The 71,425-nt window shown below is 46.4% G+C and overlaps 1 protein-coding gene and 1 non-coding gene across 2 annotated transcripts; one reads left to right on the top strand and one right to left on the bottom strand.

The window, feature by feature from the left end:
• Positions 1–5,709: 5,709 nt before the first annotated feature.
• TRNAN-GUU (transfer RNA asparagine (anticodon GUU)) lies at positions 5,710–5,783 on the bottom strand. The gene has a single exon. It is a non-coding gene; the product is annotated as a tRNA-Asn (tRNA).
• Positions 5,784–40,939: 35,156 nt separating this feature from the next.
• Positions 40,940–64,322, top strand: ALOX5AP (arachidonate 5-lipoxygenase activating protein). Its single transcript, XM_068984638.1, has 5 exons — positions 40,940–41,056; positions 47,470–47,569; positions 54,081–54,151; positions 57,013–57,094; positions 63,942–64,322. The coding sequence occupies exons 1-5, from the start codon at positions 40,987–40,989 to the stop codon at positions 64,102–64,104; spliced, it is 486 nt and encodes a 161-aa protein (XP_068840739.1). The 5' UTR covers positions 40,940–40,986; the 3' UTR covers positions 64,105–64,322.
• The last annotated feature ends 7,103 nt before the right edge of the window (positions 64,323–71,425 follow it).

Genomic DNA, 71,425 nt, shown 5'->3' with positions numbered 1-71,425 from the left:
TGTGATTCTTTTCTCGAGGAGACAATAAAAGCTGCGGGCCCGAGGGGAGAAAGAGTTACAGATGGAAGAAGAGAGATTTGAGTTTCCGGTGCTAAATGAACAGGACCATGCAGTAGGCTCACTAGGCAGTGCTTAGAACCCTCCAGAAGTCTATGGTTGTAAACTCTACTGAGACCAGCTAAAATGGTTGTTTATTTTTCTCTAACCGTGTGTGCAGCTAGGGTGCAGGACTGAGAGAGTAGATGGGAAGTTAAAGAGTTAGCTGAAGTTAGAGGCTTTGTCAAACAAACTGGATACAGAAGAGAAAGGAGTTCAGGTTTTAGGCAAGAAAATGATTATAGTAAAGGATAAGGAGGGAGGGTTAGGGGGGACATGGGATAAGGAACGGTCATTCAAAAAGTGGTGGCGGACCTCCATGAACTGGAGGTGGGTTCAGAGAATGCCGGAGTGGGACTCATGGAGGAAGTAAGCAGGTTAGAAAGTGGTGTACTTGAACCTGAGCTTTCAGACACAGTGCACTGACCTGTGATGACAGGGTCTGAAGGATGACAAGGGAGGTGTGAGGCCAAGGTTGGGTCAGGAGCTGAGGAAAAGTGAGGAGACATAGGAACCAGGAGGCCAAGGTGGTGTGTGGATAGTCTCTGTAGGTGGTTGCTGCTGCTGCTGTTGCTAAGTTGCTTCAGTCGTGTCCAACTCTGTGCGACCCCACCAGGTTCCCCTGTCCCTGGGATTCTCCAGGCAAGAGTACTGAAGTGGGTTGCCATTGCCTTCTCCGTAGGTGGTAAAGGCATCTAAATGGTAGACTGTCTTTCTGGCCCTCTTGCTTTTGCCTCCAGGAAATCCTCACCCCCTTTTCTCCCATCCATGTTCCCTCAAGAAGCACAGAAGAGACACAGGTGGCTGACAGGCACACCAGGACATTTCTGAGTAAAGCAGACCCACAAAAGGCACTTCTTCTTATGTAAATAACTTCTTCACAACAGCCAAGTGCCAAAGTGACAAGGAATCTGGTACTGGAGAAGTTTAATCAGGAGATTAAATGTAGCCAAGAAACAAGAGGTCATTGGGAGAAAAGAGGCTCCTATGAAATACTTCAAATCTCAAAATGAAAATGCGTTTTCTGTTTAGTTACTGCAGGCACTTAATAGCTGGGTCAAGCACCCTTCTTGCCAGTTTTCTCTTTATGATAACCTTCCCACTGGGTTTGGAGGCAGAGACGATCTAAATATGCTGAAAAGTTCAAGTGTGTCTACAGCTCACCTGATATTTAAAGCTCCCCCAAGGCCCAAGACGATGTAAGGCAGGCCTATTCAGAAGGATGGCAAAATGTTTGAGTTGTAATCTAGAGTCCCATGGATACAGACCTTGTCATTATCATAAAGCATCTCTGTGGACGGTAATTAATAGAAAAATTCTATCTTTAAAACTTTAATTCTATACTGAGTTCTTATCCATTGCAGATTGTCACCTCTGTAGTAGTAGTATAGTGAATTCCAATTATCAGGTCAGCCTATATATGCTAGTACAAGTGAATATATTAGATAATTAAATACAAACTATCATTACACTCAACATGTGCATATAATAATCTATGCTCTACTTTTTCAGCTTATTACTAAGGTAGTTGAGGATCTCCTTATTTTAAAATGTGTATTTGATTTACTTGTTTCAGAATAACTAGTTTGAGTCATCTTTGACAGACAATAGTTTTTGGTTTGTTTTTACTGCAAAAAAAAAAAAAAGGCTCAATTCCTGTGAGAGGGTGACTCATGATAGCAAATATGACAGTTTTCTGGGAGTCATTAAAGTAACTCCCAAGGAAAGAAATGTAAACTGGTATCTGGTGATGGTATAAATCCCTATAGAAGGGGCCCTGAAAGCATCAGTATACTAAAGCCCTTCACAGAGTATGTCCAGTGGTTCCAGAGTGTTAACTATAAAGCATGCATGCTCAGTCATGTCCGACTCTTTGTGACCCTATGGACTGTAGGTAGCCCACCAGGCTCCTCTGTCCATGGAATTTCCCCGGCAAGAATACTGGAGTGGGTCACCATGCCCTCCTCCAGAGGATCTTCCTGACCCTGGGATCAAACCTACATCTCCTGCATTGGCAGGCAGATTCTTTACCCCTGAGCCATCTGGGAAGCCCCTACAATAAAACATTAAGTGTTAAAGCCTCCAGCGAGCTCTTTTTGTCTCAAGTCCTTTATTACTAATTTTACAATGTACTTAATTTCTCAGCAAGGAAAAAAAAAGGAACTGGCTTCTCTTTGTGACTTGTCAATACTATTAGACTCTTCTGGTTCTTTGTGTTACCTTAAAATCTTCAGTTTGGTAACTTTTCCATACCTAAACACTTTGGATTTGACATGTTTTATGACTTTTATCAGTAATTAGAATACAAATTGGATAAAATACAAAACAGAGCCAAGAACCTGCACCAGAGGCTCTGTGACTCCCTTGGACGCTGTAAATAAAAATTTTTCAGTGAATGTGTACATTCTTGGGAGAAGAGCTTTAGCTTCCCATTCAGATTTTCACAGGGCTCTGTGAAAACCCAAGTGGTCTGCTGGAAACTATCTTAAATAAATGAAAGTGATAGTGAAAGTCATGTCTGACTCTTTGTGACCCCATGGACTATACAGCCCATGGAATTCTCCCGGCCAGAATACTGGAGCAGGTGGCCTTTCCCTTCTCCAGGGGAATCTTCTCAACCCAGGGATGGAACCCAGGTCTCCTGCATTGCAGGCAGATTCTTTACCAGCTGAGCCACCAGGGAAGCGCATCTTAAATAAATGAAGTTTAACTTAAAATGAAGTTAAACTTTTAAAAAAAATAACGTTTCTGAGACTAGGTTCTCAATGAACTCCATGGTGGAGAACTGACCACAGGTTAGATAAGCTAAAAATACGGACAATTTATAATTTTTTGAATTTCAAGTTTTCTTTAAGAATCATCCAAAGTCCCACATCAAGCAAAGTTATCACCATTTTTCTGGGTCCCCTAGGCTTTAACCCTAAAGGAAATCAACCTTGAATATTCATTGGAAGGACCGATGCTGAAGCTGAAGCTCCAATACTTTGGCCACCTGATGCAAAGAACCGACTCACTGTAAAAGACCCTGATGCTGGGAAAGATTGCAGGCAGGAGGAGAAGGGGACGACAGAGGACGAGATGGTTGGATGGCATCACCAACTCAATGGACATGAGTCTGAGCACACTCCAAGAGAAAGTGAAGGACAGGGAAGCGTGGTGTGCTGCAGTCCATGGGGTCACAAAGAGTCAGACATGACTTAGGGTCTGAACACAACAAGCTTTAAATGTGGGCTCCACCCTCACACTTCCCTCCTTTTTCCATCCTAAGGTTTCAACCAGTCTTCCCTTGAATGCATCCATGCCTTCTTTCCTTTACTCATCTTAGCCCAGAGCCTCACTGCTTCTCCTTTGAAATACAAGTGTGTCTCAACTGTCCTCTGATCTCATTTCTTATTGATGCTATTGTCAGCCTGACCACCAAAAATAGATTTCCTTCTATCCTAAAACAGAAACCTTTTAGCAGTAACTCCTTTACAGAGTCAAGTCCAGCCTCCTCCCTCAGTCTTCAGGGCCCTTTTGCAAGCTAAGAACGTTTTCACTGCACCCTAAGTACATACACATAGTCCACCCACAACCCCCGCCACTCCCTCATCATGTCCTGAAATCTGCCCAGCCTAAAATGTCCCTCCGCTGCCTTGTGCCCTGTCCAGATCTTTCAGGGTCATTTCAAGTCCTCCATGAAGACAGTTTAGCCCATCGAAGTTGACTTCTTTCTTCAGGGCCAGGGAACATTTTTCTGTGTTCCTCATGCTGATCCTTGGTCATAGGCATTTTTATGTGACTGTCGGCCTCTGTGAACCACGTACCCAGGAAGGCAAGGATGGCTCTGGTCCTGAGTGTGTGCCATGGGACAGGCCTGGGCTAGGTGAGTGAGCAGCATGAATAAAGGCATGGTTCCTCCTCTAAAGAGATCACGGTCCTGTTCAGGGAACAAGTAACTCCCTGGTTGCAGGGTGCTATGATGAATTGCGGAGGACGGGCATCTATATCAGATGGAGGCAGTGTCGGGGAGGCTTTCCCAGGGGTAGCTTCTCAGCAGATGTGACCCAGGTAAGCAGAGATGGGGAAGGGCACGCTGGGCAGATGGACAGACATCTGGCCAGGAAGAAGGTGTCAGGCAGACTGGACCTTTCAAAGAACTCCTAGTAAGTGCTTATAACCTCTAAAAGGTTTCATGCGGAAACAGGGTGAAGGGAATCCTCTGGATCCTAAAATGATCATTAATATGGTCTCTTCCTTCGAGGAGCTTAGAGCCTAGTGTAAATATACTCAGCTTCAAAGTGGAAGGATCCATCACTTCAGTTAACAGCAAATATTACAGCTTCTTCATCTTGAAATGTGAGACTCAATTTGAACAGTCTGTAAATGATCTTATGACATAATTCCACCTCCACCCCCCATTCTATTGTTTCCACTGTAAGCTATCCTGAAGTGTAGGTGGAAAGTCTGGAATTTCCAGGAGCTTCAGAAAGGCTCCTAGCTAGGAACATTTGGGTGGGTGGGGGGTAGGGGTAGGGGGGAAGGGCTACTGTTATTCTGTCTGGAATTCCACTGAAAGTGCAACGTTGTGTCTTCTTCCTGAGGGCTCCTAACAAGGCAATAGAGGATATTTTATCACCAACAGTAACTTGATAAATAGTTGTCAGCCAGCATTTGTCAAAGCATTCCCTAAGAGACACCCTAGTGAGATAGTTTAACGATTCCTTCTTCTGGGTCTCTAAAGTCTATTCATGGTAGGTACGTCCCAGAGAAAAAGCACCTACCTACTGAGCACCAGGTGACCTCAGTCTTGGCAAGAATGAATTACAGCCTCATGTTATCATATTGTCATGTGGTTCCCTAACTTTATAGAAAATCGTATGTATACAGTGATATAATGTCAATTACTTCTCAATAAAATCAGGAAAAAAGAGGAAATCGTGTGTGAATCCTCTGCTTGAAAAATATTTGCGTCTTCTGTGCGATGAGTTGAAAACACGTCGTTTGAGATTTTTTAACAGGAACCTCTGCACTTTCTAATTTCAGGAAAAATTCTGCCAGGAGCCTAAACGAAGTGAACACTTAAGGCCTTCGCCTAGATTGAAGTCCTGGCTCCAAAAGCTAGATAGAGCACAGCTTAATTCAGCCCACAGTGGCTTGGGATGAATTGTGCCTCCACAGCCTGAGAGGTCCCCTCTTGCCTGTTTGCATCTGCACGGCTCCTCCAATCTTCCTGACTGCACATAAGGCAAAATTGCATAACCACTTTGGCTTTTGAGTGGTATCAGGTTTTCCTAGAGAAACCAATGGTTATTTATTCATTCACCTACCAATGAGCAATTGTGTGTTCGGGATTTGTTTTTGCCATTGCAGTGTCTGCTGTTGATGAACAAGGTCGGGCAGGTCTCCTGGACCATGGGTGCACATTTCCCCCACATACTCGTTTGAACTAGAATGAGCAAATCACGCCGCAGCAGCGTCGCTCTCGGATTCACCCGGCACCGAACACCATTAACTGGACGTCGTCTTCCTCTGTCCTAGAAGCGTCGTAGTATCGTACTCTTGCTCCATTAAAAAATCTCCTTCTTGCCGTTTTAAAATGAATTTTCCCATAGAGGAAAAACAAAACGCTACCGTCCCTGGGTGGGCTCGAACCACCAACCTTTCGGTTAACAGCCGAACGCGCTAACCGATTGCGCCACAGAGACCCAGCTACTAGGGCTGCTCTGCGGTGTATACAGATTTCCGCGGCCGCAGCGGCTCCCTAGCTGCCCGGGGCGTTGCCGCGCGGGCACCTCGGAGAAGCGCGCCGAGGAGACGGCGGGAGGAGCCGGGAGGCAGGCGGACGTTCGGGCGGAGCCGCGGGGACTCCTCGGGGGGCAGGGCGCCGCCCGCAGACCCCGCCCCCTGCAGCTGGCCCCACCCCCCGGAGCCGGAGCCGGCCCGCCCCGGCGGCTCGGGGATCGGCCGCGCCCCCTTCCCTCTCCCTGTGCGCGCGGGAAGGTGGCGGCAGCGCGCGGTGACCGTGACCGCGACCCCGGCGACAGGGCGCCCGGCTGCAGGGGCTGGACCGGGTGAGGTCGCCCGTGCTCCCTCGCCGGAGCTGTGAGAGGAGCATGGATTTTGCCCCCAACCACCAACCCCCCCAAATTATGACACCATAGATCCGCGGTGTGAATTTGCCATATGCACTTCTGTGCTTGGTGCATGGAAAGAAGATTTTTCCGCCTGCAAGAACCACTGTTTGCCCGCTTTGGGTTGCGGGGGAGGCTAGGGCCCGCGCTGAGAATGCATGGTTTAGGGGACATCAGAACGGCCTTTATGGAGGAAGTGGCAATTCGGATACGCCCTGACGCTTGAAGTGGTCACTGCAGGCTCCCGGCTTTCCCTGACTTCTGCACTGAGGCCTTGGAAGCCACCCACCCCCCGCCCGCCCCGCTCCACGGAGGAGGGGAGTGGGGGCCTTAGCTTAGTGCCACACCCTGAGAACTGCCTGGTTTTCATTCTACTTTTGCCTGAAGTCAGATCCCTAGAGCTCCTGTGGGCTCAGCTCCCCTGTGCCCTCAGCACACAGAAAAGGAAATTTCACTCTAGCTCTCCACGTGCCAAATCCAGTCTAGTGTGTGTTCCTGTTTCCGTTCGGTTTACCTGGGAGGGGTCTTCCTCCAACTCTGGCTCCTGCTTTCCTCTCCCATCCCTCCTCCCTTCCTCCTGGTTCTTCTTTTCTCATCATTTTAACGATGTTTGTTTGTTTTTAAAGCACACAATTCAGTGACAATAATACACTCACACTGCTGTCAACCGTTGCCATCACCCATCTCCAAAACTAAAACTCTGCACCCAGTAAACACTCCTGTGGAGTATGTGTGTGCTCAGTCGTGTCTGACTCTTTGCAACTCTGTGGACTGTAGCCCGCCAGGCTCTCCTTCCATGGGATTCTCCAGGCAAGAATACTGGAGTGGCTTGCCCTTTCCTCCTCCAGGGGATCTTCTTGACCCCTGGATTGAACCTGCATCTCTTGATTATCCTGAATTGGCTGATTTTTTTTTTTAAACCACTGAGACACCTGGGAAGCCCAAACCTGGCAGCCACCATTCTACTTTCTGTGTCTAGGAGTATGGCTACCCTAGGTCCACTCCAGAGAAGGCAATGACAACTCACTCCAGTACTCTTGCCTGGAAAATCCCATGGACGGAGGAGCCTGGTAGGCTGCAGTCCATGCGGTCGCTAAGAGTCGGATATGACTCAGTGACTTCACTTTCACTTTTCACTTTCATGCATTGGAGAAGGAAATGGCAACCCACTCCAGTGTTCTTGCCTGGAGAATCCCAGGGACAGGGGAGCCTGATGGGCTGCCGTCTATGGGGTTGCACAGAGTTGGACACGACTGAAGCGACTTAGCAGCAGCAGCAGCAGCTACCTCATGTGGTGGAAATGGACTGTCCTGTCTTGTTTCACTTAGCATGTCTTCAGAGTTCATCCACATTGTTGCATAAGCTGAAATTTCCCTCTCAAGGCAGAATTCAACCCTAATCCTTTTTAAGGCTGAGTCATATTCTGTTGTGTGTATCCACCGCATTTTCTTTAGCCCTTCCTCAGTTGATGGACGACTGGGTTGCTCCCACATTTTTTTGTTGTGAATAATGCTACGGTGAACACAGATGTGCACGTATCTCTTTGAGTCCGTACTCTTATTTCTTTTGGGTAACATAGCCAGAAATACAATTGGTGAATCATATGGCAGTTCGGTTTTTAATTTTTCATACCATTTTTCACAGCAGCTGCATATTTCACATTTGTCCACCAACAATGCACAAAAGTTTCTATTTCTCCACATCCTTGCCAACACTTGCTGTTTTCTTTCCCTCTTCCTTTCTCCTTTCCTTCCTCCCTCCCTCTTTTCTTTCTCTTTCCTCCCCACTCCTTCCTCCCCCCTCCTTCTTCCTCCCCACTCCTTGTTCCTCTCTCCCTCCTTTCTTTCTCTCTCCTTTCTCCTTCTTCCTTCTTTCCTCCATCCCTTCCTTACTTTCTATAATAGCCATCCTGATGGATGTGAAGTGTTCTCATTGTGGTTTTGATTTGCATTTCCCCAGTGATTAGTGATGGTGAGCATATTTTCTGATCCTTCTTTTGAGTTCTCTGACTCTTCTTCTGCTTGCTTCCTCCTAGCTAGAGCCAGCTTTGCTTCTCTTAGGAGAAAGCTCTGAGTGATGGAGGCCAGCTTCTGATAAAGGGGGTAGGGAAAGACTAAGGGAAGCTGCAGAGTTGAGCCTGTGCTGTGCCAGGAGAGGAAATGAAGGAGGAATCTGCTGAGTAGGACTGTCTAGAGACCTTGTTTTGTTTATCTGTGTTGGGCAACTTTTGGAGTCAGTTATATTTGATCTGGTTCTGTTTGGGTATACATAACTGCCTGAAGTCATGTTTAATCTGGAGTTCATTTATGTATATGGTGCTTATGCGTGGCCTACAGGTGAAGAAGGAATTGATGACCTCCATCTTGGAATTATTGGAGCAGATTAGGTTTTCCAACCTGCACCTTTAAAAGTTAGCTTAAAATTATGCTAATTTAATGGAATTTTCCATTTGTACTTTCAGTTTCTCCTCAGGGACTGTGGGACTTTTTTTGGCCACCTTGCAGGGTTTACAAGGATCTTCGTTTCTTGACCAGAGATCGAACCTGTGCCCCCTGCAGTCCTAACCACTGGACCTCCAGGGAATCTCCAGGACTGTGGGAAATTCTAACTAAAGTGTTTAAACGATGATCCCTATCCCTCACCACCCCCTTGTGATTCCTCTTAGAAACACAGTGATACCTTTCAGATGTATAAGAAATAGAACTCTATCTTTCTATGATTCCGTACAATTTCTCTTTTGATTTCCTGTTCTGCTGCTGCTTAAGAAACAATCTCTGTCAATTCAGGATTCCCTCTATCCCCTTCTCTGGAGTCATTTCCAAGTGCTGAGGATTTGGTGGGCAGTCCGCATTTGGTCCTGAGTCACATGTGCACACAGGTTGCTGAAGAGGCAGTTTTGCTACTGTTGAGGGTCCCATTCCTTTCCCCACTGAGGGAAAAGACTCTCTTGTGAAATTGACTCTTGCATCATCATTCCATAAAGTCACTCCTGGCACAATGCTGGCACTCCTGTCTGCTTATGGGATCTGTTACGGACTAAATGTTGTATTGCTTCAAGGTTCACATGTTGGAATCTATTTGCCACTGTGATGGTATTTGGAGGTCAGGCCTTTGGGAGGTATTTGGGTGGGGATGTCATGAATGGGATTAGTGCCCTTTTAAGAGGCTGGAGAGATAATTCCATCTTTTTCCATCATGTCAGGGTACAACTAGAGATCAGCAGTCTGCAATATGGAAGGCCCTCACCAAAGCCTGACCCTGCTGGCGCCCTGATCTTGGACTTCCAGGCTGTACAACTGTGAGAAGTCCAATTGTGTTGTCTGTGAGTCACCCAGGTTATGGTACTTTGGTACAGAAGCCTGAGCTAAGACAAGACCCCAAACTTCTCTTTTCTCATCAGCCCCACCCACACACCCCCATGTCTCCAGCCCCAGACTGTGGGATGTTCAATGGTTTAAAATTTTAGAGGCACCTGCATAGAAGGGAAACAAGGAAATAACCACTGAATGTGCTCAAGTCCCAGCTGAAAGTTTAAAGGTTTTCCTTCAGTCATACTTGTTTGAAAATATTATCAAATTTTCTCCATTAGGCTGAGCTTTCAGGTGTCTCTTGCTTCATATTCATATGAATACAATGGTTTTCTGAAGAGAAGGTGGCATTAATGGGCCAATTATGTTTAAGTAATTATAGGTACTTATCTAACTAGAAAACAGGTGTTCTAGAAACCAGATGATTGTGTCCATTGAAATGACACCCTCGACTAGAAGCTTCCACAAGAGGTAGGGCCTCCAAGGACAGAGATTTCAGTCAACTTTGTTCTCTGCTGAATCTCAGCACCTGCCATGGTGCTCAGCACACAGCAGGTGCTCCGTAACTCCATGCAGAAGAGATGAGTAAATGAAAACATAAGCCTAAAGGAAACTGGAAAAAATATGAGGAAAAAATTAACTTCCTAATATATAAAGAAGATTTATCAATTAATATGGAAAAATTCCTTTTTAAAAATTTATTTATTGGCCACAGCATGTGGCCTGTGAGATCTTAGTTCCCCAACCAGTAATTGAACCCAGATCTTTGGGAGTGAGAGCTCAGAGTCCTAACCATTGGACCACCAGGGAATTCTCAAAAACTGCCTCTTTACAACTCAACTTAAAAAAAGGGGGGGCAAACAAAAGTTGAGACATGAGCAGAGGATTCTGAACTTACAAGTTATCAAAATTAAATGAAGTAAAAATTTTCCTTTCCTCAAATAGCAAAGCAGAAAAAGAGATATTACTAAAATTTTTATCAAGGACATCATTGGGGTCCACTGTTATACAGAACTGATCAAGTAAACTTGGGCTATTATTTCTGGATAGTAGATTTTGGTAAGAGGAGCACTGAGCAATGTTCATACCCTCTTTTTCTAGAAATTCTGTATTTAGAAATCTGTCCTAGGAAAGTGACCAGGGATATGACCCAGGTTTTAAGTATATCATAGCAGTATTATTTATAATAGTGATAAATAGGAAGGAAGTGGCAACCCACTCCAGTATTCTTGCCTGGGAAATCCCATGGACAGAGTAGCTTGGTAGGCTACAGTCCATAAGTTCACAAAAGAGTTGGACATGACTTGGCAACTCAACAACAGCAAAACAGGAAACAACTTAAATGTCCAGCAACAGGAAAAAATGATAAATTGTAGTATATTGAGAAAGTGAAGTGGAGTTGCTCAGTCGTGTCTGACTCTTTGTGACCTAATGGGCTGTAGCCTACCAGGCTCTTATGTCCATGGGATTTTCTAGGCAAGAATACTGGTTGCCATTTCCTTCTCCAATATTGAGAAAATAGAATATTAAATATACAGATATTAAAAATAATGTTTTGAAATATATAGTGAGTCATGGTAAGTTGTTGTTTAGTCAATAAGCCATGTCTGACTCTCTGTCACCCCATGGACTGTAGCCCGCCAGCCTCCTTGTCCATGGGATTTCCCAGGCAGGAACACTGAAGTGGCTTGCTGTGCCCTCCTCCAGGGGATCTTTCCGACCCAGGGATCGAACCTGCATCTCCTTAGTTGCAAGCGGTTCTTTACTGCTGCACCATTGGGGAAGGACATAGTCTTGGTAAAGTGTTATGTTAAAAAAAAAAAAGCTACAGAATCCTGTAATTCTAAGAATAGTGTTTCCAAAGAGTGACAATAGGCTATGATGAAATGTTAAGTGAAAAGGTCAGATGAAGAACTATGTCATTGTGATAACTCATAGCTGCATATTCTATGTGTCTCGTGCTGTTAGACACACTTGCATATAACATCTCATCTTAGCGCATAGCAATCCTGTGGGGCAGACATCATTACTTATTCCGATTTTGCAGGTGGGGAATGGGAGCAGAGAGCTTCTGTTGAGGTTCTAGCGCTTGTGAGTGCAGAGCTGGGTTCCAGACTCAGAGTCAGGTTCCATCAGTCACACTTGTAACTTGACCCACACAGCCTCTCAACATTGCCTATTCAGTATGAGCACAGATTGTGTGTGTGTGTGTGTTTATACATGAGTAGTGGTTATGGTTATCTCTGAATGGTGATTTTAATTTTCTTCTTTCTCCCTTTCCACTACTTCCTCAAGCATTTGCAGCAAGCAGTACTTATAAAGAGCCAGTGATGAAAGGTGGCAGAAGCAGTTTCCTAAATTGCAGATAGAGGGTGGTAGGTGGTTATTCTTGGCCGATCTTCTCCATCTGGGGGCAGAGGAGTGCCAGCCTGTGAGGTGGGAACTTGCATAGTCCTGTGTCTGCACAGATGGGTCTCTGCCAAGCCCCGTATGCCCCAGCTGGTCTCCCTTCTCCAACTCTTTCACCTGCCTCAGAAAGAGTGTCTGAGGGACAGTAGATTCCTGTGGGGAATTTTACAATGTGCAACTCTTCAGTAATGAATATGCTTTCATTTAAGAACTGATCCCTGAAATTTTGGGCTTCCCAAGTCGTGGTGGTGGTGTTCAGTCGCTAAGATGTGCCCGACTCTTTGTGACCCCATGGACTGCAGCACGCCAGGCTTACCTGTCCTTCAGTATCTCCGAGAGTTTGCTCAAATTCATGTCCATTGAGTCAGTGATACCAGGTAACCCTCTTAGCCTCCACCACCCTCTTCTCCTTTTGCCTTCAGTCTTTCCCAGCATCAGGGTCTTTGTAGGTGGTTCAGTGGTAGAGTCTACCTGCCAGCACAGGAGACTAGGTTCGATCCTTGGGTTGGGAAAATCTCCAGCAGGAGGAAATGGCAACCCATTCCAGTATTCTTGCCCGGGAAATCTCATGGACAGAGGAGCCTGGTGGGCTACAGACCATGAAGTCACAAAAAGTTGGATACAACTTAGCAACTGAGCATGCATGCACTTGAGATTTTAGATGACTTTTACATTCTTAAAAAAATTTTTTTTGCACTGATTTTTTTTCTTCTTTTACAACAAATTAATTTCATTTGGGAAGGATAACCCAACCTATAGGAAAGGTTATATTAAGGTATATTAAGACTTTAAAAATTTGTAAATTTAATATGAAATATTTAATGCATTTGGGGCTACATGGAAGTTAGCAGCTATTTATTGAATCTCATAAGAAACCAGATTAGTTGCTTCAAAGATTCTCCTTCTTCCAGAGACCTTCCAAGACATCAGTCCTGCCCACAGATTATTTTAATCTACTTTGGCAAGTAGGAGATCTATTAAAAAGGTTCAAGGCAGTAAGTGAGAACTGGGGGTATTTAAGGCATCTGAGTCAAGAGTAACCACCGAATGATCGGTAAAAGAGCCTTGGGAGGAGCTGGGTCCTGGGATGATCCTTGGCAAGATCCTTTAGACGATGAGGAGAGGGAGTGGAGGTGTGGACCGTGAGAATGAATGATTGACCCAATCAAAGAAGAATATTTACACAGACCTTGGTAGGACACGAAGAAAGCTAAGTGCCAGTCTGGAGGCCCTTAAATATCCGGTTAGAAAGTTTGCATTATTTTTTTTAAATTTTATTTTGTTGTTGGAGTATGGTTGTCTTACAAGTATGTTCGCTTCTTCTGTACAACATGAATCAGTTATATGTATACATGGGTCCCCTCCCTCTAGAGCCTCCCTCCAAAAGTTTGCATTATGAGTAATATTGTTCATAAGAGTATTGTTCATAATGGTAGAAAATTTTAAATGACTTAAACATTCATCAAAGGAACAATGTCTGAACTAGTATGTTTTATGTATACAGTGAGGATGCACTGAAAATTTTGAATGAAAGAGATTGGATAACAAGTTAATCTGGCAATCAAAGGTTGGGAGAGAAACCAGTGGGAAACCTAGTTAGGAGACTATTTCGATAAACCAGGTGTGAAGTGAGGAGGCCTTGTTGGGATGGGGTGGTGGAAAATGGAAAGGAGATTTTAAAATATTGATTACTTATTCATTTGGCTGTGCACTAGGTCTTAGTTGTGGCACGTGGGATAATTGATCTTTGTGGCATGCAGTTTCTTTCATTTGCGTCATGCAGCCTCTTTGTTGTGGATGTAGGATCTTAGTTCCCTGAGCAAGGACGCAACCCAGGCCCCCTGAATTGGGAGCATGGAGTGTTAATTCCTGGACCACCAGGGAAGTCCCTCGACAAAGAGTTAACAAAGGGAAAAGCAGTGGGATGACATTGATAAGCTGGAGTTATTGATTTGGTGCCATCGATGGCAATAACTCTGGCATTAAGAACTTAATTGTGCTGCAACACCCAATGATTACATTTTTTAAAGAAAGAAGTTCTACACCTCTCCTTACATAATAGATGCTCAACACAATTTTTGACTGTGTGGGCTCTTCTAGGTGCCTTGTTCTATTGCTGCAGCCCTTGCTTACAAGGCTTACTTTCTGCTTTCTAAATATTGCTACGTTCAAGAATCCTCTTTCTCAGCTGTATCTCTTGTGAAGAAGAATGGTTATTTTCGCTAGTATATTACAGAAGGCAAGCTTCCAGGAGAGGAGCTAGGAAGTAAAAACTTTTTAGTTAAATTAAAACAATTTTTAGCTTTATTGAACTATAAGAGAAAGATATATATCCATTCATCTGTTGACAGACACATAGTTGCCTTCATGACTTGTCTACTGTGAATAATGCTGCAGTGAACATGGGAGGGTAGATATCTCTTTGAGATCCTGTATTTAAATCCTTTGGATATATTCCTGGAAGTGAAACTGCTGGATTATATGGTAGCTTCCTTGATGGCTCAGCTGGTAAAGAATCTGCCTGTAGTTCAGGAGACACGGGGGATGCAGGTTCAACCCCTGGGTCAGAAAGATCCCTTGGAGGAGGGCATGGCAACCCAGCCCAGTATTCTTGCTTGGAGAATCCCATGGACAGAGAAGCTACAGTCCGTGGGATCACAAAGAGTCGGACACAACTGAGTGACTAACACTTTCATGGTATTTGTATTTTTAATATTTTGAGGCATGTCCATGCTATTTTCCAAAGTGACTGCCCAAATGTATATTCCCACCAACAGTGCACAAGTGTTCTCTTTTCTCTACACCTTTGCGAACACTTGTTATGCTTTGTCTTTTTGATGATAGCCATTCTAACAGGTTCAAAATGGTATCTCATTGTGCTTTTTGATTTGCATTTCCCTGATGATGAGTAATGTGGAACACATTTTCCTATATCTGCTGGCCATTTGTTTATCTTCTTTGGAAATGTTTGTTCAGATTCCGTGCCCATTAAAAAAAGAGGCGTGCTTCCACTTGGCCTCATTAGGACACGTGGTAGCACCACCTTTTACATGTAAATCCAATTTTGCAATAAAAGATTACTTTTATGACCATAGGGCTTATACAAAATAAATTAAAAGTTGGATTTAAGAAATTTTCTAGAGACCAAGAAACTAGAAATAATTCACTTATTCAGTAAATATTTACTGAATCATTACTGTGTTCCCCAGGGAAGACAGAGAAGTCTCCTTAGGGTAAGGAAGGATTTCATTAACACAACACAATAAATATAAACATAAAATAGTTGATGTATTTGATTCTAATTAAAATGCAGAAGAACTTTTGTCAAACGAATAAGCAAAAAATAAATAAATGTAAAAGACAAACCATGGTCTGAAAAGAATTTGCAACTCATGTAACTAGAAAAGCCTTAGTATCCAGAATTCATAAAAATGCCTCCCAATCAGAAGACAAACAATGAAACAGAGAAACAGGCAAAAAACATCAGTGGAGAGAAAACCCATCATCAATAAACTTGTGAGACGACAGTAACCTGGAACACATAGAATCACAGTGAGATGCTATTTCACACCCAGCAGACTGGCAGATCTGAGGAAGACTGACAGGCTCAGTTGGTGTGGTGGGGGCGCTTGGTTCGTCTGCTGTGGGTGGAAGCTGGGGGCACACGCCCTGGAGAACCATTTGTCAGTATCCTGGTGACACTGGATAGACTCACTCCCTCCAACGCAGTTTTTCATCCTAGAGATGTGTAGACAAGGATGTACACAGGACGACTCCATCCAGTATTGTTCACAGTGCTGAACTATTTTGTTTATTTTATTTAAATAAACAGTAATGTATTTAAATAATTTAAATAAATAGTTTGATATATTTAAATATTAATATTTTATAAGTCCTTGGTGTACAAGTGCACATATAAGTGTACATATAAGGTATACATATAAGTCCTTGGTATACATATAAGTCCTTGGTGTACATCATTTTAGTTCAACATCTCTGCACTCCAGAGTGATCACACGAGTCTAGTTACCTTCCATCACCATGTGCTTCGCCCCGTTCACCCATTTTGCCCACTCCACAACCCCTTCCCCTCTGATAACCCTGAATCTGTTCTCTATGAGTTTATTTTTATTTAATTTATTTATTCATTTTAGATTTTACATATGAGTGAAATCTACATATGAGAAATGGTAAGGTATTTATCTTTCTCCATCTGACTGATTTCACTTAGTATTTCACTTATACCATCAAGGTCAACCTGTATTGTCACAAATGGCAGGGTTTCATTTTTTTTTTGGCTGTGTAGTATTTCCGCTGTGTTGTATGTGTGTGTGTGTGTGTGTGTGTGTGTGTGTATCTTACATCTTCTTTGTCTATTCATCCCTCAGTGGATACTGAGGTTGTTTCCATATCTTGGCAATGAATGCAGAGGTGCATATATCTTTTCAAACTAGTATTTTTGTGTTCTTTGTATAAATACTCAGAGGTAGACTATCCGTAGCATATGGTAGTCCTGTCTTTAATTCTTTGAGACATCTCCATACTGTTTTCCATAGTGGCTACACCAATTTACATTCCTACCAACAGTGCATGAGGTTTCCCTCTTCTCCATATCCTCTGCAACATTCGCTCCTCCTTGTCTTTTTGATAACAGTCCTTCTCGTAGGTATAAGATGCTATCTCACTGTGATTTTGACTTGCATTTCCCTGATCATTAGTGATATTGAGCGTCTTTTCATGTGCTTGTTGGCCATCCGTATGTTTCTTTTGAAACATGTCTATCCAGACCCTCTGCCCGTTTTTCAATTGGGTTGTTTGTTTTTTGTTGTTGAGTTGTCATAATAGTGCAGCGCTTGAAATGACTCAACTGCTCATCAAAATGATGGTGAATAAGTAAACACAGTATATGTAAACATTGCAATACTGTACAGAAGCTTTAACACTGAATTGGGTCTTTATCAGTGTATATCAATTTTAAAATGTGATGTTGCACAAAAGATAGGTCCATCACGGTTGTCGTTCAGTTGCTCAGTTGTGTCCGACTCTTTGTGACCCTGTGGACTGTAGCATGCCAGGCTTCCCTGTCCTTCACTATCTCCTGGAGTTTGCTCAAACTCGTGTCCATTGAGTCAGTGATGCCATCCAACCATCTCATCCTCTGTTGTCCCCTTCTCCTCCTGCTCTCAATGTTTCCCAGCATCAGGGTCTTTTCCAATGAGTCGGCTCTTCGCATCAGGTGGCCAAAGTATTGGAGCCTCAACTTCAGCATCAGTCCTTCCAATGAATATTCAGGGTTGATTTTTTTAGGATTGACTGGTTTGATCTTCTTGAAGTCCAAGGAACTCTTGAGAATCTTCTCCAGCACCACAGTTTAAAAGCATCAATTCTTCAGAACTTAGCCTTCTTTATGGTCCAACTCTCACATCTGTATACAACTACTGGAAAAACTGTAGCTTTGACTATGCGGACCTTTGTCAGCAGAATGATGTGTCTGTTTTTTAACATGCTCTCTAGGTTTGTCATAGCTTTGCTTCCAAGGAGCAAGTGTCTTCTAATTTCATAGCTGCAGTCACTGTCCGCAGTGATTTTGGAGCCCAAGAACACAAAGTCTGTCACTGTTTCCATTTTCTTCCCATCTATGTTACCATTTATATAAAAGTAGTAAACAGACAAAGCAATGCTATATATTATTTATAGATATATTTACATGTGGTCATAATATCAGACATGCACAGGAAAAATTTAAAAAAAAGTTCAGGAAAGCAGCTACCTCTGAAGAGGGAAACAGGTCATGGAGACAGGAGTCCCCCCCAACACACCATTGTCTGGCACCTTTTGCTCCTGGATAAAGTCTGAAAATGTATAGTAAAATGCTAGGATTTGATAATGTTCCAGGATGGGTACACAGATTTTTGTTACTTTTTTATTGTGGGGAAAAAAATACAACAAAAAACGTATCATCTGAACCATTTCTGTGTTCAATAGTGTTAAGCATATTTGCCTTATTGTGTGAACAGCTCCAGAACGTTTTCATCTTGAAAAACAGAAACTTTATACCCATTAAACAATACCTCTTCATTCCCCAGTCCTCCCAGTCCCTGGCAACTATCACGTTATTCTCTGTTTATATGAATTTGCTTCCGACTCTTCATATGAGTGGAATCATAACAATATTTGTCCTTCTGTGACTGGCTTATTTCACTTAGCATAATGTGCTCAAGCTTCATCCGTGTTGTAGCATATGTCAGAGTTTCCTTCTTTTTTTAAGGCCGCATTATATGTATATATGTATGTATATCTGTATAGACCACATTTTCTCTATCCATTCATCTGTCTGATATTTGGTTTGCTTCCACTTCTTGGCTATTGTGAATAGCAACGAATAATGTGCAATGGATGTGCAGATATCCCTTTGAGATCCTGCTTTGAATTCTGTTGGATAGATACCCAGAAGTGGGGTTGCTGGGTCATATGGTGGTTTTATTTTTAACTTTTTGTGGAAGCTCCCTACTGTTTTCCATAATGGCTGCACCATTTTACATACCTACCAACAGTGCACAAATGTTCCAATTTCACTCTATCCTTGCAGACACTTGGTATCTTTTGTTCTTTTTATAGTGACCATCCTGAGTGTGAACTAATACCTCCCTGTGATTTTGATTTGCATTTCTCTGATAATTAATGATGCTGAGTATCTTTTCATATGCTTCTTTGGCCAATTTGTATATCTCATTGGGAGAGCTGTCTACTGAAGTCTTTTGCTCCCCACCTTTGAAATTTTCATTTAGTTATTTTGTTTTTTTTTTTGCACCGTTGTCTTCGTTGCTGCATGCAGACTTTCTCTAGTTATGGCGAGTGGGGGCTGCTCTCTAGTTGCGGTGCAGGGGCTTCTCACTGTGGTGGCTTCCCTTGTTGCTAAGCACAGGCTCTAGGTGTTCAGGCGTCAGTAGTTGCAGCTCACGGGCTCTAGAACTTGGGCTCAGTAGCAGCGGCGCACAGGCTTAGTTGCTCCACTGCATGTGGAATCTTGCCGGACTAGGGATCAAGCCCATGACCCCTGCACTGGCCAGGTGGATTCTTACCCACTTCACCATCAGGGAAGTCCCTGCCCCCTTTTTAATTGCATTCAGTTCAGTTCAGTTCAGTCGCTCAGTCGTGTCCGACTCTGCGACCCCATGAACCACAGCATGCCAGGCCTCCCTGTCCATCACCAACTCCCAGAGTTCACCCAAACTCGTGTCCATTGAGTCGGTTTTGCCATCCAACCATCTCATCCTCTGTTGTCCCCTTCTCCTCCTGTGCTCAATCTTTCCCAACATCAGGGTCTTTTCAAATAAGTCAGCTCTTCACATCAGGTGGCCAAAATATTGGAGTTTCAGCTTCAACATCAGTCCTTCCGATGAAGACCTAGGACTGATTTCATTTAGGATGGACTGGTTGGATCTCCTTGCAGTCCAAGGAACTCTCAAGAGTCTTCTCCAACACCACAGTTCAAAAGCATCAATTCTTCAGTGCTCAGCTTTCTTTATAGTCCAACTCTCACATCCATACACGAGTACTAGAAAAACCATAGCCTTGACTAGACAGACCTTTGTTGGCAAAGTAATGTCACTGCTTTATTGTTTTTGTTGAGTTGTATGAGTTCCCTAAAAATTCTGGATATTAGCCCTTTATCAGATATATGATTTCCTCCCATTCTATAGGTTGTTATTATTTTAACTGATCTTTGTGTTTAAAATATTTCATAATAATATTTAATATTTATGTATATTTATTTATTTGGCTGCACTGGGTCTTAACTGTGGAACACAGAGTCCTCAGGATCTTTCATTGTAGTATGCAAACTCTTAGTTGTGGCATGCAGGAGCTAGTTACCTGACCAGGGATTGAACTTGCATCCCCTACATTAGGAGCATAGAGTCTTAACCACTGAACCACCAGGGAGGTCCCCCATCTTAACCAGTTTTAAATGTACAGGTTAGTAGAGTTGTATGAGACACACACATCCAACACCTATATATATAGAAGAAATCCTGAAACTCCATACTGAGGTGATAACAGAGGTAATAAGAGGTAATCAAGGGGTGTGATAGGTGCTTGTTGATTTGTTTATTTATTGATTGTATCTACTTTCCAGTTTTACTATAATAAACATGCACAATTTTATTATCAGAAAAGTAAGTTGCAAACATTAGTTTTAATTTAAAAAACTGGGTCCAAGTCTCTCTTCCCAAGGCCAGAGCCTTCCTGCTGTCCAGGGGTGCCCTCCCTGGCACCACCTCACTGTGTAGGAAGGTGTAGCCCACACCGCAGCTGCCGGCTTCAGCCTGTGGGGCCTCTCCAGACAGCCTACAACCCTCCGCTCTGGGGTTTTGCTGCACACACTCACTCCCAAGAGGACCAGACGGCCACCTTGCCTTGGACATGGGTGGTGACTCCCGGAGTGTGGCTGGTTTCACAAGGCATGTAGGATCTTAGTTCCCCATCTAGGGATCGAACTCATGCCCCCTGCATTCAGAGCATGGAGTCTTAACCACTGGGCCACCAGGGAAGTCTCACCACGAGGACCTTCATACGTCCTGTTAGATGTCAGCAGGTAGTAACCCAAAGTCTTTAACCAGATTACAGCATCCCTCCAATGCTGTCTAAGCACACCCCCTTCCTATGATTGTCTCCCACATAGTATTTTATCACCTTTATTGATTTGTCTTAATATAATACACGGGCTTCCCAGCTGGCCTAGTGGTAAAGAATCCACCTGACATTGCAGGAGATGTGGGTTCAATCCCTGGGTCAGGAAGATCCCCTGGAGAAGGAAATGGCAACCCACCCCAGTATCCTTACTTGGAGAGTTCCATGGACAAAGGAACCTGACGGGCTACAGTCTGTGGGGTCGCAAAGAGTCAGACATGACTTAGCGGCTAAACAACAACAGTCATGCAGTACACATATAAGAATATCTTCTCTTTCTAAACATTTGCGTTTCTTTAATTGCTGTGGAGCCTGTGAATTGTGCACTGTGGAGATTTACTCTGCCGATAAACATGCAACCCTACCGTGAGCATGTTTTATTTGTGTAATAGATCAAAATAAAAAATAAACACAGAATCTGCTGATTATGAATTAGACATACTGATAGGTACCAGGATGAGAGAGGTGGATGAGATATAGTCCCAGGCTTGAGCAGCTTGCAGTCTGGCTGGGAGTCTGGACGTGAACTTTAGAAGGATTAAAGTAATAAACATGTTTATGAAATGCTGAGTAAGTGCCCCAGAGCACAAAGGCTGAAGGTGCTTCATGCAGGGAGAGCTCAAGACTAACATAGGTGATAGGAATGTCGTTATTGTTCAGTCCCTGTCATGTCTGACTCTTTGCGACCCTGTGGACTGCAGCACATCAGGCTTCCCTGTCCTTCACTATCTCCTGGAGTTTACTCAGACTCATGTCCTTTGAGTTGATGATGCCATCCACCCATCTCGTCCTCTGTTGTCCCCGTCTCCTCCTGCCCTCAGTCTTTCCCAGCATCAGGGTCTTTTCCAATGAGTCAGCTCTTCTCATCAAGTGGCAGAGGTATTGGAGCTTCAGCTTCAGCATTAATCCTTCTAGTGATTATTCAGGGTTGATTTCCTTTAGGATTAACTGGTTTGATCTCCTTGCTGTCCAACGGACTCTCAAGAGTCTTCTCTACCACCACAACTCGAAGTCATCAATTCTTTGGCACTTAGCCTTCTTTAGGATCCAATTCTCACATCTGTACAGGACTACTGGAAAAACCATAGCTTGTATGGACCTTTGTTGGCAGAGTTATGTCTCTGCTTTTTAACACTCTGCCTAGGTTTGTCAGGGTTGTGGTATAGTCGCTAAGTTGTGTCCAACTCTTGCAATCCCATGAATTCCTTTTGCCAGGCTCCTTTGTCCATAGGATTTCCCAGACAAGAATATTGGAGCCAGTAGCCATTTCTTTCCCCAGGGGATCTTCCCAACCTAGGGGTCAAACCCACGTCTCCTGCATTGCAGGCGGTTTCTTTACCACTGAGCTAGGTGGCACTAGTGGTAAAGAATCTGCCCTCTAAAGCAGGTTTGTCATAGCTATCATCTATTCAGTGATATGAATAGATAAATTTATTGCATGCATTTAACATTCACTCCTGTGTGGTGGGATGGGGGATGGGGGATGGGGCTCTGAGGGGCAGCAGCTCCTCAGACTGGTTTCCAGGGAGGCTGAGGAAGAGGGGGTGGTCTGGGGAGGAGGGCAATGGGAGTGAAGGGAAACACGGTCACCTCAGGCCACCTCCTCTCCTCTGTGAGCCCTTCCAATGCGAGGGTTCAGTCTGCATTCTTTCAGAATCCACTCCAGGACAGAGAAGGCAGGAAGAAAGCTCTGATCAAAAAGATCCAAAGGGAGATGTACTTTACATGCAGCGCATTGTTTCTGCTGTCTTCCCAGATGGAGTGTCTCCTAAAAAAGCCCATTTCTCTGACAACGGTTCTAAAAGGGAGCAAGCGGGCTCTGCAGCAGACGGCTGCATCTCTAACTCTGCATCCGCTGAGCAGACCCTGTTCCAGGTGCCTCCTGGCTTCTGTCTCACAATGAGCGTGGCTCATGTCTCAGCCAGGAGTGTTTGTTTGTTTGTTTGTTTGTTTTAAGAAAGGAGGCTCTTTCCTCCACCCAGGTCTGCCGGCCTTTCAGAGATTCTAAATTTGCTTTTGCAAGTCAGGCTGAGGTTAATGGTTCTTGCTTGCCGCCACTGAGAAATCCGAAGTCTGTCTGGCAAGTGCTGAGCAGACAGTTTGAAAGGCCCACTTCCTGTCTTGTGTGTGTGTGTGTGTGTATGTGTGTGTGCACGCATCTGCTAGAGCGGAAGGAGGGAAACCTCAGAAAAGCCGGCCCCAAAGTAGCAGCTGTGTTCACCGTCCTGTCTGGCTACTTCCCCAGTGAAGCCCAAGCAGGGGAAGAAAAGCCAGTGTTTTGAGACAGAATGAGCAAAGTAGGGGGGCATTGAAAAGAACAGAGACCCCAGGAAGGGAGTGAGAGGGAAGGGAAGGTGGGAGAGGAGGGGGCAGCGTGGGGAGGAGTGGAGAGAAGGACAAGCAGATGGGGAGAAGGGCTTCCGGAGACTGGGAGACAGCCCATCTTATTGGAAGAGAAGGGCGTCCTGGAGGAGAGAGGGCAGGAAACATGACTCAGCCTGGCACGTGGGAGCCGTAAGGGCCACCTTCTCATTTTACTGATGAGGAGACTGAGGCTCAGGGAGGGGAAGCAATTTGTGCAAGGGCAGGTCCTGAAAAGACTCATCTCCCTTCGCTCTCTCTCTCTCTGCATTTCCTCACCTCCCCTTCTGTCCCGAGGCAGTTCTGATAGACAGGCTGGTTGGAAGCCCTACTCAGATGGGCTTGGGGCAGTCGTATAGCTCAGGAGGGTTCCCAGGTGAGGTTTGAGTCTCGACTCCAGGTCAGGGAAGGGAGATCTTTAAGATCTCTGCCCTCCTTCTGGTTGCCTCCCTCTGAGCTGTAAGGGGATGTCTAGGCTGGCTGCTGTGCCTCCAGCTGAAGATCCTGGAGAACGTGAAGCCGAGCGTGAGCTGGGGTGTGTGCAGAGCTTGGGGCCCCCGCAGTTGTGCAAGTGGGTGCTGAAACTCTCCGTCAACCCTCTGTGAAGATCCGCACATCAGTTCTCTAACTTTTCTGTTTAGCATCCTCACAGGGAACCTCAGAGCTAAGAAATGCAAGCCCTGCCATTTTGCTCGGTTTGTCTTCCCCAGGAGTTTCAGTTCAGTTGCTCAGTCATGTCCGACTCTTTGTGACCCCATGGACTGCAGCACGCCAGGCCTGCTCCAGGACCACCCTGTTTATTTGCGGAGTTCCTCTCGGCGCCCCATTGCACCTGCACACCAATATTTTTATCTCTACCTTTCTAGTATCTTAGCTGGCTCAGCCTGGATTTTGGTTATGCGGACCTCTGTCTGCTTCCTTCTCTGGCCTGGCCATTCTCCAAGGCTGGGAGGTGCCCATCTTGTTCACACCCATACGTCACCCACCTAAGTCAGGGCACAGATATTGGATGCTTGGGAATTTGAAAACAGCTGTCAACACAGAAGCATTTGCCATGAGCTCTCCAAGAGTCCCGAAGGGTGGAAAGAAGAGGGACTTGGGTGTTGGCAGTGGAAGGTTATTCTAAGAATGGGAGTGGCAGGAATGACAAATATAGCTGGTGGACAGCGAGTGGGAGGAGAGAAAGGGGAAGGAAGCAGAGACACAAGCCCACAGGGCAGCGGGGCAGCGGCCCCCCCGCTGCACCCCGCTTCCCGCTCCGCCCCCCTCCCACCCCGACCCTGCCCGAGCTCGCCTACTGTGGACGTGCAAACCTCAGCCTCCGACTGTCCTGCCTTTTTTCTGTCATTCTAACTCTGGGTCCTTGAAGAAGATCTTTTGCTTAAGTTCCACCAATACTCTGACTTCGGATGTTTGGTAGTAAGAGGTCATGGCCCTTGCATGCCGTCCTACTAAGGTGAAAATAAATACATCAATGGGAACAATTTTTCTTTCTTGAAGGTTCTTTCATAGAATTAAAAATTCCCATGATTGTTCTGGCTTTAACGTCATCTTTGACTTTTAGGGATAAGATTTGCCATTTGATGCAAAATAACCATGTCACAGGGCTTCCCGGGTAGCACAATGGTAAGGAATTCGCCTGTCAGTGCAGGAGATACAAGAGACATGGGTTTGATTCCTGGGTCGGGAAGATCCCCTGGAGAAGGAAATAGCAGCCCACTCCAGTGGACCGAGGAGCCTGGCAGGCTTCAGTCCATGGGGCCTCAAAGAGTCAGACACGCCCTAGCGACTGAGCATGACACCGTGATGCACATGAGTGTGCACCTGTCTCGTTACCCAGCCACGCGCATGGGGATTGAGTGTTGCCATCTTCTCCTGCCCCGTGTTTCTGCCTTCACATCCTTTACATTTGCTGGTGTTTGGCAACCGCAGCCCGGATCTGGTTTCCCAGGAGTTTTCTGGGAGGAGTGAACTGGCTCTTGGCTCTGGGATGGGGCCCTGGATCAGCTCAGGGGAAGGCTGCTGTTGTAACCTCTGGACCAGCCCTGCCTGGGGCAAGAATCGCCTCCACCTGCTCTTCCCTCTGTTCAAGCCCCCTCTAGAAACGTGAGGATTTTCTTGGATGTTTCCTAAACATGGATCCTCATTTGTGGAAATGTGCCCCAGGGAAATTTTTCTGAAAGTGGAAACAGTCCATAAGCTCTTCTTCCCACAGAAAGTGTGTGGCCACCCTCTCTTCCACCATTGGATGTGCAGGTGTGTTGAGTTCTCCTAAAGATGGTCCAGGACCCTAGACACACAGTTCTCTGCAACCCCCTGGATGCTGGCTGGAAGCCTCTCGGCCACCCCACCCCCATCCCTTTCTCATCATCCCTTCTTCCTCTGCTGACTGGCCAGCCATTTCTGTTATCCAGCGCCCTGCTGCAAAGGGGAGATTCCCTCTTGCGCTGGGCTCATCTTCCCTGCAGACAAATAGCGGCTTCTGTGTGTCCAGAGAGTCCTGTCACAGAAGAATGCAGCTCCACTGAGACGCAGTCTGGTCCCACCTCTTGGTGACAGGGAGGGCATCACTTTCCTGTACAAGGCCTCCCGCTGGGCCCTGGGTTCTCAAGACTTTCCCTCCAAATCATTGTTGTGAAGACTGGACAGGGCTCAATGGTGAGCTCCCTTCCCAGTTCCCTGCCTCAGGCTGCCCAAGTGACCCTGGAGGGGTATGAGACCCAAGTCACAAATCTCTGCTCTCACAACCCATCACCACGCTGTAGAGTGGGTGGATATTAATTCCAAGGATGATATTGACTCTTCCAGGGACTTGAACTTGACTTTTTCTGTGAAGGTGATTTCTGCAAGGAGGGGAACAGAGAGGACCAAGTTCCCCCAAATTAATCTTTATGCTCAATTATTGGAAATCTATCCATCCTCCATCGCTTCAGTCATGACTCATGGTGACCCTGTGGACCCATAGTCATCCAGGCTCCTCTGTCCATGGGATTTTCCAGGCAGGAATACTGGAGTGTTTTGCCATTTCCTTCTCCAGGGGATCTTCCCAACCCAGGGGTCGAACCTTCATCTCTTAGGTCTCCTGCACTGGTAGGTAGGTTCTTTACCACGACCTCCACAGTTCAGTTCAGTTCAGTTCAGTCGCTCAGTCGTGTCTGACTCTTTGTGACCCCATGAATCGCAGCACGCCAGGCTTCCCTGTCCATTACCAACTCCTGGAGTTCACCCCGACTCACGTCCGTCGAGTCAGTGATGCCATCCAGCCATCTCATCCTCGGTCGGACCCTTCTCCTCCTGCCCACAATCCCTCCAAGCATCAGGGTCTTTTCCAATGAGTCAACTCTTCGCATGAGGTGGCAAAAGTACTGGAGTTTCAGCTTTAGCATCATTCCTTCCAAAGAAATCCCAGGGCTGATCTCCTTCAGAATGGACTGGTTGGATCTCCTTGCAGTCCAAGGGACTCTCAAGAGTCTTCTCCAACACCACAGTTCAAAAGCATCAATTCTTCGGCGCTCAGCCTTCTTCACAGTCCAAATCTCACATCCATACATGACCACTGGAAAAACCATAGCCTTGACTAGACAGATCTTTGTTGGCAAAGTAATGTCTCTGCTTTTGAATATGCTATCTAGGTTGGTCATAACTTTTCTTCCAAGGTGTAAACATCTTTTAATTTCACGGCTGCCGTCACCATCTGCAGTGATTTTGGAGCCCCCCCGAAAATAAAGTCTGACACTGTTTCCACTGTTTCCCCATCTATTTCCCATGAAGTGATGGGACCAGATGCCATGATCTTCCTTTTCTGAATGTTGAGCTTTAAGCCAGCTTTTTCACTCTCCACTTTCACTTTCATCGAGACACCAAAATCAGATTGATTATATTTTTTGCAGCCAAAGATGGAGAAGCTCTATACAGTCAACAAAAACAAGACCAGGAGCTGACTGTGGCTCAAATCATGAACTCCTTATTGCCAAATTCAGACTTAAATTGAAGAAAGTAGGGAAAACCACTAGACCATTCATATATGACCTAAATCAAATCCCTTATGATTATACAGTGGAAGTGAGAAATAGATTTAAGAGACTAGATCTGATAGAGTGCCTGATGACCTATGGAATGAGGTTTGTGACATTGTACAGGAGACAGGGATCAAGACCATCCCTGTGAAAAAGAAATGCAAAAAAAGCAAAATAACTGTCTGGGGAGGCCTTAAAATAGCTGTGAAAAGAAAAGAAGTGAAAAGCAAACGAGAAAAGGAAAGAAATAAGCATCTGAATGCAGAGTTCCAAAGAATAGCAAGGAGAGATAAGAAAGCCTTCCTCAGCGATCAGTGCAAAGAAATAGAGGAAAACAACAGAATGGGGAAGACTAGAGATCTCTTCAAGAAAATCAGAGATACCAAGGGAACATTTCATGCAAAGATGGGCTCGATAAAGGACAGAAATGGTCTGGACCTAACAGAAGCAGAAGATATTAAGAAGAGGTGGCAAGAATACACAGAACTGTACAAAAAAGATCTTCACGACCAAGATAATCACGATGGTGTGATCACTCACCTAGAGCCAGACATCCTGGAATGTGAAGTCAAGTGGGCCTTAGGCAGCATCACTATGAACAAAGCTAGTGGAGGTGATGGAATTCCAGTTGAGCTATTTCAAATCCTGAAAGATGATGCTGTGAAAGTGCTGCACTCAATATGCCAGCAAATTTGGAAAACTCAGCAGTGGCCACAGGACTGGAAAAGGTCAGTTTTCATTCCAGGCCCAAAGAAAGGCAATGCCAAAGAATACTCAAACCTCCACAGGATGACCCCCAGTTATTGGTAGGCAATGTGTTAAAGAAAAAACGTTGGCATGGATGTTTTACTGAACTGTTGTATGTTTGAGCTAATATACAGAGGTTTACGGGCCACATTGCCAAAAATTCATTTCCCTTCAACTCACCCTATGACTCTTGGAAAGCCCCTTGTTCACAAGTCTTGGGGAAGGACAGCGTGATGTTCTCGTCTGTGCAAAGAGGAGGGTGTTGGGGGCATTTCTGGGGGCAGAAGTCAGAAAGTTCTGGGGATAGTTGGTTTTTCAAGCTAGTAGACACTGATCTTACAATTGTCTAAACAATTCTGGCATCTATGACAGGACCATGAAAAGAAAGGGAGAAAGAGATTGAACCTGCGTTGAACCACTGGTTTGTCCACACGTCTCCAAGTCCCTCTCTCTGTCGGCTGCAGAGCCTGAAATGACGGTTTCCGCCTGCCCCTCCTCCACACTGCTCTCTCCACCTGACTGATGAGGCCATTGTTAGGACCCATCTGATAAAATATGTAAAGTGCTTAGAGCAGCGTCTGGCACATGATAAGGGCTCAGAAATATTAACTCTTCTTATTACTAATAATCTGACATATATTTCTTCAGCAGGGTAGTGGGTCCATGGTGTTCATTTTATTAAGCTTCAAACCGTGCATATATCTTACGAATCCTTTTTATGTGTATCATATATTTTGCATACATTAAAACACACGCATTAACAATAAATGAGCATTTATGAGGTTTGCTTTAGCAATCATGTATCCCAGGGTTCCAGGGCAGCTATGAAGGAAAATATTCCACCTGATTTCTAACCCATGTGCCAAACAGCAGGATTGCCCAGGTATTCTTATTCAGGGATCAAAAGAAATATGGTAACAATACGAATCGTCCTGATTCCCTGGAAATTAATTTGAGCATGTTTTTGTTTTTTCCTTTTTTTTTGGCTTAGAAGATAGGTAGGTTCTAGATTCCTTGGAGCCCCGAGCATTGAATCACTGGTGTGCCCATCCTCACCAGGCCAGCCAGCATGGTCCGGAGCGGGGACATCCAGCTCTGGGCAGTCCGAGGGGAGGACTGGCCTGCTTGCTTTCCCAGAGAGAGCACACTGATGAACTTTTTACCTAGAGAGCTTCAGTGCACCCTTGATCCTATTTCCTTTCCTGGCTTTCAATTCCCTGCATAGAAAGAGGCAGAGATTGGCACAAATATTTAGTGTTGTGGATCAGGGAATGATCCAGATCTTGCTGGATGAAAAAGACACAGCCTTTTCTCTGATGAAGTTTGTGGAGGTTACTGTGCTCTCAGCAGCTCCTACAGCCGAAGCCAGAGCCCTGCCCTGTGCATGCTGGCAGAAGAGCGTCTCTTGAATCATTGCTGAAATTTGCTCCTGCGGTGCTCTTGGCTGTGTCGGAGTCATCTCTGCACCCTCTTGTCTCCTCCCCTGGATTACAACGGTCCTAACAGGAGAAACTCCCTTGTTTATCTTTGAATCCCCACAGTGACTTCCTCAGCGTTTTTTGAGTGCATAAATGGGGGAGTAGGTGAAGGAATGAGTAAGTGAGCAAATAGGAACCATCACACACAAAAGAAAAGGCTGAGAATTGAGTGGAAGGACTGGGGCCTAAAATCTTTATAAAATCTTATTCTAAAATACTTTCAGGAATATTCTAAGGCACTGAGTTGACAGAATAGAGATTTTTCAATGTGGGGCCACCTGTCTGGTCATTTGCAAGAATTTATCAGTGTTTCACTTGACTGGAAACTCTGAGGAAACAAGAACCATGTCTGTCCCCAAGAGCCGGCACCTAGTAAGCACATAGTACAAAGTCAAATGAAATAGTCTCTTCCCAGTCAGTAACCCTGGCAGGAAGAAAGACACATTCAATTCAATGCCACACAGTTTTGTATAGAGCCTCTTCTTCAGATATTTTGCCAAGGATAGGTGAAAATGTGAATGTCATGGATTCTCTCTGTAGGAATTTTCAGTCTTTCGGTGGTCGATACATTTGTACCCAACTCTAATACAAGGTGGCGCTTCCCAGGTGGCACTAGTGGTGAAGAAAATCTGCCTGCCGATGCAGGAGTTGTAGAGATGTGGGTTTGATCTCCCGGTCAGGGAGACCCTCTGGAGGAGGGCATGGCAACCCACTCCAGTATTCTTACCTGGAGAATCCCATGGGCAGAGGAGCCTGGAGGGCTACAAGTGCATGGAATCACAAAGAGTTGGACACGACTGAAGCAACTCAACATCCAAGCACATGTAATACAAGGCAGAGCATGATAAGCACTGTAACGGAAGTAACAGTGCCACGTGAACCAGGAGTTTATCAGAGCTGATGCGCTCTGGGTGCCTTTATGGAAGTGAGTTCTGGTAGGACCGGAATGATTTTGGCGGCCAGGAGTGGAGGAGGGTCACTTGGAGGGGCTACTATGCAGGGTGCCCAGGACGGAGGCTGAGGGTCAAGATGGGAGATCATGGTAGCTGGCCTCCAAGGTGGTTCCCAGTGATCCTCATCTACAGTCATTCATGCTCTTACTTAACAGTCCCCCCAACACTGTGTGAAGGTTGGTGCGTGTGACTGGTTAAATATAGCAGAAGTGATAGTACATGGCCTCTTGGACTAGGTAGGTCATAGAAGATGTTGCCACTTCCCATCCTGGAAGATCCCCTGGAACAGGGACAGGCAACTCACTCCGGTATTCTTGCCTGGAGAATCCCGTGGACAGAGGAGCCTGGGGAGCTACTGTCAGCGCGATGGCAAAAGAGTTGGATACGGCTGAGTGAGTAACACACGCTAGCCAAGTGACCGGGTTCTCTGAGCTTAATTCCCTCCTCTGTAAAAAGGGCGGTAACAATAGGGTTTTGTCCGTGTTAAATGAGGCACTGTGTGCAAAGCCCTTGGTGAGGCATCTGGTGCATTTGCGTATGTTAGCTGTTATTATGAGGAAAGTTCTATGACCACACAGCTGTCCACGTGGCACTGATCCGAGTGAAGGTGGTCAAGGCCCCCTTGTGCACTAGGGGCAGGGACCATCTCCTGAGCCGAAGGCCTCCCTGTCAGCACACACAGAGGAAAAGGCAGCAGAACCCCCAGGGCCTGTCGGCAGAACAGGGAGACAGGGTCACGCTAATGGGGTGAGAAGTGGTCCAGGAGCCCAGCCCTGGGGTCCCCTTCCTGGTGTGAGCCTCTGTGGAAGCTGCCCTCGTGATGGGAAGGGCCCATCCATCAAGATGTGTTTAGAGCCCAGCACATTTGGAAATCTCCCCATCAAGCTTCCTTCTGTCAGACGTTAGCATCCCTTTCCGCTCTTGAGCTTCTTTTCAAAAACTAGGGTTCAGGCAAGTGGTCCTTTGATTTTGAGGGTGATCCCTTCCTGACCATCAAATCCAGCATTCTTATCCAGTGATAAGGGAAAAAAAGAAAACACGGAAAAAAAAACTTTGGTCACAGTCAAACAGGAATGTCTGCATTGAAGGGCCTGAGCATCACTGTGAGGCTGAGTTGGGAGCAACATCTGCCAACGCATGACATCGAGCCCTCTTCCTCCAACCCCCTGCCCCGTCAGAGCAGAGCTGCTTCCAGGGGTCAGAGTCACTGGGTGTGTGGCACTGGGGTGATGGGAGCTACCAGCCTGGGGCAAGCAATTGGCAGGGGCCAGGGGAGCCCCAGATGGAGACACACTCCTTGATCAGTTTCACAGGGCCTGGGCTCATTTTCATGTTTCCCAACCATAAGCAGACCTGTGGGGATACAGTGGGTGCTTGAGGTCATACCAGGAGGTGGGTGAGTCAGGGTGGCCCTGGCTTCCCAGCAGCTTCCAGACCTCCTGTGAAATCCCTGGGTTTTGAGGTCACAATAGTCCCCTCCTCTGATGTTCCTGGCTGTCCCCCAACCTCCCAACTCTTCCTCCCCTAAGACCACTGCTCATGTGGCCACGGGCTTCATAGTCTTCTCCTCCCCCAAGCTCCTGCCCTCTTCCTGAGTGATAGCAGCATGTTTTGGACGCCTGCAGCCAGCGGGCAGCTTTATTTCTGTGTTCTGGTTGCTTCTTGATTTTTTTTTTTCTTTATTCTCCCTTGCCATCAAGTTGCCCTTCCTTACTGTTGCCATGGTACCTGCTTCCAGCTGTTCCTCCTCCCGGTCAGTGCAGGAACCCGATGGACTTGGAGTCACGTTGCCCTGGATCTGAGGCCCGTCTCTGCTCTTGACTGCGCGATGGTAGGAAAGTGATTGAAACTTTGCAAGCCTCCGTTCCCTCCTCTGTGACACAGTTACAATAAAGAAGAACCCTTAGAGTTCTTTTGTAAGAATTAAGGGTAATAATGGATGTAAAGTGCTTGGGACTGTATCTGGCACCCATAGAAAACATCCAATAAATGTTAGCAATGACAGTTATTACTGTCATGATTCTCTAGGCTCCAGCAAACCTAAGGCTAGGGTTTCAGCTTTACCATGTGCTTGTGTGACCTCTCTTACCCTCAGTGTTCTCAGCTCTAAAATGGGACAATAATGCCTCTTTGTAGGGTTCTTGTCAAAATTAAACAATGTGCTGTTATTGCTTCTCTTAGCTGCTTTTGTTCCCAAAACCTCCTGCTCCTTCCTCCTTGTTTGCTCCCTGTAGGTGTGCGCTTCAGAGAAAGAAGCATGTTACAGTCCTGTGTACAATGACCAGGCTCTTTAGGGCATTTCAAAGAGTCAAATGGCGTTTAGTGAGTACTCTCTGTTAAACCTGCTCGAATGGTTCAGGGTTGTTCACTGTGAGGTTAATGGGCAAGTTCCAGGCGAGTGAGAAGTGACTGTTGGGATGTTTTGTTCATGAACTCCTAACTTGAGAATATGATTCAAGAACAATAGCACTGTGGTTCAGATGCTTTGGTTTTTCTCAAGGATGCTTTTAAAATATGTGCTTGCAGTTGGAAAATGTGATTGGCATTTTTTTCTAACTTTATATTACAGACTTTTTTTCCAGCTTTATGACAGAAAATCAGATGCTAAGGATTATTGAAGCCTTGGCCACCTAAGAAGATTTCTAAGTGGTTCTCAACACCCCTCATCTACAATGTAAATTGTAATATCTCTCAGGATATGTGAGAACATCTGTTTTTCTTTTAATGCAGTAAACATATAAGGGTCCCTTGGGATATCTTTTAAATAGACTTAATGCAACATTCAGGAATGATAAGCAAAATATAATCACAGTCGTAGGGGAATGTGAACATTTTATATCAATAATGTTGGAACCTTATGTTTAATGCAGTGTTAAAAGTTGACAAACGTGTAAGAGTCAGGAAATTCAATTAAAATGATCACAGTGATATGAATTTAGCCACATTCTGTATTAGTTATGAAATCCATTTAACACCACAAACAGTAATGTTTTCAGCTAGTTTATGAAAAAGAAAAACAGGAACAAAAACACCTTAATGCTGTATATACTCTGTTAATGTGGTCAGGCTAATTTTGCCAGAAGAATCTTAGCTTTTGAATCTTTGAATGCCCAGTCATTTAATTTGAGTTCTATATACTTGCGTGTTGCATAATCTCTGTCAATAAAGAGAGAACAGCAAACAAAGGAGTTTTTCTCTCTTCTGTCCGCCGCGCCCTAATGGAAGGGGGAGTCTGCATCCTGAGGGCCCCCTCTGGGGCGCAGAAGCATCATTCTGATTTCTCTCCCCACTTCTCTGCTGGCACCAATGCTCTGTGGTTGTGGGGGGGGGGGTATGTCGGTGTGGATGCTGTACCTCTAATCGAGAACTGGGAGTCCCCTGTGGCTGTGTATCAGGGGGGAAATGAAGCTTGTAATTCAGCTCTCCAGCCATCACACTAGGCGCCTGGACTCTGTCTGTCTACTCCCTACGCCTCCCTGCTGCTGGCTGGGCACAGCTCCCCGACTCCTCCTTCTGTCGGGACGCCAGAGGAGATGAGCACCCGTGTCTAGCAGATGCGCATCTGCATCAAGGCTAGTTTTTGCTGCATCTCAGTCGTCCTGTCAGGTGGGTCATCTGGGAGCTGTGACGCTTGCCAAAATCCACTCAAAAATAGCCAAAGTCAGCCAAGCACTGCGGCCTCCAGCTATGCGCCCAAATGACCCCTGATGAGGGACCCTAAGAATGATGACAGTGAAAGGGTCTCGAGAGGAACTTCTCAAGGAGTTGAGTGAACCGCTCATCCAGGTCCAGAGTGTTGTCAGAAATCTGAGAATCACACTTGTTCTCTCTTCCCTACCCCACATCCCTCACTAAACCTTACAGATACTGTTTAATAGCAGTAGCAGTGTTAGTCACTCAGTCACGTCTGACTCCTTGCGACCCCACGAGCTGTAGCCCGTCAGACTCCTCTATCCATGGGATTCTCTGGGCAAGAATACTGGAGTGGATTGTCATTTCTTTCTCCAGAGGATCTTCCTGACCCAGGAACCGAACCCAGGCCTCCTGCTTTACAGGCAGATTATTTACCATTTGATAATTAGCCCTCAAATCCAGCAACTTCTGCCCAGTTAATTCCTTTGCCACTTCGGGAGTCTGGTCGTCATCTTTTCTCCACAGATCTCTGGAATGGACCCCAGCTGCTTTCCCGTGCTGATGCTGGCTCCTCCAACTTGTTCTCTACATTGTGGCCAGTGTGATCATCCAAACTGCAAATCCATCCGTGAGACAATTTTTTTAACATCCCCCAGGGGCTTCTCTTTGCCTCCAGGATCATTTCAAACCTTGTTGAGGGCACCTACATGGCCCTTTGCCATGTGGTCCCCCAGGCCCCTCCCACACCACTTCTTGGTGGTTATGGTGTTGAGCATCTCTTCTTGCACTTATTGACTATTTGTCTGTCTTCCTCTGTGAAATATCTGTTCAAGTCATTTACTCATTTTAAAAACAAGTTGTTTATATTCTTATCACTGACTGAAATAAGATCCTTATATGTTCTGAATACTCTGAATATATAGTCTAATCCTTCATCAGATTTATATATTACACACATTTTCTCCCTGTTTCTGTGGGGCTTGCCTTTTTATTTTCTTAATGGTCTTTTAAAGTGCAGAAGTTTTCAATCTTAATGACATCTGCTGCTGCTGCTGTTGCTAAGTTGCTTCAGTCGTGTCCGACTCTGTGCGATCCCATAGACGGCAGCCCACCAGGCTCCCCCGTCCCTGGGATTCTCCAGGCAAGAACACTGGAGTGGGTTGCCATTTCCTTCTCCAGTGCATGAAAGTGAAAAGTGAAAGTGAAGTCGCTCAGTCGTGTCTGACTCGTAGCGACCCCATGGACCGCAGCCTACCAGGCTCCTCCGTCCATGGGATTTTCCAGGCAAGAGTACTGGAGTGGGGTGCCATTGCCTTCTCCATGATGACATCTAACTTATTGATTATTTTCCCTCTTATCTAGGTCACCATTTTTCTGTTTTATCTAAAAATTCTTTGTCTTCCTCAGTCACAAAGACTTTCTCCTATGTTTTCTTCTAGAAGTTTTATAATTTTAGTTTTTATGTTTAGGTTAAAGGCTTATTTCTAGTTAAATTTTGTGTGATTTGGGGATAGGGTCAGGGTTCATTTTCCCCACATATGAATATCCAGTTGTTCTAGTACCCTTTGTTGAAAAGACTTTTCTTTCCTCATTGAATTACTTTGTTAAAAATCAGCTGAGCATATGTGAGCGTCACAATTTTCAGTGCTGTTAGAACTGAATATTTCCAAGTTGGGTCATACTGTTTTTGATCTCCTTTCCCTGGAGAGTTGATAACGTGATTAAGCTGATACTTGGGTGAAAGAACCTATGTGTAACATCTGTTTTTGTGCACAGAACACAGCATGGTATCTTCTGCTCTCATGGGTTGTTGTTCAGTCGTTCAGTCATGTCTGACTCTTTGTAACCCTATGGACTGCAGCACTCCAGGCTTCCCTGTCCTTTACCATCTCCCGGAGATGCTCAAACTCATGTCCATTGAGTCAGTGAAGCCATCCATGCATCTCACCCTCTGTCGCCCCCTTCTCCTCCTGCCTTCAATCTTTCCGAGCATCAGGGTTTTTTCCAATGAGTCACCTTTTTGCATTAGGTGGCCGAAGTATCAGAGCCTCAGCTTCAGTATCAGTCCTTCCAATGAATTTTCAGGGTTGATTTCCTTTGGGATTGACTGGTTTGATCTCTTGCTGTCCAAGGGACTGTCAAGAGTCTTCTCCAGCACCACAGCTCGAAAGCATCAATTCTTTGGTGTTCAGCCGTCTTTATGGTCCAGTTTTCACATCTGTACATGACTACCGGGAAAACCATAGCTTTAACTATATAGACCTTTGTTGGAAAACTGATATCTCTGCTTTTTAATATGCTGTCTAGGTTTGTCATAGCTTTTCTTCCAAGGAGCAAGCATCTTTAATTTCATGGCTGCAGTCATGAGTTACTTGCTTAATTTTAATTTTTAACTTCTGTTTCTACTTGTTTCCTTGCACTGATATTATCATCCTGTAACTTGAGCTTCTAGGGAACTGAGGTCTTATCTGCCCATACAATTTTGATTTGTGAGCCATCTCGCCGATTGCCCTGAGCACGTGGACTTTCATCAGGAGCACCGGGGTTGCAGCACACTCACTGCAGTGCTGGAACCTCAGTTTTCTCACCCTCCAGTGGCATGAGGGTCCCTCTCTGTCCAGCTCAGTTCAGTGTGAAGCCACAGGCTGCTCATGTAAGATTGTGGCCAGGGAAGGAGACATGACACTTTGACCAGGCTGGCTGGTACTCATGGCAACTATCGCCATGTGACATCTGTAACAGGCTGTGGCCTGATCGTTGCTCCTATCGCTTATTGTTCAGATCAGTATTGGTCTGAATATCTTTCAGATTAACTAAAATTAAAAGAAAGTGCTTGGCTTATAGAATCGGCTTATGGTTGCTCGGGGGAAGGATGGGGCAAAGAGATAGCTAGGGAGTTTGGGATGAGCATGAACACGTTGCTATATTTTAAATGGATGACAAAGAAGGGCCTACTGTAGAGCACTGGGAACTCTGCTCAATGTTATGTGGCAGCCTGGATGGGGGGTTAGGGGAGAATGGATACATGTATGCATAGGGCCCAGTCCCTTTGCCGTTCATCTGAAACTAGCACTTGTTTTGTAATCAACCCAATACAAAAGTGTTTCGTTCTTTTTTTTTTTTAAGAAGTGCTCTGTAACCACTTCCAGCGTGTGCCTACAGACAGACCTTAGCTATATCTTTGTGCTGGTCTAGGGGTGACCTGCACCCCGGGAGCATTCTGCACACTCTCTCTCACACCCAACGTCTATATACAGGAAGTCCTCCTCCTAATGGACGCTGAGGGCAACCTTGGCCGGAGAGCAAAAGGAAGAGACGTCATGAACCGGCAACACGCGGCTCGAGGTGAGATGAAGGATGCGAGAGTGCTCTTGTCTGTAGTGGACCCGTGTTGCCATGGTGACGGAGGCGCTGCCGCTAAGTAGATGAGCAGCAGCTCCTGTGGATTTTAATAGCAGCTGGTCAGTGCCAGCACCTTCGCTGAATTGCTGCCCCCCTGAGTCACTGCTTGGCCCTGGCTGTCCTGATCTCTGTTGACAAATGGTTGTCCTTCACAGTCAAACTACTAACAGTGCTCTAATTAATGAACGTGCTAATTATTCTTCCCTACTCCCATCACATTTGTCTAACTAACCTGTCACACGAGGATAAGTGCAGCGTCTGCATGAGCGCTGAGGGCACTGAGGACAGGGGTCCAGGGAGCATAGCGGGTGGGCTTACGGCTGGGAAGCGGTGGGCTGTTTCTGTTAAATCACCTTTATTGAAAGGTCAGGTGTCCAGGGAATACACTATTTGCTGCAAAATGTATACGTTTTCCTTTCTTTTCTTTAAAAAAACCATTTCTTTAGGGATTGAGCAGCTGTAGGTCACTTCACTTACCCCTGAAGGGGTTGCCAAACAGGGAGGCAGAAGGGCCAGGAGCCCTGAGCTCTGAAGGCCATTCCAGAAGCAGCATTCAGGGCGCTTAGAACCTCAGACGTTGGAGCTAGACAGGCCTGGATTTGAATCCCAGGTCTGCTCCTTACTTCCTGCACCTCTGTCTCATCTTTTGGGCAATGGGAGGGATAGTTTGTCCCCAGAGGGGTGTTTTGAGGAGAAAATGCACAAGCTAGGTCCCCAGGACATGGCTACACAGCGCCTTGGGTCCTGGACTGGGTCTGGTCTGGTTTTCGCTGGGCCAGGGCGGGTTGCAGGCCTGGAGACTGTCCTGTTAGGAATCCGGAGTCCGGCTCGAGCCCCTCCCTGCCCATGCCCTGGCACCCCTCCCTTTTTGTTCTGTCTCAGCAGCTCTCTATTGAGATGAATGGCATTTCCAGAGGCTTCACCTCTGATAAGTAAGTGCCCCTGTGCAGCCGCAGCCAGAATCCTAATGTGCAGCTGTAATTTAATGGCCATCTCGGCTGACTATTAAAACGCTCTCTTCCCGGGTGAAGTGGACTCACACACGTGTGCCCCATCCAGGCAAGGTGACTCCAGGAGCTCAGATGTGGGGGCGGGGGTCCCATCACGGGTCCCTCCTAGCACGTGCCTTCTCAGCTTTCTAAAGTGGGGCTGGTTGGGCATCCCCCCATCGACCCTGTTTGTAGGGCTCCTGAGGCTTGGGAAACCAGTGGCCGAGGCTTCTCCTTCCTGCATTCCTGGGGTCTGATGAGGTTTGCACAAGCGCCCTGGGCAGACCATGTAGGACTATGTTGATACCGTGTCTGTGTGCCTGCAGGTCTTGGCACAAACTTACCCACCACAAACAGGAAGGAGATTAGAATAAGTCTTAAATACAGGAGACTATAGGATACAGAAACTGCTTTAAAGTTGGGCATTTTAATGTGGGATTATGAGTCCTAAACAGTCTCAATAGAACAGTAGACATACCCAGCACTCCTCTCCCCCACCGACCCCTGTCTTTCTTTAGGGAACAGTCTCGCTCAACCACAGGAGACTGTGGAAACCCCCAGATTCTCTCATTTTTCTGCCAGCTGGTTGTCTCAGCAACCCCATGGACTCTAGCCTTCCAGGCTCCTCTGTCCATGGGATTTCCCAGGCAAGAATACTGGAGTGGGCTCACTGAGAAAAGTCAGTCCTTTCCAGACGACAGAGCTGTAAGATATAAAACTCTAGAGGTGGAGGGGGAGATATTTTCCACTGTGTGGAGAAAGCTGGTCTGCAGAGCGAAGAAGGCTGGTAAGCTATAAGAAAGTGGAGAGAGAGAGACTGAGACAGGAAATTTCATCTGAGAGGCCCAATCTCATCTCTGCTCGTGTCAATGCTTGGCTGTTCAGTTCCATGCAGTCTTTGAGTCAATAAGACTTCCCTTTTGGCTCAGGCTAGCTAGAGCTGAATTTCTATTGTTTGCAACTAGAGAACTTTTCAAGGGTCTGACCTTCACTTCTGATGCACTGTTACTAAAATAGGAGGAGTCTTAGAAGGGCCAACTTTATGGGGGGCAGACCCCTTGTTGGCTGGGACTCAAGTTTTCCCTGAAATTTACACATCAGATCCCACTGAGGTGAACACATGTCTCTTGCTAGTGCTGAGCCCCTAGACAATCATGTAATGACTCCACATGGTGCAAAGTGTTCTAGGCACTTGGTTCTTGGGAGCATTGTGAACTGGCTCAGGGCTGCCCTTGTAATTGGCCTCTGTGCATCCAAGCTCCACTCGCCACCTCCAAGGACCTCTTTCCCTCCAGCCGGCTGCAGCCACTCAAATACAAGGCCGTGTGATCTCTTCCCCGCACCAGCCTCTCCCACACCGAGATGAAAACCCCACCACCACCAAGTAGAGTGGTCAGCGTTCTCTTTCAAAGTGAGGTTTTGATAAACACTTATCTTTATCACTGCCAAATAGGTGTTGAGGGGATGAAGATCACAGAATCTTGCATGTTCTCTGTAACTTCTGAGTGGTTGCTGTTTACAGGGAGAAACCTCCTGTAAAATAACAGGCACTGCCTACTTCATTCAGCAGGTTCCCTCTTTAACCTTTTCTCTACTCATCATTCCAGTACTCTTGCCTGGAAAATCCCATGGACGGAGAAGCCTGGTAGGCTGCGGTCCATGGGGTCACTAGAGTCGGGCACGACTGAGTGACTTCACTTTCAGTTTTCACTTTCATGCATTGGAGAAGGAAATGGCAACCCACTCCAGTGTTCTTGCCTGGAGAATCCCAGGGACGGGGGAGCCTGTTGGGCTGCCGTCTGTGGGGTCACACAGAGTCGGACACGACTGAAGTGACTTAGCAACCGCAGCAGCTACTCATCATTATGTGAAGAAGATTCCAGGGGAGCATCTCAGTAATTACCTCAGAGAAGCCAGTTGAGGTGTTGAACAATCCTTCCTGGATGGAGGTTTTCCTCGGGAGTCACCTGTGACCCTCTTTCTGCTCCTTATTTTTTAAAATAATTTTTTTTATTTACTTATTTTATTCTCAGCTGTGCTGGGTCTTCGTTGCTGCTCAGGCTTTTCTCTAGTTGCAGCAAGCAGGGGCTACTCTCTAGCTGTGGTGTGCAGACATCTCATTGCAGTGGATTCCCTTGTGGAACATAGATCTACGGAGTGTGGGCTTCAGTCGTTGTGGCTGGTGACCCCTAGACTACAGGCTCAGTAACGGTGGTGCACGGGCTTTGTGGCTCCGTGGCATGTGAGATCTTCCCAGACCAGGGATTGAACCCATGCCTCCTGCATTGGCAGGCAGATTCTTTATCACTGAGCCACCAGGGAAGGCCCCTTGGTTTAGTTTTCATTCTCTTGTTGCTTGTTTCCCATAGAAACATCACTTCTTCATTCGTTCATTCATTCATCCAGGGCTTATGTGGCTGCTACTCTGGATTCTGTCACGTGTCAAATATTTATTTATTTTCCCAGGAATTCAAAGAAAGAAAGAAAGACAGTACCCTGGACACAGACCTTTTAGGTGCTCCATGAATGAAAAACAAGTTTCACTTTTTATTCCCTTCCTTCTCTACTCCTGAGCCCTGCTTCTTCTGGCAGGAGAGGCTGAGCCCGGGGCACTACGGTAGCTAATTGAAAAAAAAAAAAAAGGAAGAAGAAGAAGGCCTGTAATTGTGCTGGGACCTTCGGAAATTCTAATGATGAAAGGCAGAGGCTGGCTCCCACTTCCCCTTCCTGCACAGTGCGGGCGTGGGGTGCCAGGGAGCTGAGCAGTCCTGCTAGGAACCCGAAACAACCATGGACCAAGAAGCCGTGGGCAATATCGTTCTGCTGGCCATTGTCACCCTCATCAGCGTGGTCCAGAATGGTAAGGGAGGCCCCTCCCTCGGGGTCAGCTTGGTGTCTTGGTGTTTGACAGTCAGGCTTACACACTTCTGTGTTTGTGTGTGTATATGTGTGTACATTTTTTTCTTATCTGTATTTGTATCTTTATTTGACTGTACAAGGATGCGTGCACTTCTGTGTGAACTGGGAGTTTTCCTTCTCCCCATCTTTCTTTTGCTTTAATGGGGATGATTAATCATGTCTGTAGAGCTGGAACAGCAAGTTGGTTGCACAGAAACCATCACTGAAGTGTTTGCAATCAGCACTGTAACTATTAATTACTGTGGCCAGTTGGAGGGCAGGAAGCCTGAAAGCGACAATCAAATAAATGTTCATCTAGACACTGGGTTATACCCGGTGCAGCAGGCTGACTTCAGCGCAGTAAGAGTTACCTGTTACCTGTACGCTAAAAAAAAAAAAAAAAATTTGGCCAGTGTGAGGGGGGACTTCACTTTTTCATTATTTTACCTCTGTATTGCTTTTTAATTTCTTTTGACGAAATACATTCTTTGCAATACTTCCTTTTTCTTTAGCAATGTGTAATTTTTGAAGCATTCTTTGGTAGACATCATGTACTCACATAAAGGGAGAGAGAGTCAGAAGGATTTCCTTGTTTGAGGGTTGCATTTCCATTAACCCTGCACTGTGCTTTCGCTCAGTTGTGTCCGACTCTTCGCGATCCCATGGACTGCAGCCCACCATGCTGCTCTGTCCATGGGATTCTCCAGGCAAGAACACTGGAGTGGGTTGCCATGCCCTCCTCCAGGGGATCTTCCCGACCCAGGGATCGAAACCAGTTCTCCTGCATTACAGGCAGATTCTTTACCATCTGAGCCACCAGGGAAGCCTAAGAGTACTGGAGTGGGTAGCTTATCCCTTCTCCAGGGGATTTCCATTAACCCTGGTGTCACTTAACCCAGGAAAGGGACCTAGAACTGAGAAAGGCAGGACAGGGTGGAGTTTCTCTTTGAATTCCTAAGTTAGGACTGTCTCAGATTCTTTTTATCAGCATGGCTGGTGTCTTTAGGATTTGCAGTTTATGAAGACAGAGAAAAAAGGGGAAGATTTACTCTGTAACTTAACGGTAATTCCTGAATGTTCATATACTGTTACACTTTGGAAATGTGGGTATTCACTCGATTTGGGATATCCTGATATTTTCCCCCAGCTTGAGTGTGGCCTTAGGTTTGTGATGAGCCCTCTGGGCACAGAGTAAGGCTCCCATGGCCTCCTGGCACCAGAGAGACCAATCTTGCATACTCCAAGTCGGTCTCCTCTGTGGGACAACACTTGGCAGCTTTCTGACCCGAGCATTTTCATAGTAAGTGCCACACAACAGAGCTGCAGCTCTGAGAGGGGACGAATGGCTCCGGGTGAGGCTGCCATGGCCCCAAGCCACTGCTGTTTCATGCAGCTGCCATGCTGGGCTCTCTTGGTCTCTGTAAATCCCCAAAGGATCATTCATTCAACCTGTGTACTCCCAACGGGGACTCTGCCTGGCCCAGGAAGGGTCCCACATCCATGGGGATTAGCAGCAAACAGCAGGAGAAGATGGGCAGGCAGGAAGCAGGAAGCCTGCTGTGAAGCCTCGAGTCCCTGTGGCGGCAGTTGCATGGGTGCTGGTTGTTCGGGTGCCCCCTCCGGCCCCCCCGAAACCCGTCAAGATCGGTGACAGGGGACGGGAGCCAGAGTCCCCTCAGCCGCCCATGCAGATGTTCGCAGCCACCCTGAGCTGCTGGCCTCCGGTCCAGAGCTGAGTGGGGGGATGCTGCGTGGTCCCCCCCATGAGAACAGAGTCTCTGCCCCTCCCCCGAGATGCCCCAGGACCTGGCCCTGGAGTTTCCTGTGAGTCCTGGACTTCTCTGTAGAAGCACAGGGAACCCTGAGCAGACTTGAGGTGGACAATGAGATTTCTAATCATTTTTGGCAGATAAGATTAGGTCGTGGGGAGGAGAGAGGATAGATGGCCACATGTCTGAGCTCTAATCACAATCTTTCGGCTGACCATCTTGGATAGGAGACGACGGGACGCAATGGCCTTGGTCACACAGTCCCATGAGCTGATGACGCTTCCTGGCAGGGAGGGAACTGAGAGTGGACCAGCTCCTGCTTTGGGCTGGAGACTTTTCATCCTGGACACATTGTCGATTGGGCTGTTTATGGCGATGTGGACAGCACAGAGCCCATGTCACAGCCTCTGTTCCTCCCCATCCCCTGCCCTGTGACCAGCAAGGGCACCGTGTGGACAGAGTGATTTTGCAAAGGTTGGGGCGGTTTTGAAGCCACTGAAGGAGTCCTTGGCTCTCTTCAGAGGCTCAGGATCAGCCTTGCTCGTCTCTGAGGCACAGAGCGAGGCTTGCTGGTCATGCTGAGACCACCTTTTAACTCTGTTCAATGTGCTGGTGCAGGGGAACCAGAGAAATTCAAGTGACTGGGGAGATAACACCTCTACCTGTTTTATCCTTGAGCTTTTAGGCAAACACAAAGGTCCAACCGAGGTCCAGAACCTCTCTTTGCAATTCTAATTAACCTCGAGGTTGCAGCCAAAGGTCTACCTACCGTATTACGTGCAGAAAATATGCAAAAACTCTGCCCCCACCCCAGTTACATTCAAAACCTTTCCTGTTAGCTTTAGGATTGATTTACATGCTGTTGCCAGGCACTGTGTACTTCGTGTTTGTCCCAAGACAAGGAGTTTCGGCCCCTGTGTCTGTGATACTATGGGGGTGAGGGGGGCGCACTCTGGCTCCCAATTCCCCAGGGGAGAGGCAGAGCCCACCAGCCCTGTGAACTTCCTCCTCTGCCTCCCAAACAGTAAGGAGTCATCAAGATCATTGAACCCGAGGCCCCCTCCCAGCTTGATCCAGCATAATGCACGTTTGGGAACGCAGACCACGTTTAAAGTTTGAGCGACCTGGACCACGAGTACCAAAGCCTGGTTTCCCCGGTCGTGTAGACAGATGCATTTCCTCTGCGTAGCATCCAGAGGGCCTCCCACTTCCCGGCCAGGGTGCCAGCAGCTTTGACCTGAAGCAAACCTGGGAAACATGGCTTTGGAGAAAATGATTCCCACGGGAAGCCAAACTAATTAGGTTGGGGGGGTGGGGGAGAGAGTGAGCTGAGGGGAGGGGCCCAGGGCCTTGTGCGTGGAGACCTTGTGAATGGTAACAGCAGAAGTCTAGACAGCATCCTCAACAGCCCCTACTGAACACTCCCAGGATGGAGCGCTCACAACGTCCTGGGCTCACTCTTCCCATTGTCAAGTGTATTGAGAATTTGCTTTGTGTCATGTATGGTGCTTCGTGCTGGTCATAACATGATCTCATTTAATCCTTGCACCCTATGAAATATTCTACTATTGCACTCTTATTTCACAGAATAACTAAGTGGAGCTTAGAGAGCTTAGAGAGTTAGTTGGAGATTCCAGAGTCAGTAGTGGTGAAACTGGGATTCAAAGCTACTTCAAAACGTGGAAGTTTACACGATGTGTGTTGTCTTGGATTCACTCATTCAAACACTCACTGCTCGGGAAGTTCTCTGTTACATTGAACTGAGACCTGCTGCCCTCTAATTTCTATCCACTGGTGTGTCTGTTCTTTGGAAAAGCTTAGACTGTGCCTGAAGCTTCTGTATTTCCAAAGTCACCTGTAATATCCCTGGTTCAACATATCATTTCTCAGCCGACTTAGTTTTCAGAGTCCCTAGTCATCAGATTACTCCTTCCCACCCCACCCACCACCAACTTGCTATCTTCTTTCTAAGATGCAGGTGGGTGTTTTTCATGCAAGAAATCTGTTCCCAAAATCCAGACACCAGTTCTGTTAAAATGATGGAGGTGTGAGCTATTCTTGTGTATCACAGGGCTGACTCATACTAAATGAAAATCTCAGAATCTTTTTCTGTGATCCTGAGAAAGTTATTTACCTTCTCTGACCTTCAGTTTCCTCAACAGAGAGGTGGGGTTCTACTACTGTCCACCTGTGGTAGCTGAGGGTGTTGCCTGAGATAATCCCTGAGTTGCTGGCAGAGGCCAGCATGAGGTAGTTTCTTGGTGACCGTTTGCAACCTTCTCCCTCTGGTCTCTCTCCATCCCTCCGGTTTGGCCTGATGTTAGCAGCCAGCCAAGAGTAGTGTGTGAATGCTCCCTGCACGCATAGTTTCTGTAACATGATCAAGGATATGGAGTATGGAGTGTCAGTATTTGGAGGAGTGGACAAACGTGGCCCAACTCTCTCAAGTTTAGCTTGGAAGGAAAGAGAGGTAGACCCTAGTGGGGGTTCAGGACAGAGGCAGGCTTGTTTTTGTTCTGTTTTGAGGTTAGGAGAGATTTGAGCATGTTACAAGGGTAAAGATTCGGAGAAAAATAGAGACCAAAGATTTATGAAGCAGGGCAAACATCAATGAAGGAAGACCGGAAGAGGCTGGCCAAAGCAGGGTCAAGGTCGCAGGTGGAGGACTAAGACTTGAAAAAGAGGAAGGGGCTGTTCTTGGGCAAGGAGAGGAAGAAGGGAAGCAGGCTGAGGAAGGAGGGCCCCGCCGTGCAGCTGGCTGCAGAAGTAACCTCGGACTGTCTTAATACCATCCCTGCTTATGTGTTCAGAGGCACGGGCATCACCTTGGGTTCTGGAAAGACAGTGATCAGAATTTCCACTGTATTCTCTGGAGAGAAGAGACGTCCAGAGCAGACAGTTGGCTACTCAGACCCCACACTGCTGATGGAGTCCCTGCAGTGAGCTTCTGTGTGGTAGTAAGAGGATGGACACACTCTCGCATGCCCAGCTGGACTCAAGTCCCAGCAGCCCCCTGCTCCCCAGTGGTGGGACAGAGAAGGTTATTCAACCTCTCTGAGCCACAGTGCCCTTGTTGACAGCGTGGGGATGTGCTTCACAGAGCATGTGTCCGGCGTCCACCAGAGTGCCATCATGAAGCCAGCCCTGTGGCTCTGCCCGGTGTGGGCACAGCCCTAGGGGAGGAACATGCTTTCACCAAAAGGCAAATCACGAAGGCTTTTATCCACGGACACAATGGATGAAGCATCCTTTTCAGGTCTTTTCGAGGAGGCTAATGTGAAGTTGATAAAAAGAAATCCTGTGAGTGGGATACCTGACTGTCACCATTTTTCCTTTTTTCACTCTTGAAATAGGAGGAAAGGAATTAAATAGGAGGGGTGGGAGAGAGAGAAAGAGAAAGGAGGAAAGAGCGAGAGGGAAGGAGAGACCGTGTTCCCCCCTCCCCACCATCCAGCCTGTAGACAAGACAGACTCTGTCTCCCCCGCGTCTCTGCATCCCCCAGCCATCACCCTAACCAGCTCCCTGCTGTCTTTCCCCCTGTCCTGGGTCTCACCCCTCTAAGCCCTCACCATGCTAAGACAGAGCGGCTTTCTGGCGAAGCCATTCATTAGCTCACACGTCAGTAACTCCATGCTTCCTCAAGATGGCAATAAACTCAGACGTTCTTAACGCGGCTCTCCTCAAGGTCACGGTCACGCTGCTGGTCTGAGGGCTGTGCCCTGCCACCATCTGCTCAGCCTTGGCTCACTTAGCACTTTTTCCTTGAGGCTCCCCCTGGCCACCCTGACCAGCACCCCTGGAGGCCCCTGCCCTGCTCTGCCTTCGCTTTTGTCCACAGCTCGGCACACTGTGTGATTTTAATTCTTACATGTTGTTTACTGTGTGTGGTCTGTCTCCTTTCCTTGTATCCTCGCTGGAACATAAGCTCCTGAGGCCAAGGCTCTGTGTGTGTGTTTTGTTCTCTGATACAAGCTAAGTATCTGGCACAAGGCAAGTGATAACAGAGAAATGGCATTGAAAGAGCAATTCACCGCCTCCCTCTCTTCGGCCTCATTGGTAAGTCTACCAGGTTTATACTCCCCATTACTGCCCTCCCCACCTCCCATCTCCCAGCCAAGTGGATGTACGAACCCCAGAGGGAATTGCTGCTGGGCCTCTGCGTATCCCGTTCCGACAGAGTGCAGCGGTCTCCTCAGCTCTCCCTGGCCCCTCCATCCCCTTGTCCTTCAGGTTTTATCTCACCCGTCACTCCCTCTAGGAGTCCTTCTGTGACCCAAACACTGAATTGCTGGTCCTCTTTGACCCTCGATGGCTCCATGTTCTCACTCAGTCTCAGCACGCGTCTCTCTGTAGGCCTTTCTTTACTTGGTTGCCTGTTTCTTCTGGTGGGGCTGTGTCTTGCTCACAATTGCTTCACCAACACCAAGTGTAGCAATCAGTCAAGAGTAGCTGCTGAATACCTTTGTGCTCAGTGACATTTGATGGAGGACAATTAGGGGTGTTTAGAGGTCGACAGAAGGAAACATTTAACATTCCAGGAAAAATATTAAGATACCAGGCTCGGGATATGTGCCCATTATAAATCCAAACCTTTCCTTCTGGCAGGGTTCTTTGCCCACAAGGTGGAGCACGAAAGCAAGACCCACAATGGACGGAGCTTCCAGAGGACTGGGACGCTGGCCTTTGAGCGGGTCTATACTGCCAAGTGAGTCCAAACTCTGACACTGCTCTTTGACCCGGAGTGGGCCTGGGACAACCTTCTGGATGCTGCGGTGTGGCGGGAGGCGGTGTGGGTTCCAGGGAAGCTTGAACTTCACCTCGGAGGCTTTGGGGGTACTTTTCATCATTTTAGCAGGTGCTGGTGTTTGAAGAGAGGAAGCAGAGGTGTTGGGGGTGGGGGAGTAGACCTCACAGCTCCTGCCTGGTCAGGAAACCTCTCAGCCAGTCATTCGGTCATGGAGTTGACCAATTTCCTGGGGGGTTAGTCCCGAAGTGCTGGTGTGCAAACCAGCCATTACTTACCAGCTGGCATCAGAAACAACAAGCAGGACTGGCAGGCAGCTGCCTGCTGCCCCGTGGACACACCTACGCCTGGTCTCCTGGAGCGACCAGGACAGAGAGCATGAGGGGACTATCCGCTTGCTTTTCTATCTCTCCTTCTTTACTTCTGCAGGTAAAGGTTGCTAGAAAACACCTGAACAACTCAGGGAAGGAGGAGGGGTGCTATTTGGGATGCAAATCTGAATGGTGTTATTCAAACACTCATTTTCCTCTCTGCCAAATGCATTTAGACAAAGGGTTCAGCCATCAGCCTGTGGCGGGCTTCTCCATGCCTGTGACTGGAGGCTTGTTAGGAAGGGCGGCTGTAGCCCCAAGCTGCCAGGGAGCTGGCCTTCGGTCTCGGCTTGGAGGTGACTTTGATATTCCCCAGAGAGCCTTCTAAAACGGGACTTAGGGCCACACAAGGAAAGTTCTAGAAGGGTAGGGAGAAGTTGAAAGGTGTGGCTTTAAGCCATGTAGGATGTTCACATTTATAGGAGAGGGGAATCGTGTGTGGGGCACCCCCAGCCCTTCTGTGCCGTGTGCAGGGGCCGGCAAAGAGGAGCAAAGACAGGGTGCTCCACTGGGGATGATGCCAGAACCTCCCTGAAAATGAAATCCAAAAACCAGGAATCCTGTTCTACAGACAGACTGGAATGGTTAGCTTCTTCCCACCCAGATCACTGCATTCTCACCAGCAGCACTGTGCTCTTATGAACACAGCTGGTCAGTATTGGAGAAGTGGGGGCAGGGGAATTTCTCTGTACCAGGTGGGAAGTTGAGCTCCCATCTTGCCAGCAATGAGGAAGAGCCACAGCAGGCCAGGCCGCCTTGTTTTTGCCTTTTCTTCCAGGAGTGAACCAGCTCTCCTTCTCAGAAGCTACCATGGGACTGCCCTGGTGGTTAAAACTCGGCGCTGCCAATGCAAGGGGCCTGGGTTCAGTCCCTGGTCAGGGAGCTAGATCCCACATGCTGCAACGAAGACCCGGAGCAACCAAATAAATAAAAATAAATTTAAAAGAAGAAGAAGACAAAGCCACCGCACTGACCGCTGGTCCCCATGACCAGCCTCCGGATTGTGGAAGTGCCCTGTGGGGGTGGCTGTGGAGCTCTGCAATGGCATGCAGTCCCTGAGATCAAAAGATGCTAGAGAAGAGTGGTGGGCAGTCAGTGCTGCCTAGGGGTCCTGACTTTCCTACTTACCCTTCCAGAGAGGGGAAAGAGACCGAGGGGAGGAGAGTGAGCTGTGGAGAGGTTGGACCTATGGCGGGGGTGGAGGACAATTTTCTGTAAGATAAAGGTCATCCAGACACTGCTGTGGTTCTGTTACAAAGACCATTTCCTCCCTGGCCAGCTTGCAGCACCCTGTGTGTGCCTGAGGTGGGTTGTGGAAGGCTCTGGAGATAACGCAGCGGTTGTTACTGCCCGCTGGCCACCCCCAGGGCCTCCGGTCTGAGCGCCTCGGCCAGGAAGCTACCAGAAGAACGTCATTCCCAATGAGAGCTTCCCCAGGGGCCTCCAAAGGCACCCAAAAGGGGTGTGAGATGAGCCACGGGGATGCGAGTAGAAGAGAACATGTACTTACTGTTGCCATCTATAGGAAACTAAGCTTTACTCAGTTTTAATATACAGATCGAGAGGCATATGTTGTGTATAATTTGTACCTAAATGTACCTGTCATAGGCTTATACCATCAAAAGTCTTGGTTGATGGAGTGTGGGATCGTAAATGTTTAGAGACCATAGAAAGGGAAGATAGCATCAAGAATAAATGATGCTGGTGGACTGAAAGGACTAATGCATGTTTTTCAGCATAAAATTTGGCTGTGGACTGATACAGACCGTTCAAGATTTGGGGGCTGTCGATAAACAAGACGTCCCAGCCAGGTTATGCCGTTAGTTCAGACTGGACTTCGGTTAATCGGCTGCCCTACCACCTATCTCCCTTGAGGGCAGAGCTGAGCCTGATTTTGAGAGAGAAAAAGACCTTGACTGTCTTATCTTGTATCTAACACATTGGTTAAAGCTCTGTTCCCAGCTGATGTATGCAGGCAGAGCAGTCAAAGTCTGATTTTTAGAGAAAAGTGTCAGTTAAGGGACCTAAGATTCTTCCCCAGGGGTGCAGGTGAGCACAGACTGTGGAGAGAAAACAGGTCTCTGGAGGTGTGTAATTTTCCAAAATGGGTCCCTTAGGTTACAAGTTCGTGGGCTGTTAACAGGTATGACAGGGAAATGGGTTCCCCACAGCGAGACTTTTGAGACCCTTTACAGTGCTAAGAGACTCTGTGACGCTTGGTTCTCCAAGAAGGGGAGGTCTTATTGAACTACAGAAAACCCTCCTTAAAAAAAAAGCATATCAAAGGTTTGGTGTCTCACAAAAATGCATTTTGGTAAATGACACCCTAAGGCTTCTTCTCCCCTGCTCCTCTCACCCTAGGCTCACTTCTAAGTAGCATGGACTTGTCCAATGATTTGAACGTGATCCATCTACATTGGTTCTATTGATTGCTATTGATGCTATTACTGTTATTAATGATATTTGCTTCATTAATTAATTAGTTTAAAATATTTTTGAAATAGAGTTGATTTACAATGTTGTGTTAGTTTCAAGCATACAGCAAAGTGATTCAGTTACATGCACGCATTCTAAGTTGCTAAGTTGTGTTCGATTCTTTGTGAGCCTGTAGACTGCAGCACATCAGACTTTTCTTTCACTATCTCCTGGAGTTTGTTCAAACTCATGTCCATTGAGTCTGAGATGCCATCCAACCATTTCATCCTCTGTTGTCCTTTTCTCCTCTTGCCCTCACTCTTTCCCAGCCTCGGGGTCTTTTCCGGTGAATTGGCTTTGTATCATGTGGCCAAAGTATTGGAGCTTCAGCTTCAACATCAGACCTTGCAATGAATATTCAGTGTTGATTTCCTTTAGAATTGACTGGTTTGATTTTCTTGCTGTCCAAGGGACTTTCAAGAGTCTTTTCTAGCACTGCAGTTCATAAACATCAATTCTTCAGTGCTCAGCCTTCTTTATGGTCCAACTCACATCCATACATGACTACTGGAAAAGCCATAGGTTTGACTAGACAGACCTTTGTTGGCAAAGTGATATCTCTATCTTTTAATACACTGTCTAGGTTTGTTATAGCTTTTCTTCCAAGGAGCAAGCGTCTTTTAATTTCACAGCTGCAGTCACCATCCACAGTGATTTTGGTGCCCAAGAAAATACAATCTGCCACTATTTCCACTTTTTCCCCATCTATTTGCCATGAAGTGATGGAACCAGATGCCATGATTTTTGTTTTTTTGAATGTCAAACTTTAAGCCAACTTTTTCACTCTCCTCTTTCACCCTAATCAAGAGGCTCTTATTCACTAAGTGCTTCACCCCAAATGGTAGATCTTTAAGGGGCTCCTGTCCTTTGGAATTATTACGGTGTTCATAAGTCAGTGGAAGTTCTGGGTGTCCAGAGCACCTAGTGAGTCAGCAGGCTTTGTTGGTTCCCCCATGTCCATATCCCAGGACAGGATACATTGGTTTCTTATCTTTTCTTCTTGTTAAATTCTCCAGTAAAGAATTTTTGACCGTCAGAAAGACATGAAGGCCCCCGTGGCCAGGGACACAGCCCAGCCTCCCTGGGCGCTCTGTAAGGGACAGACCAAAGGCTGGTCATTCTAGGGTTCTCAGTGGTACCAACTGAATTGGGAGACCCTATCAATTTGAAGGCTGATATTTAGGAGAAAAATCATGAGAAGCACATCAAGAAGCTGCCAGAGGAAAACTCTAAGAAAGGAATTTGGGTAAAAGCCCAAACGTGTTTTAAAGATTATAATTTTTAATACCTTTTTGGCTGCACTGCACAGCATGTGGGATCTTAGTTCACTGACCAGGGATTGCATCTGCAACCCTTGCATTGGAAGCGCAGAATTTTAACCACTGAACTGCCAGGTAAGTCTGAAGAAAGTTGCATCTTTGAGTTTACCTCTAGTTTGAATTGCCTTAGACCAGTGGTTCTCAAACTTGAGCATGCATCAGAATCACCTGGAGGGCTCCTTAAAATCTTACTGAGCAGCCCCCAGAATTTTTCATTCTGTAGGTCCAAGGAAGGCATTAACATTTACATTTTTAAGAAGGTCCCTGGCGATTCTGATACAGCTGATCCAGGGACCACACCTGGAGAACTGGTACATTAGACCATCAACTCTTAGAGCTTAAGTGGATCTCAGAGTTATTAATTATTCGTCTCTTGGTTTTACCAGTAGGGAAACCAAGTCCAGAGAAATTGCTTTGCCAATGACAAACAGCTGGTTAATGTCAGGTTGGGGACCAGTCCTCATCGGGTGCCCCTCCCGCTTTGTTGCATCGTCTTTCCCTGCTCATCCCTCTGTGGCTTGTTATGTTGTGTTTCCATGGATGTCCGGATAGATTGTCCTGATCTCAACTGAAGCCTTTCAAGAGGACACTCACTATTTAATTGAGTGAAGGCATACCTTGTTTTATCATACTTCACAGATACTGTGTTTTTCACCAGCTGAAAATTTGTGGCGGCCCTGCATTGTCGGATGATGGATACCATTTTTTAGCAATAAAATATTTGTCATTAAGGAATGTACCTTGTGTTTTAGACATCATGCTATGGCGCACTTACTGGGCTGCAGTGTAGCATAAACATAACTTTTATGTGCACTGGGAAACCAGAACATTCCTGTGAGTTGTGCTATTGCGGTGTTTGCTTCATTGTGGTGGTCTGGAGCTCAGCCCACACTATCTCCAAGGTGTGCCTGTAGGGTTGAAGAGGTAACAGTCCTGGCTTTAGAGTCGTAATAAGTCCTGGCTTTGCTACTCTGGGGGACCCTGGGTAAATTATCTTCAGCTTCTCCAAGGTTCAGTTTCTCATCTGACACATGAGAAAATTGTGATAGGCAGAAGAATGACCTCCAAAGATGTTCACATCCGGATCCCAGGAACACGTGAATAGATTACATTACATGGCAAGGGGGAGTTAAGGTTGTTAAGCAGTTGAGTTTAAATTAAGAGACTATTTGGAATTATCTGGGTAGGACCAATGTCATTGCAAAGGTCCTTCAGATGTGCAAGAAGAAGGCAGAAGAGCTGGGGTTGCAAAGACATAATCAACCATGGCTGGCTTTCAGGTTGGATGGGGCTTTGAGCTAAGGAACACAGGTGGCCTCTAGAAGTTGGGAAAGGCAAAGAGACAGAAGCAGTGCATCTCCAGAAGGGATGTAGCGATGCTGACATCTTCATTTTGGTCCGTCGAGACTGACTTCAGACTTCTGACCTGCAGTTAATACATTTGTCCTAACTCTCTGAGTTTGTGGCTACTTGTCCCAGAAGCCACAGGAAACCGTGCAGTTACTGAGTGTACTGGCAGGATTGCATGAGCTTAAAGGAGACCAAGGGTGTCAGACCCCAGTGCGGGGGCCAGGCCTGCGCCCTGACAAAGCCATCAGCAGGATAACGAGCACCACCTTTGCCTAATCCACCCTGGCTCCTGTAACGTGGAGGCTCACCTGTCCTTCCTCAGCTTGGCCCACGTATCCGAGCTGACTTGTGCGTCTGACCTGAAGGTCTACTTGGTGGGGTCCACGTTGTCGGGTCCCTCTCTTGACCCCACCCTGACTCACCCAGCCCTGCTGTCCGCGTCTCTCACTTTTCAATTCTAAGAAGTGCTTTGGCATAGCTGGGAGCAGGACTCCGGCCAAGGAGGATCCATCAAGAAATGGCTTCACTGCGGAAGGGAGTAGGTGAATTCCAAGCTTGTGTCTGCTTTACCTGCTGTCTGTTTCTGGAGGTCAGAGGAATTATGAATGGAGTCCAGGCTTTGTGAGACATGTGCGCGTGTGTGCTAAGTCATTTCAGTCATGTCCGACTCTGTGTGACTCTACGGACTACAGCCTGCCAGGCTCTTCTGTCCACGTCTGCTAGGCTCCAGGCAAGAATACCAGAGTGGGTCACCATGCCCTCCTCCAGGGGATCTTCCTGACCCAGGGATTGAACCTGCATCTCTTACGTCTCTTGCATGGTAGGCGGGTTCTTTACCACTAGGGCCACCTGGGAAGCCCACCTTGCAAGACATTGATTATTATTTGGGGTTTCAGGTAATTTTCAGACTAAACTGTGTCCTCTGATTTTTTTCCCCCTTGTTGATTTATTCTGCAGCCAGAACTGTGTGGATGCCTACCCTACCTTCCTTGTCATGCTCTGGAGCGCCGGGCTTCTCTGCAGCCAAGGTAACCTGGGCTTTTCTCCTCGTGTGTGCTCGCTCCAAAACGTGTGTCACCAGGAGGTGCGAGTGTAGGCTTTTCTGTTGAAAAGACTTTGTCTGCCCTCCAGCTCCAATCTGCAAAGCTCCGGAGAGGTGAGACCCTCCGGAGGTTGTGAGCCAGTGGCCGGGGGGCCAATGCGGGGCCCGGCGGTAATGCATCGCTAATGCTGGCTCCCTGGTGGCTGGTTGAGAGCAGCTGCACTGACAAGGGTGGTTTCAGGCTAAATGTGACTCAGAAACCTTAAGCAGCATGAGCTCAGACACAAGGGCATTCTGAATGAGAGCAGGAGGTGTCTGTTCTGAGCGACTGTCACCTGGCTGACTGCTCATTACCTTCTGCATGGTGCTCCTCCTTCCGGCATGGGTCGAGGTCTCCAGCCTCCCTGGTCCTCAGCAGCGCACAGTCTTGACTTCAGCAAGTTGGGTTCCCAAAACTGATTTAAAATTAAGTGGAAACCAAGTGGTATTTTTGGTCCACTTTGGAGACTGGCCTTGTGTCTGCAGAAGGTCTGGTGTGACCTGGCCAGCTTCCACGCTGTGGCCCAGCCGTGTGAGACAAAAGGCTGCCAGTGTCCTGTGAGAGATGATCTCATCCTTATTGTGGTCACTCATGCAATAAAGTAGGTAAAGTGGACATTGTTGCCCCCTGTTGTTACTTTTGAGGAGCCTTTGATTCAGGGAGATAAGTGACTTATTCAAGGTTGTTCAGCTGGTGGGTAATGGAGCCAGGACGGACTCCCAGGGGTTTCAGGATAAATCCTGGGTTTTTCACATGTGTCCTCTTGCTTTATTCATTTCCAAAAAATATACACTGAACACCTACTATGTGCCAAACCCTGTTCCCTGGATACACAGCAGTAAATAAGACAGAGATGGTGGTGAAGCACACAGCAGTTGGCAAGGTGGACCAACAGAAAATAAATGAATGGATAAGTTCATTGGCAAGAGTGAGACACGCCATGAAGGGAGAGAATCAGGTGCAATGAGAGAGGAGAGAGGTGAAGGCTGGGAGCAGAAACTACTTCAGGAGCACGAGGTGATCCATAAGGCTGTCAGGAAACATGTCTTAATCTCCCACTTTCTATCCTCAGTTAAATAAGAAACATGTCTGGCATCACCTGGAAAATGAAGTCAAACTACACTTTGAGTAGGAGTTATGATTCCTTTTATGTCTTCTTAGATGATACTTGATAGAGATGAATCTGGAGTTATTCTGGTTGGATAAAGGGAGTTGAAAAGGGTTTCAGGGCCCGGAAGTAAGCATTTTCTGCCAAAACAAGTATTGGCATTGCCGGGAGGAAAACTGTCAGTCACTCCTGTTCGGTGTAATAGTCATTTCCTATAAATATGGTAGATTGGATAATTTTTCAAGTGAAAGGAACACCAGCCTAAACCCATCACATTACAGAGCAGGAGCCCAAACCTCAGGGGAACCTGCTCAAACCCAAGAATTTTAGAGCCTCGTTTTGAACACACGACATCCCTCCTGGTGTTTCAAGCAGCTCAGGTCCACGCCAGGGGCAGGCGCTGATCCCCAAATACGGGCAGTGAGTTCAGTCACTTTGCACCCTGATTTCTATCAGCTCATGTTAGGTTCAGTTCCCGGTGACAGAAACGTGGGCCAATAAGTTAGCTCAGAGCCATCTGGAAGGGACCAACCAGGAAAAACCTTGTCCACGGCAGCTGTGACTTGTTACAACTTTGAAACCATCAGAGTAGAGAGGATTGGAGACCCGAGTACCTAGACTGCCTGGAGCACTCCCTGACACATATCAAGTGCTTAGTTGATCAAGTGCTTGGTATTTGAATAACGCCGGGGGGTGGGGGTGGGTGCGGATTTTGAAGAACTTTTATATCCATACTTCTGTTTCACCCTCATAGTAATTCCTGATAGGTAGGAAAAGTGTAATCAGCCCTTTGTCAAATGTATTAATAGAATGTGTTAAGCGTTAGCTCCTGATCTTAACAGTCCTGATGGGGCTGGGTTTCCAACTCTCAGCTTCAAGCGCTCAGGACTCCATAGGGTTATTTCACTTGTGTGTATTCCTCACAGGGTTGGAATGCAAAAGGCATTTCTTTCCCTGGAGATCTTTCCTAAACCATAGCAATTGTTCAGAAAACGTTGAGCATCATGATTCCCAGAGGTCCACAGGTGAAGGGTGTACTTTGTAAGGACCAGCTTCAGAGCAGTGCTCTGGGAGCAAGTCTAGCTTTCCTCCTACACACACACATGCAGACACACACACACGTGTACATGCACCTACCAGCTGACAATCTTACACAAGTCTCTTGACTGCTGGAATCCATGTTTCCACATCTGGAAATAGAAAAGACCATACCAAGACTTCCCTGGTGGTTCAGTGGCTAAGGATCCGCCTGCCAGGGGAGGGGGCACAGGTTTGATCCCTGCTCCAGGAAGATTCAGTGAGAAGCCCATTCACTGCAACTAGAGAGTAGCCCCCACTTGCCACAACTAGAGAAAGTCCAGGTACAGCAAGGAAGACCCGGCACAGCCAGAAATACAATAAATAGATAATAGAGAAAAAGATGGTACCAGTCATGTGAAAAGGATTCAGATTAGATGACGGGTATGAAAAGACTTTGTATGAAATGACACTGTGATGCCAGTTCAGGGTAGCATGACTATTCTTAAGGATCTCAGGATGCTTCCTGTCCCTGGCTCTTTGCTGAACTTCACGTCAGCCCTGACTGGCAGAAGCTGAGGCCTCTGCTCGATTTTGCGACCAACACTGATTACCTATTGGCTGTATTAGTACTGGGTTCCAGCTAGGACACTAACACAGGTGTTGTCTTTTCTCCTCTTAGTTCCTGCTGCCTTTGCTGGACTGATGTATCTGTTCGTGAGGCAGAAGTACTTTGTTGGCTACCTGGGGGAGAGAACTCAGAGGTAGGCCGCTGGGACAGAGTAAGAACCATGGAGGGAGAGGCGCTTTCCAGCCAGAAGAGCGGTCATTCAACAATATTCCACTGACCAGGAGGGACCACGAGTGTTGGAGTGGGGAGGATGACTTCAATCCCTCATCCTTTTTCCTCCCTGAACTTTGCTGGTTCTGGAAATACAGCCAGGGCCCTTGACTAGTTTTTCCATTACAAAAAAAAAAACTCCTCCACGTGGTGCTGGGCTCCCAAAGGGTACTTTAAAAGCATGCCTTGCCAAACCACAGCCTCTACTCCCACCCTGCTGCATCTGGGCCTTGAATCACACCCCCCTGTCTGGCTTCCCAAAGCCTGCCGTGAGTGAAGCGTGCCATTATTTGTCAGGGGAAGGAGAACTAAAGCTTGCACCTTGTGATAAGTTCTCTTGAGTAACAGACATCGGGGACCTGAGGAAAGACTGTTAAGAAAGTCAGACACAATCGCCGGTGGCGGACAGAGACAGCGTAGGCTACGATTGTCCTTTCCTTAGACCTGGGTTGGGAAAGCTGGGTTTTAGTAAAGTAAATGATGATACTTAGAGAAGAAAGGTTCAAGTTACAGTTTGCCCCAATTCTGGAGCGATCAGAATCGCTGATGGGTTCCAAGGGTAGAGAAGATGCTGTGGGGGCTGCTCCCCACGTGCTGGCCCCAGCGCCCACCCCCTATTCCGCTTCTTGTCCCCCTCCATGTCTCACAATAGCACCCTCCCCCAACCCCCGTTTGATTCCTGGATTGGGAAGATCTGCTGGAGAAGGGATAGGTTACCCACTCTCAGATTCTTGGGCTTCCCTTGTGGCTCAGCTGGTGAAGAATCTGCCTGCAATGTGGGAGATCTGGGTTCAATCCCTGGGTTGGGAAGATCCCGTGGAGAAGGGAAAGGCTACCCACTCCAGTATTGTTGCGTAGAGAATCCCACGGACAGAGGAGCCTGGTGGGCTGCATTCCGTGGGGTTGAGAAGAGTCAGACACAACTGAGCGACTTCACTTTCACTTTCTGGTGGATAAGGCTGCCCAGTTCAGAGAGCCTCCTCCTTCACTTGATCTTAGCCAAAAGGCCAAGAAGTGATCAGAGAGCCCTCTTCAGCAGCGAAAAAGGCAGTGACATCCCTGGAGAAGTTGTCTGGGAAGAGTTAAACACCCAGAGAAGCACCTCCTTGAAGGGCGATACTCCTCGAGTCCTTAGAAACATCCTGCCCAGACCAAGAACACCACTATTTCATCGGGAGGCACTCCTGTTTCATCCTTCACCACAGATTTATCTTGAACAGGTTCTGAAATAGCTTCACAAATCACTTTCCCTCCTTTCTGTAATGAGCATATGGTGGCCTCATTCATGTGATAAATCTGACTCACTACAATATTTGACTTTTAACAATTTAATTTCTCTGAAGCCTCTATTCTCTGGCTTAAAAAAAAAATAGACTCCTTTACTTTCTTTCCACTTCTTTACCAACATTAGCAGGTAATTCTCTGTATTTGTCTTTGAGGCTGCCAGAACAAAGTGCTCCATGCAGACCAGGGTGTTTAAATAACAGAAATGTCTTTTCTTATCGTTCTGGAGACTGGCAGTCCAAAATCAAGACAATGGCAGGGTTGCTCTTTCCTGAGGCCTCTCTCCTTGGCTTGTACTTGGCCGTCTTCTCCCTATGTCCTCAAGGGTCTTCCCATGGTGTGTGCCTACGTCGTAACCTTCTCTGTAAAATATATTTTTTAATGTATTATTTATTTCTGGCTGTGCTGAGTCTTTGTTGCCTCACAGGTTTTTCTCTCGTTGTGGGGAGCAGGGGTTACTCTACTTGTGGTGCGTGGGCTTCTCATTGCGGTGACTCCTCTTATTCTGGAGCTCAGTTCAGCTCTAGGCTGTGTGGGCTTCAGTAGGTGTGGTGCTTGGGCTCAGCAGTTGTGGCTCCTGGGCTCTAGAGCACAGGCTTCAGTAGCTGTGACACATGGGGTTAGTTACTCCACAGCATGTGGGATCTTCCCAGATCAGGGATCAAACCCTTGTCCCCTGCACTGGCAGGTGGATTCTTTACCACTGAGCTACCAGGGAAACCCCGCTAACCTTCTCTTTAAAAAAATTAAAAAAAACTTTTATTGGCTGCATGAGATTCCAGCTTGCCTGACCAGGGATCAAACTTGCACCCTCTGCACTGAAAGCACAAAATCTCTTTTTTGTTGTTGTCTTTTTTTAAAATTTATTTTAATTGGAGGCTAATTACTTTATAATATTGTGGTGGTTTTTGCTATACATTGACATGAATCAGCCATGGGTGTACATGTGTTCCCCATCCTGAAGCCCCCTCCCACCTCCTTCCCCATCCCATCCCTCAGGGTCATCCCAGTGCACCAGCCCTGAGCACCCTGTCTCATGCATTGAACCTGGACTGGTGATCAATTTCACATATGATAATATATATAGTTCAATGCTGATCTCTCAAATCATCACACCCTTGCCTTCTCCCACAGAGTCCAAAAGACTGTTCTATACATCTGTGTCTCTTTCGCTGCCTCACATATAGGGTCATCATTACCATCTTTCTAAATTCCATATATATGCGTTAATATACTGTATTGGTGTTTTTCTTTCTGACTTACTTCACTCTGTATAATCCACCTCATTAGAACTGATTCCAATGTATTCTTTTTAATGGCTGAGTAATACTCCATTGTGTATATGTACCGCAGCTTTCTTATCCATTTGTCTGCTGATGGACATCTAGGTTGCTTCCATGTCCTGGCTATTATAAACAGTGCTGCGATGAACATTGGGGTACACGTGTCTCTTTCAGTTCTGATTTCCTCAGTGTGTATGCCCAGCAGTGAGATTGCTGGGTCATATGGCAGTTCTATTTCCAGTTTTTAAAGGAAGCTCCACACTGTTCTCCATAGTGGCTGTACTAGTTTGCATTCCTACCAACAGTGTAAGAGGGTTCCATTTTCTCCACACCCTCTCCAGAATTTACTGTTTGTAGACTTTTTGATAACAGCCATTCTGACCAGTGTGATATGGTATCTCATTGTGGTTTTGATTTACGTTTCTCTGATAATGAGTGATATTGAGCATATTTTCATGTGTTTGCTAATCATCTGTATGTCTTCTTTGGAGAAAGGTCTGTCTAGTTCTTTGGCCCATTTTTTGATTGGGTCACTTATTTTTCTGGAATTGAGCTGCAGGAGTTGCTTGTATGTTTTTGAAATTAATTCTTTGTCAGTTGCTTCATTTGCTATTATTTTCTCCCATTCTGAAGGCTGTCTTTTCACCTTGCTTATAGTTTCCTTTGTTGGAAAGCTTGAAGTCTTAACCACTAGATCACCAGGGAAGTCCCTGACCTTCTCTTTTTATAAGAACACTGGTTATAGTGAGTTAGGGTCTACCTCAGTCAGTTCAGTCGCTCAGTCATGTCCGCCTCTTTGTGATCCCATGAATTGCAGCATGCCAGGCCCCCTGTCCATAACCAACTCCCAGAGTTCACTCAGATTCATGTCCTTCGAGTCCGTGATGCCATCCAGCCATCTCATCCTCTGTCATCCCCTTCTCCTCCTGCCCCCAATCCCTGCCAGCATCAGAGTCTTTTCCAATGAGTCAACTCTTCGCATGAGGTGGCCAAAGTACTGGAGTTTCAGCTTCAGCATCAGTCCTTCCAAAGAAATCCCAGGGCTGATCTCCTTCAGAATGGACTGGTTGGATCTCCTTGCAGTCCAAGGGACTCTCAAGAGTCTTCTCCAACACCACAGTTCAAAAGCATCAATTCTTTGGCACTCAGTTTTTTTCACAGTCCGGCTCTCACATCCATACATGACCACTGGAAAAACCATAGCCTTGACTAGATGGACCTTTGTTGGCAAAGTAATGTCTCTGCTTTTGAATATGCTATCTAGGTTGGTCATAACTTTTCTTCCAAGGAGTAAGCATCTTTTAATTTCACGGCTGCAGTCACCATCTGCAGTGATTTTGAAGCCCCCCAAAATAAAGTCTGACACTGTTACCACTTTTCCCATCTATTTCCCATGAAGTGATGGGATGGATGCCATGATCTTCATTTTCTGAATGTTGAGCTTTAAGCCAACTTTTTCGCTTTTCTCTTTCACTTTCATCAAGAGGCTTTTTAGTTCCTCTTCACTTTCTGCCATAAGGGTGGTGTCATCTGCATATCTGAGGTTATTGATATTTCTCCTGGCAATCTTGATTCCAGCTTGTGTTTCTTCCAGCCCAGCGTTTCTCATGATGTACTCTGCATATAAGTTAAATAAGCAGGGTGACAATATACAGCCTTGACGTACTCCTTTTCCTATTTGGAACCAGTCTGTTGTTACATGTCCTAACAGTTGTTAGGACTGGAACTGTTGTTCCAGTTCTAACCATTGCTTCCTGACCTGCATACAGATTTCTCAAGAGGCAGGTCAGGTGGTCTGGTATTCCCATCTCTTGAAGAATTTTCCACAGTTTATTGTGATCCACACAGTCAAAGGCTTTGGCATAGTCAATAAGCAGAAATAGATGTTTTTCTGGAACTCTCTTGCTTTTTCCATGATCCAGTGGATGTCCGCAAATTGATCTCTGGTTCCTCTGCCTTTTCTGAAACCAGCTTGAACATCTGGAAGTTCACGGTTCACGTATCACTGAAGCCTGGCTTGGAGAATTTTGAGCATTACTTTACTAGCATGTGAGATGAGTGCAACTGTGTGGTAGTTTGAACATTCTTTGGCATTGCCTTTCTTTGGGACTGGAATGAAAACTGACCTTTTCCAGTCCTGTGGCCACTGCTGAGTTTTCCAAATTGCATATTGAGTGCAGCACTTTCACAGCATCATCTTTCAGGATTTGAAATAGCTCAACTGGAATTTCATCACCTCCACTAGCTTTCTTCATAGTAATGCTTTCTAAGGCCCACTTGACTTCACATTCCAGGATGTCTGGCTCTAGCTGAGTGATCACACCATCGTGATTATCTTGGTTGTGAAGATCTTTTTTGTACAGTTCTTCTGTGTATTCTTGCCACCTCTTCTTAATATCTTCTGCTTCTGTTAGGTCCAGACTGTTTCTGTCCTTTATCGAGCCCATCTTTGCATGAAATGTTCCCTTGGTATCTCTAATTTTCTTGAAGAGAAAATTTTACCATTATCATTTTACCATTATCACCTCTTTAAAGACCCTCTTTCTAAATACAGTCATTCTAAGGGACTAGGGTTTAGGACCACACCATATGAATGTGGGGGCGGGGCACAGGTACAGTTCAGCTCAGAACGCTCTCTTTGGGGACCATAGTTTTTTTTCCCTAACAAAGAGCTAGAATGGGTCACTTCACGAGCAGGACTGTAACCAGGAAACCAAGGAGAGAGGAACGCACTGGCCAAGAAGCAGGGAGCTGTCAACTGAGGGTGCCTCTCAGAACCTGCTGTGCTCGCGAGTCCCCGGGGGAGCTTGTCCACAGTATGGGTTCTGATCCAGTGGACCTGGGCATCTGCACTTCCAACAAGCTTCTGTGCTGCTGGTCCATGGAGCACTGTGAGGAGCGAGGAGGTTGATACTCAGCTGCAAAACTATTTTCAAACTCTCGACACAGGAAGACTAGGAGTTGCATCATGAGCCTTTGGGGTCCCTCTCAATAAGATAAAATTTCTAACATTGAACCTATGGATACCACATGGTAGTCTCTAGATTATAGCAAGCAAGGGCCTGGCAGCCTTAAGGCACCTGTTTAGATGAGTTGGGTGTTCTTGGGGAGGCCTCCTGAGTGCCAAGGAGTCCCCTTGCTAGGGTCTTTACTAACAGCCTTAGCAACTGATAATCTTGGCCACCCATGGGGCTTCCCTGGTGGCTCAGACAGTAAAGAATCCGCCTGCAAATGCAGGAGATCTGGGTTCGATTCCTGGTTCGGGAAGAATCCTCTGGAGAAGGGCATGGCACCCCACTCCAGTATTCTTGCCTGGTGAACTACAGTCCATCGGGTTGCAAAGAATACAACAGGACTGAGCGAGTAACACTTTCACTTTTCACTCGGTGACCCACTTGGCTGCACTTTCAAAACATACCAGTGCTGCAGGAATGAACCATCCAGAGCCATCACAGAAGGATGCTACAGAGGAGGGGAACCAGGCAGCTGCTGAACACAGCTGTGTGGTCACATGTCACTGGAGAGATGCCTCCTGACCCCAGTGGATGCTCTGTGCAAGCAGTGTAGGATTTAGAGCCTGTGACAGAAGGAGACGAAATCATCCGGTCCTACAAAGTCTCCCTTCCTTGTTTCCCTTCACATGTAAGGGCCTGCCTTCCAGCCCCGGAGGCCAGCTCTCATTAGTGGGAACTTGAGTTATCCCCAGGCAGCCTCAGGAGACTGAGCCCTAGAATGCGAAAGCATCTCTTAGAATCCACCAGTCTTCTTGGTTCATGTATACCATCCCTTCTCACCTGAGGCACTGAAAATCCTGCATTACACACAGCTGCCAGCATGGGTCTTACAGGCACTCCTGAGAGGGTCTTCGTGAATCCATGGGTTCCTAACCCCTGGTCAGAACCCCGGCTACCAGCGGACGCCACCACCTTCACGCCATCCGGGAGCTGGCGTTCCCATGGCACAGAGAAACCAGAGAGCAGAGCCCTGATGGTGATGGGTTTAAGGCTGTTTTTGCTTGGTTCTGAACTAGATTCAATGACTAATACTAGGTAAGACACGTCCATCCCTCATGTGAAGTAAATGGAGCATTCTTGAGTAAAAGGAGGTATCCTTTAAGCCCCATGTATTTCAAAGCGATAATATTTTGTGTTAAATTGGCGTCACTTGTGCTGTTCTCCAGTTTCCCCTCTCTTTCCTTTCCAGCACGCCTGGTTACATATTTGGGAAACGCATTATCCTGTTCCTATTCGCCATGTCCCTCGCTGGGATACTCAACTATTTCCTCATCGCCTTTTTCGGAAGTGACTTTGAAAACTACATCAAGACTGTCACCACCACCATCTCCCCTCTCCTCCTCATCCCTTGAGTCTCTGCTGAATTCCGGTGGGTGTGCTCAGCGAATCGATACCTAGAAGCCATCAAAGCGCAACCGTTTAAGAGAGGCTGTAAATCTAATGACCTGCTGGGCTTTGCAGCTTGAGTGAACCTCGCTTTTCCTGGAAGAGGAAATTTTCACATCAGCCTCGCCCTCTGAACAAGGCCGAGGCCCCACATTTGCAAATTCAGATCCCTTCTGTGTGTTTCGTGACTTATCCTGCTTTCTGAAGACGTTTTGTGACCCAGTTTATGTTTTCCTAAAATAAAACACAGACATATGTTTGAGGCTGGTGGTTGAGTTTTGGGTGGATATATTGCTACAGTTGAATAACTAGGCTGTTTTCCTCAACCTTAATGATGATAATAAAAAATATGCTATCTACACACACACACACACACACATACACACATACATACACTCCTGGAAGGTCACCAATGATCAACTGTGAGTATCTCTGGGTGAAGAGATTTTGGATATGTTTTTTACTCGCTTATTTATATTTTTGCATATTATTTGGAAAATGTTAAGGAGCAAATAAATACCACTAAACAAAGTAATAGGACACAACTGAAGACTGCCTTTTCCAAGATGCCTTCCCTAACTCCAGATTGGTCTAATGTTGCCCGACCGTCCATAGCACCCTGTGCACGTCTCAGCTGCAGCAAAGTCATACCACGATGTCAAGCTGTTTCTTGTTCTGTACCACTGGTCCCCACTAAATCGTCAGCTCTTGAATATTGTGCTGTGCTCAGTCTTTGTGGCCCCATGGACTGCAGCACGCCAGGCTTCACTGCCCTTCACTATCTCCCAGGGTTTGCTCAAACTCATGTCCATTGAGTTGGTGATGCCATCCAACCATCTCTTCCTCTGTCATGCCCTTCTCCTCTTTCTCTCAATCTTTCCCAGCGTCAGGGTCTTTTCTAATGAGTCTGCTCTTTGCGTCGGGTGGCTACAGACTTGGAGCTTCACCTTCAGCATCAGTCCTTCCATGAGGGGCCCCTCTCTGAATAGGAGGCAGTGTGGCATAATGACCAGACTCTTCAGAGTTCCAGCCCTGGGCTGGACCCCTGCCCCCACATCCTCAGTCCTGAGCCTCAGCTTTTGCATGTGCTAAATTGGGGTAATAACAGCGCCAGACTTAGGAGGTGCTGTGAGGAATAATGAGATAAAGCAATTGATTATGTTTAGCACGTAGTAAGTGCTGAATACTATGATCTATTATTGTTATATTTATTATTGGGATGTTATTGCATTCATTTTCTATTGTGGCATAATGAAATCCCACACACTTTATGGCTTAAAATCACATACATTTCATTGCAGCCCTATTTACAATAGCCAAGACATCGAAACACCATAGATGTCCACTGACACTGAATGGTTAAAGACGATGCGGTGCATATATACAATGGAGTATTACTCAGCCATTAAGGGGAGAAATTTGAGTCAGTTCTAGTGAGATGGATGAACCTAGAGCCTGTTATACATAGTGAAGTAAGCCAGAAAGAGAAGGAAATGGCAGCCCACTCCAGTATTCTTCCCTGGAGAATTCCATGGACGGGGGAGCCTGGCGGGCTACAGTCTGTGGGGTCTCAGAGTTGGACAAGACTGAGCAACTAACACTTTCACTTTCACACATCAAAACAATAATCTTGTGGATGCTGTTGACACTAAGTTGCTTCAGTCGTGTCCTGCTCTTTGTGACCCCACGGACTGTAGCCCACCAGGCTCCTCTGTCCATGGGTTTCTCCAGTCAAGAATACTGGAGTGGTTTGCCATTCCATCCTCCAGGGACTCTTCCCAACTCAGGGATCAAACTTTCATCTCTTGTGCTTCCTGCATTGGCAGGCAGATTCTTTACCACTGCATCACCTGGGAAGCCCAATATTGCGAATATGTTGTGTTAAATAAAATGTATTAATAAAATTAATTTCACCTATTTCTTTCTACTTTCCTCAGTATAATGACAAAATTTTTAATTGCATGTGCAACTTGCATTGTGTTTCTATCGGACAGCACTGATCCAGAGGTTCTATGGGTGCTAGCAGAATCCCCCAACTGAAAGAACTGCTGGACCTCATCCCAAGCACATGTCTCTGGGTAATGACTCCTGCAGAGGATACTGAAAAATACGCTGCTAAAATTGTCACAAGAAGCAAACGGATCCTGCCTAAATCTGGGAAAGAGTTCTTTGAAACTTGTTACCATGCGATCATCAGAGTGTTTCATTAAGTATTTCTGATCACAGATGTGGCGCATGATTAAAATATCATTTTTCCGGTCACCCTAGAGGCGAGGGTTATCTGAATATGGAGAGCAAAACAGCTTGTGGAGCTGTTGTATAAATGAAATTACTAGAAAGCAGTGCACTTGATTGCATATTGGCTTGGGGGTTTATTCTTATTAAAATGTTTAGATAGCAGTTTCTGTTCATTTCTGCAGAATTGCTCTCCAAATTAAAAACTTGGCTTGGCACACCAATAGACCAGAGTCCCAGGGGAGGTTTAACCTCCTTTTTTCTTGTTATCCTGGCCTAAGCGTTTCAATGCTGGGCTGATAGATAGTGCAGATTGACTGTACAGAGCAAATGTATTAAAATTTACCACAGCCCCTCAAATTGGCACATTCCCGTCTGCCTAAAGAAGTCAGCTCAGGCTTCAAAGAAATCAGAAAGTTCTACCTATGGAAAAGCAACAGCTCTGTCTCCCTTTGGATAATTTGTGAAACCAGTTTTTAATGGAAATTGGCCTCAATGGTTGAAGAAGTTTGCTGCAAAAATGGACTTGCTATTAATAGACTGGAAACCATAAACATAATGAAAGGAAACACAAGCCTTCTCAGAATTCCAACTAATAACTGCTCAGCCAGTCAACAAGAGGGGAAAAAATGAAGATTTGGTGTGTGATTACTTGATTCTGTATGTATACGTTCAGGCTCTCATCGTCAATGCCGTGGCCACCTGGATGTGGCCACATCGTCAGCTAGAAAGGTCGGAAGGTCGATTCTCACCTGGAGCCAGGAGACCACGCCCACCGCGCACGCAGCCTCCCTCCCCCACCCCTATTATATACTCACTGATGCACCCAGCCAGGGACAGATGACGAGTGCTGCTTGCATGACTGATACCATGAGGCTGGAGATGCTTGTTATTTACAGCCTCTGAAAAAGGCTGGGGTGGGAGGAGGGTTGGAGGGAAGGGTGTGTGTATATGTGTGGGTGTGTGTGCATGCGTGCTTGCCCAGTAAGAGGAAGAAAACCACAATAGCGTTCTGTGATTCAGCTGACACATCCTTTCTGTCACCCTTTCAATCACCTGGTTAATGGGGACCACAGAGAGCAGAGTTAATGAATGACCCTCGTCTCATGTTAACCCTCTGTTTCAAAGCCTTTCCTCTCATGAGTTCTCTGCTTTCATTCTTCCCATGTGGTAGGGCTGTTACTGAGATAGGAAGTGGGTCTCCAGGAAGCTGAGAGTTGCTTTTCTGGAATGTTCCACCTTTCCTCAGTGAGGGATTCTCAACAGGCGTGTTATCATGAAACAGGTCAAATAAATCTCTGAGCACAGGGCCTGACTTTGATAAAATGCTAAAAACAAACAAATACATGTATGAGCCATTCTTTGTTATGCTTTTCACTCTGTTTATTGTTCTGTTGGAAGCATTTGAAAGCATGGCACAGAAAAACTCCTGCCATGGAGAGATGTCAGTGTTTGGTTCATTCAGACCTGAAACAGGAGAAAAGCGGAAAGAAATGCCACCAAAAGACAAAAGAGAAAGAAAAGAAGAGAGGAAAAAAAAATCAATATAAAATGAAAATGTTAAGAGACACTTTAAAGCATTTGAGGAATACAGAAGACGTTGCTGAGAGCCATTCAGAGCTTCATGCAACACCCAGGGAATAGATACTGGTGTAACAGAGACTCTTAGTCTCGAAGAGCCTACCTTTTACTTGGGGGAACAGAAGTGTTTATGAAAAGGTGGTCCATAGTTTAAGCTATAGTGGGTAGGATCAAAGAGGAGGTGGTAACTGCCATCCCAAATAGTCAGGGTAGGGAGGAGGGAACCCAGGAGGACTGATTGTGGGTTTGTTGAGGGCAACGGTGCTCCGCTCTGTAGTGAACTAGAGGACCCACAAACCATCAGCTTACCTGGGTACGTCTTACCAGACCCTGGAGATTGGACTCATCTAGTTTTACAGAGTAGCTATAATCCTGGTGGTGCAGAGGTTAAAGCGTCTGCCTGCAATGTGGGAGACCTGGGTTTGATCCCTGGGTCAGGAAGACCCCTGGAGAAGGAAATGGCAACCCACTCCAGTATTCTTGCCTGGAGAATCCCATGGATGGAGGAGCTTGGTGGGCTACAGTCCACGGGTCGCAAAGAGTAGGACACGACTGAGCGACTTCACTTTCACTTATGATCTAAGATGTTTATATATTAAGACAAACTCAGATGGATATATTATGTTAGGAATGCACACTTTCACATGGGTTCTTAACATAAGACACACATTTTGAAAGCAATATCTCCTTCTTTGTATTTGAGTCACCCTCCTCCGTAGTTTAAGGAGTCTATAGTGGAGATGTTTAAGAGACACTGGTCTGTGAACACGGGGAATCAGCAGAGATAATGAGTAAACCATTGTGACCAGAGAGAAAGATTTCCTGAAAAGGAAAGATTTCCTGAAAACGAAAGATTTCCTGAAAGGAAGGTCCATGGGTTAGATCGTGGAGACTCAGTTGCCAGAAAGTCGGTGGGATCTGGATGATCTCAGAGAGTTGTTGAAAAAGGGTTATTTTTTTGTTGTTGTTGTTGTTTGCTTGTTTGTTTTTTGAGAGAGAGAGAGGGAATGATGACTTGTGCAGAGTTTTAATAGAATAATCTGGCTGCTTTGTAGAAGACACTTGAAAAAAGAACCAGCCAGACATGGGAGGAGAGACAAGCTGGAAATAATCAGTAGGTAAGGATGTCAGGAGAAATATCAATAACCTCAGATATGCAGATGACACCACCCTTATGGCAGAAAGTGAAGAGGAACTAAAAAGCCTCTTGATGAAAGTGAAAGAGGAGAGTGAAAAGTTGGCTTAAAGGTCAACATTCAGAAAATGAAGACCATGGCATCCATCTATTTCATGGGAAATAGATGGGGAAACAGTAAAAACAGTGTCAGACTTTATTTTTTTGGGCTCCAAAATCACTGCAGATGGTGACTGCAGCCGTGAAATTAAAAGATGCTTACTCCTTTTGAGTAAAGTTATGACCAACCTAGATAGCATATTCAAAAGCAGAGACATTACTTTGCTGACTAAGGTCCATCTAGTCAAGGCTATGGTTTTTCCAGTGGTCATGTATGGATGTGAGAGTTGGACTGTGAAGAAGGCTGAGCACCGAAGAATTGATGCTTTTGAACTGTGGTGTTGGAGAAGACTCTTGAGAGTCTCTTGGACTGCAAGGAGATCCAACCAGTCCATTCTGAAGGAGATCAGCCATGGGATTTCTTTGGAAGGAATGATGCTAAAGCTGAAACTCCAGTACTTTGGCCACGTCATGTGAAGCGTTGACTCTTTGGAAAAGACTCTGATGCTGGAAGGGATTGGGGGCAGGAGGAGAAGGGGATGACAGAGGATGAGATGGCTGGATGGCATCACTGACTGGATGGACGTGAGTCTGAGTGAACTCTGGGAGTTGGTGATGGACAGGGAGGCCTGGTGTGCTGCGATTCATGGGCTTGCAGAGTCGAACACGACTGAGCGACTAAACTGAACTGAACTGAAGGATGTCAGTGGGCTTCCCAGGTGGTGCTAGTGGTAAAGAACCTGCCTGCCAGGGAAGGTAGACATAAGAGACTCAGGTTCGATCCCTGGGCTGGGAAGGTCCCCTGGAGGAGGGGATGGCCACCTACTCTAGTATTCTTGCCTGGAGAATCTCATGGGCAGAGGAGCCTGGCGGGCTGCAGTCCATAGGGTCATACAGAGTCAGACAAAACTGAAGCTACTTAGCACGCACACACACAAGGGTGCCAATGATCTAAAGGTAAGCTGGCACCTGGACTAAGATGATAGCTGAGGGGCTAGAAGATGTAACATCATGAATAAAAAATGGAATCCATGGATGGTGAAATGAGAGCAGGGAATGGAGAGGGAGAATGAAGAGCTCCTGCTTTTGAGCTTGGATGAAAGAAGACACACAGTTCAATCAGGTCCCTGTCATTCCCCCACCACATTCCAGGCCTGAGTCTAGGTGCCGGGCATCAGCAGTGACTAAGAGACAAGACCCCTGCCCTCAAGGGATGTTCATCCCAGTGGGAATCTTAAAGACTTGAAGGGGTAGAAGAAGCATCAGAGCAAAGTATAGGTGTTACTCGCTCAGTCGTGTCTGACTCTTTGCGACCCTATGAACTGTAGCCCACCAGGCTCCTCTGTCCGTGGGATTCTTCAGGCAAGAACACTGGAGTGGGTAGCCATTCCCTTCTCCAGGGGATCTTCCTGACACAGGGATCAAATCCAGGTCTTCCGTATTGCAGGCAGATTCTTTACCATCTGGTATTGCAGGTGGATTCTTTACCATCTGAGCTGCCAGGGAAGCCTGGAGTATAATGGGTCACAAAAGCCCAAGAGGGGGCAGTTTCAACTTATAGTTGTGTGTAAAATTGTCATGAGAAATAAACATCAAAAGACACTGGAAAGCCACTTATAATAAGGAGAAATGAGAATCCCCAAATACCTGATCATCACCGTGACGACGTCTTTATCACTCTCTCACTGTGAGCCAGGTTCATGTGCTGTTCATGTGCTCTGTAGGCCTGATCTTATTCAATCCTTTAATGACCCACAGGTGAGGACATCTGCCCCAGGATAAATAACTAGAGAGTAGCATGTCTGGGAGTCAAATTTGTCTATCTTATCTTAAAGCTATTACGGGGGATTCCCTGGTGGTCCAGTGGTTAGGACTTTGCACTTTCACTACCAGGCTCCTGGGTTCAACTTTGTTGGGGAACTAAGATCCCACAGGTCTCACAGTGGGGGTCAAAAAAAAAAAACAACTATTGTTAACTGAATTTATCCAATAAGGCTGAGCACCACTCCAGTAATTTGTGTTTACGATGTCACTGAGATATTTAAGGTGGGTGAGAGTTAGTTCTATCCTCAGACCCCATTATCATGTTATTAAGAAAACAATTATCAGGCCAAATCTGGACATAAGTACAGACTTTTATTAAAGTTCTGTTGGAAGCATCTGAAAGCACTTGAAGCATAGTGCTTCCCTGTCCTTCACTATCTCCTGGAGTTTGCTCAAGTTTCTGCCCATTGAGT

Source organism: Capricornis sumatraensis, chromosome 12, assembly GCF_032405125.1.
Source record: "Capricornis sumatraensis isolate serow.1 chromosome 12, serow.2, whole genome shotgun sequence".
Classification (NCBI taxonomy): domain Eukaryota; kingdom Metazoa; phylum Chordata; class Mammalia; order Artiodactyla; family Bovidae; genus Capricornis; species Capricornis sumatraensis.
Note: the sequence above shows the minus strand (reverse complement) of the source record. Positions and strands in the feature narration are given on the sequence as shown.

Bases quoted from the DNA above. Each gene is read 5' to 3' on its own strand.
- ALOX5AP (XM_068984638.1), top strand. From the start codon at position 40,987: ATGGACCAAGAAGCCGTGGGCAATATCGTTCTGCTGGCCATTGTCACC. The intron at 47,570-54,080 runs GTGAGTCCAAAC...TTTATTCTGCAG, and splicing joins GAGCGGGTCTATACTGCCAA to CCAGAACTGTGTGGATGCCT. The intron at 57,095-63,941 runs GTAGGCCGCTGG...TTTCCTTTCCAG, and splicing joins CTGGGGGAGAGAACTCAGAG to CACGCCTGGTTACATATTTG.